At 33.9% G+C, this 72,089-nt stretch overlaps 2 protein-coding genes, 1 long non-coding RNA gene and 1 pseudogene across 5 annotated transcripts in view; 3 read left to right on the forward strand and 1 right to left on the reverse strand.

Annotated features, from left to right (window-relative positions):
* Positions 1-16,647: 16,647 nt before the first annotated feature.
* LOC108472127 (peroxisomal and mitochondrial division factor 2-like) lies at positions 16,648-21,092 on the reverse strand. Its single transcript, XM_017773641.1, has 4 exons — positions 20,265-21,092; positions 17,622-17,777; positions 17,465-17,527; positions 16,648-16,764 (listed from the first exon to the last, which is right to left on the reverse strand). Exons 1-4 carry the CDS (start codon positions 21,090-21,092, stop codon positions 16,648-16,650), a joined length of 1,164 nt encoding a protein of 387 aa, XP_017629130.1.
* A 13,084-nt stretch (positions 21,093-34,176) lies between these two features.
* LOC108473133 (protein TRACHEARY ELEMENT DIFFERENTIATION-RELATED 7A-like) lies at positions 34,177-35,371 on the forward strand. The gene has a single exon (XM_017774687.2). The coding sequence runs from the start codon at positions 34,275-34,277 to the stop codon at positions 35,142-35,144; it is 870 nt and encodes a 289-aa protein (XP_017630176.1). The 5' UTR covers positions 34,177-34,274; the 3' UTR covers positions 35,145-35,371.
* Positions 35,372-40,224: 4,853 nt separating this feature from the next.
* Positions 40,225-44,909, forward strand: LOC128283896 (uncharacterized; annotated as a pseudogene).
* A 26,199-nt stretch (positions 44,910-71,108) lies between these two features.
* The window catches only part of LOC108472630 (uncharacterized), a 2,876-nt gene continuing 1,895 nt past the window's right edge, over positions 71,109-72,089 (forward strand). For 2 of the 3 annotated variants that reach the window (XR_001869573.2, XR_008274643.1), the window contains exon 1: positions 71,109-71,789. This is a non-coding gene — a long non-coding RNA (uncharacterized LOC108472630). The remainder of the gene's footprint in view (positions 71,790-72,089) is intronic. The other variant, XR_001869574.2, reaches the window with a different exon arrangement.

Consider the following 72,089-nt stretch of genomic DNA (forward strand, 5'->3'; position numbering starts at 1 on the left):
GTTACCATTTGATGAGTTTGACGTTATTTTGGGAATGGACTGGTTGACATTGTATGATGCCAAGGTAGATTGTAAACAGAAAACACTAGAGTTGAAATGTGAAAATGGTGAAATTCTATGGGTTGAAACAGAATCAAATAAATTGCCTATGGCGATTTCGCACATGTCTGCACAGAAATACATGAGGAAAGGGTGTGAAGCTTCTCTGGCCTATGTAATGAATACTGAGCTGTCTGAATTGAAGCTTGAATCAGTACCGATAGTCTGTGAATTTCCAGATGTATTTCCAGAGGAATTGCCTGGATTGCCTCCGAACAGAGAGATAGAGTTTGCCATTGATTTGTTGCCGGGGACTGCACCAATCTCGATTGCTCAATATAGAATGGCTCCTACTGAATTAAAAGAATTGAAGGCTTAGTTGCAAGAGTTAACAGACAAGGGATTTGTGAGACCGAGTTTCTCTCCCTAGGGTGCTCCTGTATTGTTCGTAAAGAAGAAGGATGGCTCAATGAGGCTTTGCATTGATCACCGTTAGCTTAATAAGGTGACTATAAAGAACAAGTACCCGTTCCCGAGGATTGATGATTTATTTGATCAGTTAAAAGGGGCCACAGTGTTTTCAAAGATCGATTTGTGGTCCGGTTACTACCAGTTGAGAGTTAAGAAGTCAGATGTGCCGAAAACCGCCTTTAGGACAAGGTATGGACATTATGAGTTTCTTGTGATGCCTTTCGGCTTAACAAATGCTCCAGCTATATTTATGGACTTGATGAACCGAATCTTTCGGCCATATTTAGATAAGTTTGTAGTAGTGTTTATAGATGATATTCTAATTTATTCACGGGATGAGTCTGAACACGCCGAACACTTGAGAACCATATTGCAGATCTTGAGAGAAAAGAAACTGTTTGCTAAGTTTAGTAAAAGTGAGTTCTGGCTTCGTGAAGTCAGATTTTTGGGACATATAGTCTCAGGTGATGGTATTCGGGTGGATCGGAGCAAGATTTCCGTGATCGTTGATTGGAAACCGCCAAAGAATGTATCCGAGGTTAGAAGCTTTTTAGGCTTGGTAGGGTATTATAGACGTTTTGTCGAGGGATTTTCAATGATTGCCTCTCCTATGACTAAGTTGCTGCAAAAAAATGTTAAGTTTGAATGGACTGATAAATGTCAGCAAAGTTTTGAAAAGCTGAAAGCACGATTGACTGAAGCACCAATTTTAGTACAGCCCGAGCCGGGAAAGGAGTTCGTAATTTATAGTGATGTATCATTGACAGGCCTTGGATGTGTGCTAAAGCAAGAGGGTAAAGTGGTAGCTTATGCCTCGAGATAGTTAAAACCGCATAAGAAGAACTATCCTACACATGATTTGGAATTGGCCACTATTGTCTTTGCCTTGAAGATCTAGCGACATTATTTGTATGGTAAAAAATGCCGAATTTTTATTTACCACAAAAGTTTGAAGTATTTAATTAATCAAAAGGATTTGAATCTGTGACAGCGAAGATGGCTTGAATTATTGAAGGATTATGAGCTAATGATTGATTATCATCCGGGATAAGCAAATGTAGTTGCTGACGCCTTGAGTAGGAAATCTCTTTTTACTTTGAGAGCCATGAATACAGGGTTAGCATTGTCCGATGATGGGTCAATCTTAGCAGAGATGAAGGCTAAACCGTTATTTCTTCAGCTGATTTGTGATGCTCAAAAGAACAATAGTGAGTTGCGAACCAAGAGAACTCAGTGCGAATCGGGTTACGACTCAGATTTTTGAGTTGGACCAGATGACTGTTTGATGTTTCGAGACAGGATATGTGTACCGAAAAATGATGAATTGATTCAGAAAATATTACATGAGGCGCATAGTGGCTGTTTGTCAGTTCACCTTGGTAGCACAAAAATGTATAATGATTTAAAGAAGTTATATTGGTGGCCAGGCATGAAAAGGGACATTTCTGAATTTGTAACCAAGTGTTTGATCTATCAACAAGTAAAAGCTGAGCATCAAGTGCCTTCAGGATTACTCCAACTGGTAATGGTGCCTGAGTGGAAATGGGATAGGATTACCATGGATTTTGTAGCTGGTTTGCCTTTGACTCCTAAAAAGAAGGATGTTGTCTGGGTAGTGGTTGATAGGTTAACAAAGTCGGCTCACTTTATACCGGTACGTACCGATTACTCACTTGATAAATTAGCTGAATTATATATTACTGAAATTGTGAGGTTGTACGGGGCACCTATGTCTATAATATCAGATAGAGATCTGAGGTTTACCTCGAGATTCTGGAAAAAGTTACAAGAAGCTTTGGGCACAAAATTGAACTTTAGTACCGCGTTTCATCCACAAACAGATGGTCAGTCAGAAAGAGTAATCAAGTACTCGAAGATATGCTTAGATGCTGTGTTTTAAAATTTGAAGGCAGTTGGAAGAAATATCTACCTTTGGTTGAATTTGCCTACAATAACAGTTTTCAGTCAAGTATACAGATGGCACCGTACGAAGCCTTGTATGGTCTCAAGTGTCGGACTTCTTTATATTGGACCGAACTTAATGAGAAACAGATTCACGGAGTTGATCTAGTTAAAGAAACCGAAGAGAAAGTAAAAGTAATTCGTGATTGCTTGAAAGCTGCTTCAGATCGATAAAAGTCATATGCAGATTTGAAAAGAAAAGAGATTGCATTTTAAGTAGGTAATAAAGTGTTCTTGAAGGTGTCACCATGGAAGAAGATTCTGAGATTTGGCCGAAAAGGCAAGTTGAGTCCGCGTTTTATTGGGCCGTACGAATTATTGAGAGGATTGGACCAGTGGCATATCGGTTGTCATTACCGGCAGAATTAGAAAGAATTCATAACGTGTTTCATGTATCAATGTTGCGACGTTATCGTTCTGATCCTTCACATTTGATTTCTCCAATAGAAATTGAGATTCGATCGGACTTGACCTATGATGAGGAACCGATTAAGATTTTGGCTCAAGAAGTAAAACAGTTGAGAAAGAAAAGTATAGCTTTGGTGAAAGTGTTATGGCAAAGACATGGAGTAGAAGAAGTTACGTGGGAACCAGAGGAAGCCATGAGAAAACAATGCCCAAACCTTTTTACCAGTAAGATTTTCAGGGACGAAAATCCCTAAAGGGGAGGAGAGTTGTAACAGCCCAATTTAGGGTGAAAACGGAACAGTGGTTTCGAAACCACGAATCCGAGGTTGAAAAAAATTATTATTTTGATTAAGTTTTAGTGTTTATATTATGATTGCATAATCGTGTGAAAATTTCGTTGCGAAATTTTATCGATTGAGTGTTTAATTTAACGTTTAGGACTAAATTGAAATAGGTGAAAAATGTGTGTGTTCTTGTTCATAAAGTACTTGATTGAAATGGGGGTTTTAAGTAGAGGTCCTTAAATGGCAATTAGACCATTATAATTTATATGGACAAAAATTTGGACATGGATGGAATTTTTAGAAAGTTTAGCAGTAAGGGCATTTTGGTCATTTGCATAATAAATGAAATAAAATGGGAAAAATAACACAAAAATGTGTTCATCTTCATTTAGCTTGGCCGAAACTTGCATGTTCTCCATAGCTAGGGCTTGTTTCAAGCTTTCAAGCTCAATAGTAAGTGCATTCAAGCCCCGTTTTTAATGTTCTTTACATTTTTGAAATTCTCGTAGCTCGGTTTACCTATTTCTACCATTATTTCGAGTTAGGGTTTATGTTTAAAAATTTACCCATGAATGATATGCATATATTTTGATGTTTGATGGTAGAATATGAATGTTTGAGGTTAGGAGAACGATCTTTTCTAAGCGATTTTTAGCGAAAACGAGCAAAACGATATAATTGGTAAAAATACCTAATGCTCATAAGTGCATGTTAGAGTGAGAATTTGATATTGTCATAGAAGAGAAAAATGATCATCATGTCATAAAACATAAGAATAAGGGCTGAAATTAAATTTCCGATCCTAGGGGCAAAATCGTAATTTTGTAAAAGTTAGGGGGAAAAAATGTAATTTTTCCATAATGTGATTTTTGGATTGAAATAAATAGTATGAGTATTAAATCAGCTAAATTTGTTGTTATAGATCAAGAAAGGCGTGGAATCGACCTTGAACGGGAGAAGGAAAAGGTTTTGGACTAAATTGCAAAATTTCCATATTTTGCACCGAGGTAAGTTTTTATGTAAATAATACATTAACTTCATTTACATTTTTATATTTCAGCCTATTATATATATTTTAGCTGATTTTGAAGCATAAATCGACTATTGGAAGAATGGAAATAAGTAATAAAGAGAAAAATCTCGGTTGAACATTCGGAAAGATTGAATAATATAGATGGAGCGTAGCTAGGTCACATGTATGGTGCTGAGTGCACATCATGTGTACAAGAGAGCTACAAGATACTATGTAGTAGCTAGGTCACATGTGTGATACGGGATGTATCCCATGTAGACAAGAGAGCTACGGGAGAGATAATGTAGCTAGGTCGCATGTGTGATTCCAAGTGAAGGACACCATGTAGACAAGATAGCTGTGAGATAAATTGGCTAGGTCACATGGGTGGTACTAAGTTTTCACCATGTGTACAAGAGAGCCGAATTATATGAAATATGATGGTGGGGCTATGTGCTGAAACCATCAACTATCGAGGATTGATCCGAATTGTTCAACGGGATGGTTTTAAGGTGACATTGTAATCATGGACCTATACTTGCGATGTATGAAATGTGGTGAAAATGAATTGTGATATGCATGTTAAAATGAGGTTAATACAAAGAAAGGGTGAAAGAGTGAATTAACAATAATACTATTTTGGACAGTCACAGTGATGTGAATTTGAAAAATCACCAAAAATAGTAGGAATTTAATTAGAGGCTGAATGAGATATGAAATTAAATCTTAATGAGTCTATTCCCATGTAAAAGAAATAGAGCAAGTAAAGGAACTCTATATTTTGAGATATTTATATTTTTGTGTGACTCACACAGAATGACTATGTGATCCCCTGTTCTAACTTTGAAAAATCAATACAAATTGTAAAAAATAAATTAATAAATATAGTTTATATTTCTAGATTCCTTATTGAGTCTAGTTTTAAATGAAACAGATTTCATGGATATTTAAATTGTGTACTGGGAGAAATTCAATTCGTAGTGAACAGATGTCAGATTAGTTGAGCTGTATAACAGGGGAAACTTTAACTAATAAACTGTACTAATTGACTAGACCAAAAATTCTAGAAAAATTTAAGTAATAAGTAATATGAGTCTAGTTTCAGGAAAATTTTATGGATTTTAATTTTGAGTTTTTTAACTCGAGTTATGATTTATTAAGTGAATATGACACATGAGAGACAGCTTGACCAAAGTGGAGTAAATAGTAAAATTAAAAAGTAGATACACTTGAGTTATTGTGTAAACATATTAAATTCTTTATTCATTATTTATATACTTGCTTACTAAGCTATAAGCTTACTTTCTTTTCTCTCTTTTGTCTTATAGTGTCGTCCAGCTTGCACAGGAGTCAAGGATCGTTGAAGATCTGCCTACACTATCAATACTTTTGGGTATTTGAACTGAACATTTTGAATTATGGCATGTATAGTAGACTTAGTTATTTTGTTACGTGTCATAATTGTCTAGGTTTAAAATATTAATTATAGTATCTGACTGATTATTTTGTACGAAGCCTTTGAAATTGGCTAGTATCGTTAAAGGCATATGTTATAATGATTCATGATCTAATTGCACGCCATATTTTTGTCTCGGTTTTATTAAATAGTATGTACTATGATTTGTTAATACCTCGTAACCTGTTTCAGCGACGGATACGGGTAAGGGGTGTTACATAGGATACGTATGTCATGACATAGGATTCCGATATATGTGTGAAAGTAAGTCCATGGCATTAATTTATGATTCCGATATGTGTTTAAGAGTAAGACCCTGTCTGGGACAGTGGCATCGATATGTAGTTACATGTAAGACCACGTTTGGGACGTTGGCATTGTACAATTTATGTGTGTCCTATCCAATTCTGAATGTACATAGGGCAAAGGTAAATCGTGATCGGATTTGTAAAACGAGTTAAATGTCAGGTTAGAATTTATTTGATATTTACATGAGATAAGGTAAGTGAATATTAAGAATATTTGTTGTAAATATTATGCAATGCAAATGAAGAATATATGAGTAAGTGGTATATGTATTTGACTTGTGAATGTATAAATCGTGTACCATTGAAATGTTTCTTGAGTATGTGTACTTATGATTTGGTATATTCAACCTTATAGGTGATTCTTATATAAGTGATGTTATTCTTTGATTCTTGCATTTGAATGAGTAACTGGATGCATGGTTATTAAGATTAATTGATTAGACGTTGATGAAAAATATGTTCAATAGCCTTGTGAATATTCGGCTTAAATAGAAAATTGTTCATAAAAGTGTTTTCAATATGAAATTGTAATTCAAGGTCAAGTATGGTAACTGATAATATAAAATGTTAGTTAGTAAAAATGGACAGTATTAATGAGTTAATTATTTTCTTATAACTTACTAAGCTTCAATAGCTTACTTTATGTTTTATGTGTGTTTCCATTTTATAGATTTTGGATCCAAGCTACGAGCTCGGGGACTGTCAGCCAAGTTCATCACACTATCTACTACTTTGGTACGTAATAAGCTAAACTCAAATTATGGCATGTATAGGCTCGTTTTGGAGTTGGTAATTTTGGAAATATCATTGTATAAAAGCCATGCGAAAATGGCTTAATTAAATGTTTGCGTTTATATATTTTTGCTTAAGATTTAAGTACACCTTAATTATAATGCTACATTCTATATTTGCATGGTAGTTGTGGTAAATAACATATATACTTGAAGTGGATAATGACTACTAAAAATATTTGTGCATAGTTTGACTAAGGTTATATATGAGTATAATGCTTGCAAATAAAGTATTTGATTTAGTACCGTCATGTGATGTGTGTTTAGGAATTTGTTGGTGCTTCGGATATTGCTTATGCGTACATCTAGGTTTGTGACATATCAGTCAAGGTACAAGATATGTTCATGATCATTGATATATTAGTTGATTTGGATATAATATATATATTTGTAATAGAATGAATGTTGGTCTATGTGAGTTGGTTGTACGACAGTAGAATTGCATAAATTAATTTCCTTTAGTGATGGAGAAAATAGGTATGATAATTGAGTTGGTTTGATATATTATTTTAATTAAATGCTTGTAAGATAAACAATTCAATTAAGATGAATGGTAAATTGAGTATAACTTATGTTGATTGATAGATATTATAAATATGTACTTTGTTGTAATTATATTCAGTCACCATGACATAGCATTCATTAAAGTCATAGAGATTAGTTTTAAGAATGAGCCATTATATGATTATAGCATGTTTAAATATTTGACAAAATAAGTGACTCATGTGGTTGTTCTTCGAATAGATATTATGTATTAATTTTGTTAGTTACTTGTATATACTTATAAAGATAGTAATTTGTATAACATATAGATATTTGATTTATTTTAAGTATTAATTTAATAGCCATATATATATATATATATATATATATATATACTCATGCATTATAATAATTGGATGTTCATTAGAGTTTATATTTTATCCTTGTTAAAATCGGCATATGCTAAATATTTTCAATGATATATTATATATTATTGCTTATAAGTGATATAACTGCATAAACATGAGATGTGAAATGTTTTGAAATTTTAAGAGTTGTGTTAGTTTATGAAATAAAATTTGACCGATCTTGAATTTATTCATGTATATATATATAACTGTTCGGAATTGTGTTATCATTCTGTAATGTCTTATGACCTTATTCTTACAACAGATACGGGTTAGGGGTGTTACAAGTTACCTTCCATAACATTTTTTTTGTTAAACGTATTATTTAAAAATGTTACACAACAACAATCCCCAAATTTATAATGGAATAAAGACTATAAAAAAAGGTCAAGGTGGTTGTGTTACTTTTTTATTTTAAAGCTAACTAATTGCTACGATCTACAAAAAGAATTGTTAGTGATGAGTGCAGGTCAAAAGGGTAAATTCAAGGAAAGAAATAACGGAAGAAGGTGGAATGGCACAATGAGGAATGAATCTAATAGTAAAACTTGATTATTTAAATTAACATTTAAAATATTTTGTAAATTATTATATATACATAACTAACCATTTAGTTTAAATTTTAATTTTTATTAAAATGATGTTGTATATGAACTGTGACAATCTAGAAATTGGAAATTTGGGCTGAAACAAAGCTAATGTTGCAACATGGCAACCTATGTCGCAACATCAAGGCCAGAATTGATGAAATTAAGAAAACAATCTCGATGTCATGACATTGACCTTATGTGTTGTGACACCGAAGTCGGAATACCCAGAAATCTAAAATTCTAGAGTGTGTCGTGACATTGAACCCTGAAGTCACGACAACATTAAACTACCAAGCGTGTCGCTACATGAAACCCCTGTGTCGCAACATCACTACAATTTTCTACAAGGTTGCACTGACCCAATTTACGCAACTCGATGGATTAACCATCATTAAACCAAATTTTTAACCCTAAATCATTATTTTAAACTTTAAAAAACCTTAAACCCACATTCTAACCTTTCTTAAATATCCTAGGTCCTTCAAAACCCTTTTTTCATTAAAACCCTAAACTCCTTTTTTACATCTTCTTATTAGATTACTATAGAATTTCTTCTATCTGGCTTTATTTGATACAGAAATGAATGACAATAACTAAAAGGAGAGACCAAAATGAATAGTACAAGGAATCCAACGTATCTTTTTCCAAGGTTAAGGGTTCCTAACTTTAATTTTTATTGTTTCATTGGAAACTTTGCTTGTTAGTTCGTTAGCTATTGAAATTGAACAAATATTTAAAACTCCTCCACGAAAGGTTAGAATAAATAATGAACCAAAACCTTCAATGGTTTCAAACCTCTCTAATTTTCCAAATCCAAAAGTTGAAAAATATTTTGTAAAACTTTAAGGAAAAATGTTTATTCAAGAGAGGGGATTTGAACCATCGATGAATCTCTATCAGGAGATATGGCCTTTAGTTAGATATTTTAGATACGAATGTTTTGTATTATCCCAAAAGATTCAACTCTAGTCCTTGTAGTTCAATAATTTTATGCATCTTTACAAGACCAAGAGTCTAAAAAAGCTGAAGGTCGTACATGGGATTAATACTTGCACGAGGGAAAAATGTACGAATCACCTCTCGAGTTATTTGTGAATTTTATAAAGCTCCATTTTACGAAAAAGATTTTATAAAACAAACTGATTTGGAATATTTCGTAAACAAAAATATGGATAACATTATAAACTTCCTAACAGAGGGAAGAGGTGAATGGAAATGTTGCCAAGGTACTGATATTCCAACCTCTTTTAATAAAACAATAATGTTCCCTGAAGCAAAAATGTGGATCCAATTTTTTTGCACTAGAATAGATCCTACTTTGAATGTTTCTAATGTCAATACTTTGCAAGCAATTTTGCTTTACACTATTTTTTAGGCAAAACAAATATGCATCGGAATATAGATATACCGAAATATGAAATGATGTGTTAGTGGCTAGAGAATAGGAATCTTCTTTCCTCACTTAGTGACGGCTCTATGTAAGAGAGTAAGTGTTCCAATGGCATATACGGAGTAATTAATGAAACCATCTCGAAGCATAATTGGTGACACTCTGTATAAACAGTACACTAAGCTGCAAGCAAAACAAAATAAAGAGTGGAACAAATTCCAACAAGAGATGATAACCACTCTGGCTTCATCGTAAAGAAAAGAAAAATTGACAGCTATATAGGAAATTGGCGAGAGTATTCATCCCAAGTTAGACTGGATGATACACTGGATGCAGGAGTCGAGCCCAATTTTTCAGGAATTTTTGCAGCAAAACAATATTAGGGTACCTAATTATACACCGGATATGTTTGGACCGACACATATAGAGTAAGAAGATGATGAACAGGAGTCGGGCCAATACACTGGATGTCAAAGTCGAGCCCAATTTTTCAAGAATTGGTGCAGCAAAACAATATTAGGGTACCTAATTACATGCCAGATATGTTCAGACCAAAACATACAGAGTAGGAAGAAGAGGAGCAGGAGAGTGAAGAAGAAGAACTGAGGAGGGGGAGGAGGAGGATGAGATGGATTTTGAGGAGGATGATTGAACTTCTAGTTTTGTTTTTAAAGATTGTTTAATTTTTGTATGATTTTTAATTGTTAGGAATAGGAATAAATAAATAGATTATTAGTTGTTTGGTGTTGAAATTTTCTGTGCAGGAACTCCACATGGAAGAAACACAATGATTCTATCAATGATCAAAAGGAGGAGGTACTTACCAATAGCTCAAACTGTCATGATCAATTGGGTTATCTCTTTCCCTACCTTAGAAGGGCTACACATTGAGGACAATGTATTTTCTAAAGTGTGGGGGGGTAACATAGAAATTTTGTTTCAATTTTTTACGCTTTTATTTTATTTTTCTTGTCATTTGTGTGCTTGAGCTTGTAGAAATATAAGTGATTAGTTAGGAGCATGTACATAGGTTGATTGTATTTACAATAAATTTGGCATGAGAATAGGTGATTTTAATTTTTTTATTATTGGACTAATAAATTCTATATATTACACTGTAAAATAGGTATTAAGCAATCAAATGTACCAAATGATATAGAGAATACAAGAAAACGAGCATGCTGGTATTAATGATAAATTGTTGAATTTGTGGTTGTTCGGTTGATTAGAGTAGTGAATATTTAGATACCTAGGGATTACCTAAGGCATTTTTTGGTTTACACAAAGAGCTAAAAAGCCAACTCTCTTTATTCATCTTTAGTTTCTATTTTTTGAGCCAGAAAACACTTCTTGATGAACCTCCATACAAACCTTGAGACAAGATATCAATTTGTACTTACTCTTTTTCTTTGGTCTTGAATTGCACGACTATAGACATCTAGCCATGTGTATTGAGGGTTAAGTAGATACATTATGGTGGATTTTTGTAAAAATAGAGTGCAATAAGAAGGATCAGCGTGATATAGTGATTATAGGTTAGCCAATATGTGTAGCAAAAGAAAAATTCAAAAGGTAAATCAAAATGAAGTACTTGAAAATTAAAACCATTTGTGAGTGAGATGTATTGAAAAAGAAAAAAATGTGACAAAGTCACAAAAGTACAAATGCACATTCATTAGTGAATAAAAACTTGTGAGCTAACCGTAGTTGTTATATTATGTTGTGACCTCCTATGTGGAGAAATAAGAAATGTGAGAGAAGGAGAAATAAGGCGATGAGTAGGAAAGGGTTAGTAAAGGGGAAAATAGGGGACAGTTTGATGTGCCAAACTATTTTCGTGCTTGAAACTATTTGATGCTTACTATTCTTGAAATTCATACCTGTCCTAAGCTTCAGAACGTTACAAGCTGAAAAGCCCTATGCGATCTAGGTAGATTTATTCACAATTTGAAATCATACTAAATAATAACATTTATGATTATTTGTATTCTGATAGGATAATCAAATTATTTGTATAATTTATTGATGGATTCTTATATTTGAGACCATTAATGCTTGCATGCTTTGTAATATATTGAACTTAGGTGTTTGATATCAAAAGTGGCAAGTTAAATACATCTCATGCCAAGATTATATGTGAATATGAAATGCCTATTCATGTGCTCCATAGCTAACACTTATACCATACTTGTTCAAGGATAGTCTTTTCATTTACCCTTTTTGTTTGTTTTTGCTTGATGAAAAGAAATGACTTAAGTTTAGGGGAGTTTGATCAGTTGTAATTTGGTGTAGCAAATTAAATTGATTTTCGCACTTTAGGAGTTTGAACATAAGCATTTTAGTTAAGTTTTAATTACATTTCCAAAAATTTTAGATAAGTTCAATAGAGTGTGTAATTTGAGTATTTTATTGACCTTAAGGGTCAAATAAGGCCTAAAGGTGAGCTAATACACTTTAGGAGTGTGCATGAGACCATTAAAAGGTGCAATAACTTGATACTAGTAGCTAGGTTGCAACACGAGGCACTAGATGTGGCAAAATAAGGAGTAAAATAGAAGAACTCCAAGACTGCCTTCAATATCACAACATAGCCTGAAGATGTCGCAACATACCCCTGAAGACACCCTGGACTTGAGCATATTGCCCTCGATGTAGCGACATAGGACCTGGTGTGTCGGGCCATCACATCTGTAAGGGAAATAACTACAGGCTAAGGGCGTTTTGATCCGTACCATCAAATTGTAAACACAAGGATTGTAACATCCTAAATTAGGGCCTAGTCGAAATAGTGGTTTCAGGACCACAAATCCAATGTTAAAATAATTATTTTATGATTATTATGAGGTCTAGGATATGAAAATAAGCATGTGTTAAAGTTTCATGAAGAAATTCTATGTGCAAGGTGTCCAATTGGAAATTAAGGACCAATTTGAATAAATTGCAAAACTTGGGTTCTAGAAGCAATTTGTATGAAATTTCTTTGGAATATTAATTATAGGTCCTTAAAGATTAATTTACCCAATTTTTAAGTTTTTGGACAAAAATGGGCATACATGGAAAATTTTGGAAGTTTAGTAAGGAAGGGCATTTTGGTCATTTGGTAATAAACTAAATAAAAAGGGAAAAATTAAGCTAAAATCAGCTCATTTTCTTCTCCATGCTGCCAAAATTCTAGGGGTCTCCATAGCTAGGGTTTTCCAACATTTCAAGCTTGATAGTAAGTCAATCCTAGCTCATTTTTTAATGTTCTTCGTATTTTTGAGATCTTAACACGCTCCTTCTATTTCTACCCATATCTCATGCTAGGGTTCATGTTTAGAAAATTACCCATGCATGAGATTTTTGTGTTTTGATTATTTATAAAGGAATATGAGAGTTTAAAGGATAGTAAACAACTTTTACTAAGTGGTTTTTCATATAAATGGCTTGATGGACTAAATTGTAAAAGTTGTGAGAATGGGTAGAAAAATATAGAATGAAGGAAAAAAATAGGCTACTATAAATGTGAATAACATTCGGCTAGGCTTGGGTAGCCAAGGAATTACATGCATTTCATTATACGGCTCTTAGGACTAAATTGTAAAAATTGTGAAAGGTTAGGGGCAAAATAGTCATTTTGCCCGCGGGTGAGTTTTAATCCTAAAATGAAAAATGTGTTGTATTAATAGTCTAATTTTATTGATATAAACCCCAAGGAACCAATTTCAGAGGTCGACCGTGGAAAATAAAAGGTTTTGGAATAACCGAGACACGAATCCAAAACGACTATCAGGTAAGTTCGTGTAACCCGAAGTAAACTCTTAATATACTTAAAAGTGCATGTTCTTGAATGTATGATAATTAGATATTCATTGCATGATAAACCATAAGACATGCTAGTGTAAATGAATAGATGATAAATGTCCCGGTTGAAATAAAAAGGGAAATATGATGGTTAAATTATGGCTTACATGACTTGAGATCCTGCATGTGTTGCAAAGAAGGATTTAGGCCGGATGCGTAATCCGCTGCTATCAATATAGAAAGGATCTAACCCAAACGGGTGTTCCTTAAGTGATCGAGCCTCCCGAAGAATATGGGTACAATAAGGATTTAGCCTGGACGAGTAATCTGATTGAGGACTGAATTTAGCCTGGACTGGCAATTCAGATCCAAGCTCATGAGAGCAATTGTCGTTAAAATGGATTTAGCCTGGACTGGTAATCCCGACAATGCTCTATGAGTTAATACTACGCGGGAGTGCATACTTAGGATGATCACTTGTATGACTTAACGGTAAATGGGCTATCCATCGAGATTTTCGAGGAATTCAACGGGATTAATAAGAGAAATAGAGAATGGAAATATTGAATTGATGAGTTCATTTAAAACTAATGACATGATGTATTGATATGAGACTGTTCATGTGATAGGGAAACTATTTCATACTTGTTGGAATTATTGCCTAATATGGTTGTATGCTAATTTACCGGTAAGATTACTTTCCAGTTATCCGGACTTACTAAGCATGTAAATGCTTACCCCCTCTCTTTTCCCTTATCTTACAGAGCTCGCAGACTCATGAAGATTGGAAGACGGTTGGAGCATTGTCAACGCTATCGACTTGTTTCACTTTGGTATATAGAAACTTTTATTTTGTTATAATGGCATGTATAGGATTCTTGGTTATTTTGTTATATGTGTCATTTGGCTAGCCAATGTAAGGGCTTGAATGATATACTTATTCATTTTGTATATGGCCATAGGATATGGCTCATTTTGATGAAGGTTGTAAACCTACTAATTGTGCATGTCATGCTTGAATATTTCATTAGATGGTTAATGCGATATACCATGGATGGATATGTGTAATGTGGTTGAATCACTAGGAGATGGTTAGGTCATAATTGGCAATGAGTTATAAAACGAGCCAAGTATAAAATGTGATTATTGGGGTGGTAATCCTTAATACAAAAAAGATAACCTAGCATGTGCTAAACCAATGAGATGAGGTTAACATGCAAAAGACTATGCCAATGTAGGTTATGGACATATTTAGGCCATGCTAAATACCATTGAAGTTTATAAATGTGTATAGATGTTGAGGGTGACCCTTGGCTTGGAAATAGCCTCCAAAAAGGTCCACACGGGTAGACATACGGGCTTGTGTCTAGGCCGTGTGTGACACACGGCCAGCCCTTTGGACGTGTCGCTCATCCGTGTGTCCCCTGCACCTAGAATTTTTAGGTCAGTTTGCATGATAGTAAACACACGAGCAGAGACACGGTCGTGTGTCTCAACCGTGTGGAGGACACGACCTAGTACACGGGTGTGTGCCTTGGCCGTGTGCCTCTAGATAGATGATGACAGCATAAACAGAATGCCCAGGTTTTTGGACATGGGCAATGACACAGGCACGTCAAGGCTGTGTGAGGGACATGGGCATGTGCTCAGCCGTATGAAAGCCCCTGTAGGTTCGAAATGAAAAATAAATTCTAATAATTCTACATGGGTAAAAGACACGAGCATGCTCCCAAGCACACGGGCGTGTGCAATGCCTCCACACGGGCGGTGAGGCTTAACCCTAGGAATTTTTATAAAATTTTCTTAAGTTCTTGGTTCTGTCCCAGATCATTTTTAGTGTATGATTTGGACCTCGAAGGTCCATAATAGAGACACTATGATTTTGTTTGACCAATTTTTAAATTAAAATGAAATTTTATAGCCCATATTTTTTGGAAATGCCATGTTTGTGTACAGTAATGCCCCGTACCTTGTTCCGGTCTTGGGTATGGGTAAGGGATGTTACAAGGATGGCAATTGAACTAGGGTTAAGGACGACAGCCACCCTAAAGTCTATAAATATGCTCATTTAGCACCTGTTAGAGACACATTTTGATATTGTACAATTTTCTCTTTAGATTTAGTCTTTAGGTTCTCTTTTCTTAGGTTTTAGATTTTAATTTCATTCTTGTTATTTAGTTTTGTAAAGAGATCAGATTTCTAAAGTACAATCAAACTCTGTGAGGATTCTACGCTTAATTTTAATACAAATCAGGCTCATTCTAAACTCTATTCTCTTGAATTTCTCTTTATGCTTATTCTCTTTACCAAGTTGATATTGTTTATTAGATCCATGAGAAACTAATCCTCCTGTAGGGATTAACAAGGAGAGATATGATGAATTAACTATTTTGTAGGGATTTTTTAATGGATTAGTTGTTTAGGAAAGGAGGAACCTAAACCCTAGACCTGAAAACCCTAGGAAGTTATTAAGGTGGGATTTAACCCTAATTTGGTATGGCCTATCCGTGAACACCTCAACCCTGAATCGGTCTGGACTGTAAGGTTGAGAGATAAGTAGTTCTTGCATACTTGGTATTCTAATAGAAGAATCGAAAGATCCTGTTGGGCTATCGACTAGTTGATTGAACAAGAAAACCTGAGACAATAGTTAATTATAAATACTGAAGCGAGCTAATAACCCATAACCAGATTTGATACATTTTACTCTTTGGTTTCTCGTGTTTGATTTATTTCTTTACTTTCTTTTATTAGTATTTTTAGTATAGTTTACCAAACCCTATTTTTGATTCTTCATACTATAATTCATTTAAAATACTATTTATATCTATTTATGTTTAGGTTAGAATTAATTTAGTGCTTGCCTCCCTTGGGTACGATCCTCGAAGTACTTACCTAATCCTTTGTAACAATATTATAGCCTGACCATATACTTGCAGATATCGATTTTCACATCTTTTGTGCAATATTTCTACTCTGGACATTGGTACGTCCAAAGACGGTCACCGTGCAAGCTTTTGGGTTATTGAAGTAGTTGAAGCAACAGACGCAGCACATCTGCTCATGGCATCATTTATGTCCAGCAATTTCTCAAGCAATGACTAAATTTCCATTTCTATAGACTTCCATGATCTACTTGACCACTTAGCTATTCTCTGAGTTTGCTTTCCAGTCTATCTTCAAAAGTAGAGAAGGTTTAGCGGTCAGTAAGAAACTCCTCAATCAACATGAATGAGACTTTTCATGGAAGTCTTAGTTGGACTCTACACCTTACTTTCCTTACGTCGATCTCGATGATAACAAGGCCTTTCTTCCTCATAGCCTACATCCCTTAGTCCACGGATTAGCAAAGCTTGTCCGAAAGATGACTTCCCTTTGATCTGCTCATAGACGCAACAGCTGGGCATGAGATGTTCTCATTCATGGATGAGTATAGCGGCTATAACCAAATCAAGATGAACCCTGTGGATGCGGAAAAGACTGCCTTCTGAACTCCGAAAGGTAACAACTATTACACAGTGATGCCTTTTGGTTTAAAGAATGCTGGTGCTACTTATCAACGTGCTATGACTGCTATTTAACGATTGGCAACCCAAGATCTAGATAAGCTCAATGTGAGTACATATATCATCACAAAGGGGAAAATGTTCCAATCTATTCATCTATTAGAGTTTGTTCAGTTTTTTATAAAAGATTTATTCATAATTACTGTAATCTACCAAAATAAAATCAAAATGCAACAATATAACACAAAACAAGAAGCATTTGGTACAAAAATCTAAAGATAATAAAATGAAAAAGGAAAAAGTTAAAGAGCAAACCTTCTTGGGTGAACCTAGCACCAAGCATAGCATAAGAAGATATTTTGACATCAAGATCACCCATGATTATCTCTTCAAAAATGTTGATTCAAAACCATCAAATACATCATTGTCTCTTCATGCATTTATAAATTTCCCTTTAGAGTAATCAAGTTGAACAATTTGCAAGTGTTTAAATGAATTGGCTCACCCATAAAGAACTTTGATTATTCCACAAATAAGATTCATGGGACCATATATATTTAGACTTAAATCTTACCTTAAAGAGAATGTCTCTATAGAAAAACCATCTGGAATATCCAAGGCCAACCAACTCCATTATCTTTGAAAGTTAATAAGCACATAAATGCATGGATTTCAGATAGGATTAGCATATAAAACAAGTTAGAAAGTGTCGCATGAAGAGTTTCACTTACCAAAGGCACTGAGTTAATGGCACCAACAAGAATAGATGATTCACTTACCAAAGGCACTGAGTTAATGGCACCAACAAGAATAGATGATAGCCAAACAACAACTATTGCCCCACCACCATATAAAAGAACCGTGGTCTTGGTCTCAACTTTATCCCACTAGAAAACCACGAAAAAAATAAGCCAAGTCAGGCACTAACAAGGAATTGATTATTTGCGGGCCACCATTTTCTCATATTTTCTTTCAAGTCATCAAAAAGCTCCCCGGTATCGACAGAGGTGTCCTCTATTGCTTTTGTTTGGAGAAAAGGAAACCTCTGAGATTATGTACCCAAAACAACAAGGTAAATAAAAGGTTAAGGAATATGTAGCTAAAAATCCTTTTAAGAAATCATAAATTATGACAGATTCTGGACCTAAAGCTTTTAAGATTTGATAAAATCAAATTAAAAAAAAAAACAAGAACAAATTCATCTGAGCCTCGTACTCCTTTGCATACTACTTAGCCCTAGTGTAAATTAACTTGCGGTTCTCAACTTTCTTCTTCTTTGCGACTTCAAGCTTCTGCTTCTTGGTAAGCTCCCATTCTTCAGCCCTCTTCTACTTATTCAAGAATGACTTAGGACCACAGCCTTAACTTCTTCGCCCATTTCTAGTCCACAAGATTATCAAATCAAAACCAATCAGAAAACAAACAAATTCTACATATCTAATAATCCTAAAAGGAAAAAAAAACCCTCGAAACATAAACAAAAAATAGAAACAACAAAATGGGTTATCTAGATAAAGGGAAACTAGAAAATAAGTGCGAAGGAAAATCTATTTTCCTCTAATGAGCAATTAATTGTTGAAGAAATGGAAATTAGACACAATACCTTTCCATTTCAATGACAAATATAACAAAACCAATACATATCCGAATAATTTATTGATAAATATTCAAGCAAAATAAAACAATTAACAAAAAAATATTATTGTTTATCGCATAGAAATTGTTGTTCCTTCATAATAGTTCTTGGTGGTTTGCCACAAAGTAGAACAGATGCTTACTTAGGTGAACTGCAGAGGGACTGAGATGCGACAGATAAAGAGGATCTAGGGTTTGCGGATCTTTTTACAAATTAATATAGTGATTCATTTCATGTCTCTAGGGTTTATAGGTAATTGGATTTGGGCATTTGTTTGAATGAAACTTAGATTGTTACAAACTAATTGAGTTTTTGGTTTAATTTAAATAAAAAAAGGTTGGGATAAGTCATGAGTAGAAAAAGGCAACACAAAAAGGTTGGGTTAGATAAAAATATTTTCTAACGAAAAATAAAAGTTGGGATAAGTTAATATTTTTCCAACTCTTCGTAAAAAGTCAAAAAATAATCAGATTTTGTCAACACCCAAAAATGTTGCGTAAAGGTACAAATGTAAATAACCCAAAATAGATTCGGTGTATTCTAGAAAGAGTGTCTTACGCTTTTCATATGACAACACTTTTATATAGTTGGGAAAGGTATAACAAAAATTAGCATAGTGTTAGACAAAATCGACTCTTATTTAAGCGTTGCCTTAAGCATGCATATCCCGATTCTTATACAAAAAGTTAGCCAAAGCGTATGTTAGCAAGTCAATCTCGACACTTAGGAAAGTGTTGGTTTAAAAGTGTTACCTTAGGGCTGTTTTGTTGTAGTATATGCCAAACCTTGTACCTGCCAGAACTAGGGTGTTACAGATGCAACAAAGGATAACTTTCAATAGGAAATGTTTATGCACTAGCTAGTCTTTATAACATTGTTTCTTTTTTATTTCCAAAAAGAAAACCTTAAATTTTAAGAAGAGTAGGGTGTTGAAAGTTAGTTTCAAGCACATTTACAGGGAAGTAAACGAGGCAGTTAATTTGTTGGCAAAGTTAACGACCAACAGCCCTGTAGGATGTTTTAGACTTCGTCAAGCTTCGGTTCAGATGAACCATATTGTTTCTAGTAAGAAGTTACGATCACTTTCGAAAGAAATTGCTTTATGTAATATAATTTTCTTACGAGTGTTTCACTCTATTCGGTTTCCAAAAAATGGATGATAACCAAGTTGTTACCTTTTTTCCTTTAATAAACAAAGTTGTTAGTTTACAATGTTTGTTTTTTAACCAAAAGAAACTCATAAATATTGCCAATCAAACAAATTAAATTTTGCAGGTTTTCACTAGATAACTCACTGAAATTCATTGTTATAATCATACACTTAATTTGAAATGTATCATAATAATATTCTTAAAACACAAAAAAGTTGTACAAAAGTATAAATATACACATTGCACCTGAAATTGTTTGTTTGTCTGCTATGTAGATAAATGAGCACTATTTCACGCAGTAACAATTACAACTTATATTTGACCTAATGAAAAATGAACATGAAAAAGATTAGGCATGCAAATTTTCGGTTCCACTTGGTACAAAATCATATGATAATGATAATAATATTGAATTCCAGCCAACTGTGAAAATTTGAATTGACATTCAAATGAAAAAATTAGGAAAATCCAAGCAAAATTATTCCATCTCTATAAAAAGTTTAACCCACAGTCATAACTGTATAAAGTGCTAACCCAATTCTGCCAGCAATCATTCTTCACGACCGCTTCCTACAGCAACGATATACCACAGCAACCACCACAGCAATGGCAGCAACTGTTCCGACTGTCGCAATCGGAACCTCCAACCTTTTATCTATGTAACCAATATCCTTAACCTTTCCACTTTTAGCTTCGTTTGTCTTCTCGTCCACCATATCCTTTAAGGCCAACATGTTGAATTCCAACCCCATTGCCTTCTCCTCACATTGTCGTTTTTCTTCCTTCCTTCTTTTCAATTCATTGCTCATTTTAGCTGCATCGGCTTCGAGATCTTCAATTTTCTTCTTAAGCTCATCGATCCTTTCCTTCATTTCCTCTTGGACCCTAGATTTCTTTCCCCTTTCCTCCGTTACTCTCACTTCTAAAATCCCTATTTTTGCTTCCAGCTCCCTCCCTTTCTTCTCTCTCTTAACTTTCTCTTTTCTCAACTCAGCGATTTCGTGGCGCAGTCTTTCGATCACCAATGCTTTCTCCTCCAGTGCTTTCTTTAACTGAATCACCTCTTTCTTCGCTTCACCTACTTCACGCGTCGATGTTCTCAGATCATGTTGAAGCCTCGTGACTTCAGTTTCTAAGTTAGCCGATCTCGCTGCAATCGATTCCAGGAAACTTGAATCTTCATCCCACTCATCCATTTCTAATCTCATTTCTTCATCCCTTTTTTGCAGATGATCCATTTCATGATTCAATTTTTCCATCTGTTCCATCATTTCTTTGTTTTCATTAGTCAATTTTATCTTCTCGCTTTCAAGACCTTCGATTTTATTAACCAGTTTAGATATTTTAGCTTCATCGGAGTCGTGGAACTTCTCTATCGTCTCCACTTCGCCATTGGTGGTCATTGAATTTTCCATTTTCTTAAATCTCTGTTTCGCTACCAAGAAAATCAGAGTGAAAACAAATTAGGGCAGGATGAGCAGAAAAAAAACATTAAAGACTGCCGAGTTATTTTTTGTATGTTCTTAAAATTTTGAAGAATAGAAAAAGAAACAAAGAAGCTCCACCTTATTGGTTTCAATTACGGTTTCAGCATATATATATATATATATACACATATATATACTTTTGAAGTTTCCAGATTTTGTTTAGACAAAGGAAAGAAAACAAAATGTAGATTTAAGAAATCATAGTGAAATGGAGGTTAAGAAATCTAAGAAAAAGGTGGAGGGGCATGACAGTGATGAAAAAGAAGATATAAAATAAAAATAATTAAAAATTCATAAAATAAAACATGTCAAATTTATAAATAAAAATAAAATAGAACATCATTCATATAACAAAGTCCTCGAAAAAAGTTTAGTTTTTCTAAAAATTATTATGCCTAAAATTATTATTATTCTATATATTCATATTTTAGTTTCTATTTGGAGAAATGATCTAATGTTATGCATTGAGCAAAATGTTCCGAATGGTTAGCATTGAAAACTTCAAATTCTATATATGCTCCAATATATTAGAATTGAAAATTTCAAATTATACCGTACTAAAAACCAACAAAATCCCTTGCCTCCAATTCTACTCTGCCTCCTTGCCCCTTCTTAACATTTTGACACATCATTTTGAAACAGAAAAAAAAAAGTTCGCTATCATTCTACAAAATAATAACTCTTTAAATATTATCATGATTATATAATATATAATTGTTTATAAATATCTTTATATTTTTATATTTTATCTAAATAAATTAAGAATTGAAGTATAGTATTTACAAAGAATTTTGCATGAAATCAACTTAATTACAAAATAGAAAATAATTATTAAAATGTATCACATACATAAGTGAGAAATTTTAACTAGTTTATTTGAATTAGACATAATATAATATAGAATGCTAGTTTTAACTTGGCTTTCATCGATATTGGTCATCTTGGTTTTTAATGCTTGTATGAATGGGTTAAAGTTATCGAATAGATTTTGGATGGTATCTAGGTTTTTCTGATTTTCAAGATCAAACGATTAGTTAACTTGTCATAAGTTTTTGAATGGTATCTAGTTATTTCTAAGTTGAAATGTATTTAAACGGGTGAAAAAGCTATTATTTTATTTTTAAAATGCACTTTGAATCACTTAATTTCAAGACTAAGAACTTAAGTTAAAATCATTTTGGTGAAAACTCCTCAAGCAGAATTTTTGGTTTGGATTATAATTAGATTTACTAATTTTGGCTTTGAATTAAATTTTAAATCATATTAAATTTTTATATATTATCCCAATAGTGTATTTATTAACTTTATATTTTTAGAGCCTTATTTATTATGAATTTTAGGACTTCCTTATTTTGTTTCAGTTTTCTCTTTAACCTCTTCTATCATTGGCACATATTCAACATTATTTTTAAGTCCAAGTCTTTTATTTTCTTAGTAAAATTTAGTCAATGCCAACATTACATAGGCTAGCCAAATTATTTTTATTAGGTGAGTTTTACTCTTGGTTTTTCTTTTCATTATTTATGTAAGCTTAGGGGCTAAGCTATCAAATCCAACTAGGACTCGTTATTGTTACCGCCCATAGCCTTTTAGAAGTCCTAACCCAACTAGGACTCTTAATTTTTAGCTTGTTATTTGCTTATACAGGATTTCCACCTACCCACCTGTAACTTAGACTTTCATTTTTTATGAATTGAATGTGTTTTTCTTAGTAAAATTCTTCTCTTGTGAATTTTTAGAAGTTGCTTTCAACTTAATCTTTCTTGAAGATTGTTGTGGGTGTTCTTCATCACTCAACTTACTAAGCAGTAAACATTTGGAGTTGATTAGACCCTTTAATGTTGTTTGTTGAATATTATTTTCAAAGGACTCCATTGGACATCACCTTTCGACATCTTCTCTCTTATCATTTTTTAATCTTGAATTATGTTTACTGAATCTTTTCCTTATGTTCATTAGTTTGTCGTAATTTTAGGTTTTAAGATCCAAAGTTGTAACACCCTGTACTCGACTCGATTGTCGGGTTCGAGTTACAAAATGTCACATTTATTGTTGAAGTAATTACGAACACATTTATAAATCATTAAAAAATTTATAAATCTTATCATTTTAATATCTCATTTTTTAGTGTTGTCCGAAACAATGGTTTCGGGACCACAATTCTGGTTAATGAGTCCATAATTTATAGGTATTTAATATTTTTAAGGTTATATGATTGTTATTTTAAGATTTGATTAGCTGATTTTATTCTTTACTTAGTTAATTTGGTAAAAAAAGATTAAATTGTAAAAGTTGTCAAAGATTAAATCTATTAGTCAAAGATGTTAAATTGAGTATTTAGCATGTTAAGTGACCTTGATAAGCAATTTGCCCAATAATACGTATAGTGGACGATCATGGTTGTCTTTTGGTGAAATTTTGATTAAAATCAAATGTTAATTTGGTAAATGGGTCAATAAGAATTATGAAACAAATGATAAAATAATTGGTATCATCTTCTTTAGGGTATTCCACCGAAAATCACAAAGGAAAACTCCATTTTTTTTAGCTTGAAGCTCTAGTTAGCTAAGTAGAGCGTGTAAGTGTTTCTCTCACCCATTCCCGGTAATTTTTACATTTTTAAACTTGTTGTAGCTTAAACTATTAAACCCGAGGATGGAATTGTGAAAATATTAGAGTTTTAGGGATTGTCTAGTAACAAATGCTTAGTGTTTTTGAGTTTTTGTAATGGACTTATAAATGTGAATGCTAAATAAGATTATTTTGTAAAAAGATTTTTGTTAATTTTTAGTTAAAAGATTAAATTGTTAAAATATTTAAAATTTCAAGGAATTTTTGTGAATTGTGAATTAATGAGGATTGTTCTAACATAGGAAGAATTTCTATTGGCTTTGGAAATTATGAAACTTGGACAAATTTGAAATTTTGAGATTAGGGACTAATTTGTACGAGCTGTAAAATTTTAAAGAAAATGTGTAAATAATGGAAACTTAAGGGTCTCATGCATTGAATTGAGTTTGTGATATATGTGAATTTAATAAATTAAATTTAATTACTATATAGATCAAGAATCGAGTCAAAAAGAAAATAATCATGGAAAGGGGAAAATTACGAAATAACCCCTAGGTTTTTACCGAAAGCGGATTGTAGGTAAGTTCATAGTATAAAGGAATTAAATTGCATTACATTTACCTTGATATTGTTTTGTACTAGCTAAATATTTTATTTTGAAGATGAAATGTGAATTGATTACTAATATGTATGATTAGATTTTGTATTTGTTGAGAAATGGATGAAATTATGAATGATGAAATCTTAGAATAAACATCTTGATTTCGTAGAATATGTAGAATAATAGGGAAGTGCATCTAATTTCATTGTGATGAATTTGGTTAATTGCCCGTTTGAATGTAGTAAACAACTAGGACATGATTGGCATGTCAATAGGGTTAGTATGTGTGCTTGTACAGAATTGCACTTCGGTGGCTCTATTTACACTTCGGTGTCTCTATATGTACTACGATGCCTCTGATTGCACAATCATGCCTCTGATTGCAAAATCATGCCTCTGTTTGCACTTCAAAGCCTCTATTACACATTTATGATGCCCTTAGTGTGGTGTAGTTACCCGAGTATCTAAGTCAAGGTACTATGGTTCATCAGGCTAAGTGTTAATTGATTTACAACTTAATTACTTACTTAATGCCTTTGCATATTTATGATGTTATCAAGTAATAAGGGTTCAAATGAAATTCTTACTTATGCATATGGATGTTTACATTGAGATAAATTGATTGATGGAATTGGTTAAGTCTTGGAAATGTGTTATTATGTTATACATGAATAATACTAATATGGTGTGAATTTGTATTTGGTTATCAGGAATTAGAATTTGTCTTCTTGTTTGTTTATCTTGGTTAAATTAAACTATGTTTAAACTATGAACTTATTAAGCTTCTCAAGCTTACTTGTTTCGTTTATAGTTCTTTTGTAGTTGTCGTTTTGCGGACTGACTAGATGGATCGAATTGGAGAATCATACCATCCAGCCATCTTGGTAGCTTTTGTATTTCATTTTGGGATGTCGCATGTATATAGGTTTTTGTTGTTGATATGTAATATATTATGTTATAATGGCATTTCTAGTTAAGTAGTTAGTTTTGGATGTATGTTTGAGATCCTTAATGACAAGAACTAGGTGATGATTTGGAATGGTAAAGTTGTTGTGTATGTTTATATTTTAGCCAATTTGGTTGATGGTTTGAGCATGAATAGATGACTAATGTTAAATGTTTTCTTAGTTGGTTATTTGATTGAATGATCATTAATTGTGGTGCCTTTGAATAACACATTAGTTAGGCATAGAATGGATGAAATTTTGACATGTAATTGGTGATTTGAATGTGCTTTTGAACCATGGAAATGAGCTAGATATGGTATGTCTTGTTGTGCAAGAAATGGTGCTTGATTTGACTTGATTTAGAGGTTAAAATGGAGCACATGGCCTGGGACACGGGTTGTCACACGGCCGTGTGCTACACACGATCACCTTACACAATTGTGTATATCTATTGTTTTAGGTGCAGGTTTTACACAGTCTGAGATACGGTCGTGTGTCTCAAAACAGTTTGTGGCACAGCCTGGAACACAGCCTGTAACACAATTGTGTGATCCATCTTCAAATACACACACGATTTGGCACACGACCCTCAACACGGTCATGTTTCCTTATTTTGAATACTCACATGGGCAGACACACTGGTTGGGACACGGCCTTGTGTCCGGACTTCGAATGTTCACACGATCTGGGCTATGTTACACGGCCGTGTGACCCCTGTTTTCCAAATTTACAAGTTTTTTTGAAATTTGCTAATTTGCTTCGATTTGATCCTAAATTGTTTCCAAACTATTTTAAAGGCCCTGTAGGTTCAATTTAAGGCCCATAAATGTATTTATTCCATGAATTGATTTATTTGTTATATGTTAGCATTTAATTGTAAAATTGTTTCTATTATGAAGTTAAATGTTCTATTTTGCTCAATAACATTCTCTAACCCTAATTCGGTAACAAAGACGGGACAGGGGTGTTAGAATCATGTTCAATACAACATCACAAGATGTTATATAATCATATCTGAGATTAAAACGAGCTTAAGAAAGCTTTTTCGATAACTCAAGGCAATTTGAGGACTAAAATGTTATATAATCATGTTGTATGAAGGGATCACGTTGTGACATCAGGGGTAGAAACTCTGCATCGTGACTTCAATAGTGTAGTGTCGCGACTCTAAAAATAGGAGGTTAACATTGTGAATTCAACATGGGGTGTCCCAACATGGAAACTTGATGCCGCAACATCAATAGGGTAATGCCGCAACATGAAAGGCAAACTCCTTCAATACTCATACCATTTCATTCAACCTACCAATTTACAAATATCTTTTGATTTTTAGACTTCAAAATACAATTCAATTCACATATGTGCTCAATTACATAGCTTCAATTGTATTTCATTGTCGGATTAGGGTTACGGAGTATTACGATGCATTATGAATCCAAAGACAACATAAAACCATTCAAATATTAATTTAAATATCAAATATTCAAAAAAAATCTTTATTCATGCCATATATACGAATATGGGCCTTAAATCGAGCTTACGGAACCTAAAAATCAATTTGAAAACAATTAGGGACTAATTTGAAACAAAACATAAAAATATAGAAAAATTAAAAATAAAGGTCACACGATTGTGTGGCCAGGACGTGTGATAAAGCCCAAGCCGTGTGGCTCAAGGACATAGCTGTGTAGCTTAGGGACATGGCCGTATGGTCAAATCGTGCACAATTCAAAAATAGGGTCAATAGGCTGTGTAACAACCTATGACTGTATGGGAAAAACCTACACCAAAATTAAATAGGCCATATGGTCGTGTACACCTAAAATGACTTCTAAAACAAGGCAATTCACCACTCATTTCTTATGTACCAATCCAAACCAATATCAACTATTTCCATACCTTCAAAACACATTCAAACATGCTTTAAAGCATACCAAAACATTCAACCTAAGTATCTAACTAATACGCCCTCGTTGGCACCACATTTCATACACTAAACTAAATTTTACATTCAAAGATCACAAAACCTTACCTTATACACATGCCAAACATACCAATTCATCCATTCCATTCACATGTAATTTTACCATATCTCAACCATTTCCAAGAAGCATAAACAACATAACTAAAGGCACCTATATGGACATATACAAGGCAAAACCAAAAGATATATACACATCCACAAGTATGCTTAAACTAAAGCTTTAACAACATAATAACAAAAGAACTTAATAGCTCCCAGTACATGTCATTTATAACCTAACATAAAAATGACAAAAATTCTACCAATTTGAAGAGCGGATAATGTCTGTGCTTTGACTTGGTCTTCCAATCGATCGAGATTTTCGATAATCTATAGGGAAAGAAAATAACTAACGTAAGCAACTAGTACTTATTAAGCTCGTATAACATAAACTTAAACTTACTGAACATGTATATATTCAAATCATTCATGCTTAAATTCATTCATTAAATCATGAGCATATATTTCTTTCCTATACAACACAAACCTCATAAGGTTAGTAAGTATAACAATGAAACGTATAATTGCAACATATCATGGAACATGTAATAATAAACATGTCAAGTACACATTTCATTTCATATATCCTAATACCATAACTTTTCCATTCCAAATGTTCAATCCAACATTTTCCAATTCACAAAGATCATACAACATTTCATATATATATATATATACACACACACACACACACATTCGTTTAAACCTTTATCACCCGTTGAACCAAATGAAATAATATCAGATACTTGAGAAAATGCTCACACAAGCTGTGGCTATAACCGTATATGCTCACATGAGATGTGAAATGGGCCTGCTCACACGAGCTGTGGGTTGGAATGTTAGGCTACACGATGCTGCTCACACGAGCTGTGGAGAATCCATAACAAATGCAGGACCTCAACCATCGGTAGGACATCCAAGACCAGCACCCAGAACTGTAAATAACCCTTAATGACATGTCATTTATATCTTAAGTATTCACGAGGTTCATATAGGCCACTTTACATAACTAAATCATTTAACTCCATTTTCACTATACCATTTCAAGCTCACATCCATATATTTCAAATTTTCCAAACATAATCGTCAATTTAATCAGCATCACAGTTTAGTCCGAAATCATTGATCAACATATATAATTCAATCTAACTATACCTAACATGACTAATAGTTAACATGTTACCAAGTGCATAAGTTTAAACAATATATGAACTTACCTAAACAAAAATGGTTACGAATACGATGTTGGCGACTAATCTGTTAATTTAACTTTTCCACGATTTAAGTCCGATTGATTCTTTTATTGATCTAAATAATAATTTTCATTTAATTAATCCATTCAAACATCTCAAATAGTTAAACTTAAGTTTATAATCCCTTTCATTATAAATTACAAAATTACCCCAACATTTTACTCTTTATGCAATTTAGTCTGTAAACCCGAAACTTACAAATTATTCACATTTAATCAAAACTCATGCTATCTAAATTTATTAAGGTCTCTCTAAAGCCCAAAATTATCACAATTTAACAATAATTCCATAAAGTTCTACTACTTTAACAATTTAATCCCTAAACATTAAAATTACTAAAAGCTACGTTACAAAATAGTCTTATTTAACAACCAAGCTTAATAATCTACCATAAAACTTCAAAAAAAATTTAAAATCATCAATGAAATAACCTATAACATTTAAAAATTTAAAAATTTCCCCCCAGGTTAGCTAGATTAAGTTAAAACGATCACAAAAACATAAAAATCATTAAAAGGGAAAACATTGCATACCATGCATGAAAACGAATCTTGGTTGATTCTCAAGCTACCAAAAATGGTGATTTTCAGTTCAAAAAAGAAAGAAAGAAGATAATAGAATTTTTTTTACATATTTGTTTATGACATTTTTTATTAATTACTAAATTACCCTTAAATATTTACTTAACAATTAACAAAACAATGTCCATAACCGTCAACTATATATCTATATGGTATATTTACCATTTAAATCCATTAATTTATATTTCTATAGCCATTTAACACCTTTAGCTATTATGAACTAACTTTTTCAGTTTTTACGATTTAGTCCTTTTTATTTAATTAACTATATAAGCGTTAAAATTTTCTAATCAAATTTTAATACAACCTTGTATTAACCCTATAAATAATAAATAAATAATAAAACACTGACAAACTAGTCAAAATTATGGTCTTGAAACCATTTTTTCGATACCACTGAAAATGGGCAGTTACAACTCTTCCCCTAAAAGGAATTTTTACCCTAAAAAATCTTACTAGAGAATAAGTTCAAGTAATGCAATCTCATAGCTTTTTCTGGTTCCTAAGTAGCTTCCTCAATTTTGTGGTAATGCCAAATAACCTTAATTAAAGCTACGTGTTTATTTCTCAATTCTCTGATTTCTTGAGCCAGAATTTTAACCGGTTCCTCACTATACGACATATCATGTAATAGGTCATTTTCAGTGAAATCAGAATAGTGATTTCAGGACCACAAATACGAGTCAAAAAGAAAATTTATTTTAATATTATTGCATGGTCCATACTATGATAGGAATGTTATATGAAAATTCTGATAAGAAAATTTTATAGATTATGTGCCTAATTATGGAAAAGACCAAATTGCATAAAATGCAAAAGTTGAATTCTAATAGCTAGAAGGATCAAATAGCTATGGAATTCAAAATTTGAGGTCCTTATATAGTAATTATACCATTAAAGAAAAGTTAGTAGATATTTTTGGTGATTCATCCATGAAAAAATTAGAAAAGGTTAATGACTAAATTGGAAATCAAAATAATTAAAAGATGATAAATATTTAAATAGAAATATCATCTTATTTTATATCATCTTCTTCCCCAAAAATATATGGAAACCCAAGGAAAGAGAAAACAAGCTTTTTTAGCCTAATTGGGTAAGTATTCTTGTCTCGTTTTTAGTAATTTTTATATTTTTGAGATCGGAATAGTTTAATCTATCTATTTTGGGGATTAATTTGAAAACTTATCAAAGTATCAAAGTTTTGCCATGGATGAATTGTAACACCCCTAACCCGTATCCGTCACCGAAACAGGGTTACGAAGCGTTACCAAAATTTTTCAAAACATTTGCAAATATTTCAAGTCAATTACTATTAATTTTCCAAAATCATTCATAACACCCCTTAAATAGACCCTCGAGGCCCAATATGAACATTAAATTTGAATCGGGACTTAATCGGGAACCTAATAATTTTTGTGAAATTTTTAAAATTTTTCCAAGGTGCAGCGCTCACACGCCCATGTGGTCAAAGGGACATGCCCATGCTACAGGCCATGTACGACCCCGTGTAACTCTCTGACTTGTGCACACGCCCTTGCCACACGCCCGTGTGCTAGGTCGTGTGGTTAATTAATTCAATTCTAAATTAGGTGCAAGTTTCACAAGGCCAAGACACACGCCCGTGTTCTAGGCCGTGTAGCACACACGGCTGAGACACACGCCCATGTCTCTGCCTGTGTGCTCAATTCTGAGCATTCTGTTTCTCAAAACTAAGATGCATGGAACACACGGCCTGACTTCAAAATGGCCACACGGGCGTGTTGCCCTTCCACACGGGCATGTGGCCGTGCTTCATGATGAAAATTTTCTAAGTCCTCAAACGTTTCCAAAGTCTTCAGTTTAGTCCCGAACCACCTCAATGTATGATTTGGGCCTCTTAAACCCATTTAAGGGATGTTGTACTTGAGACCGAAAGGTTTTAAATAGAACAAAAATTTTTTTATGGCCTTGTTTTGGCTGAGTGCTTATGTTAAAGTCTGATAATACCTTATATCCTGTCCCGATGTCGGACACTGGTAAGTGGTGTTACAATTTTCCATTGAGATACTGTCATACGGTATTGCTGAATACAAAAATGTGATATGCGAAGCTCCGGGCCTTGTGGTGGGAAACTTCATTGTTTGAGCATCAAGGTGGATATGAGATGGATCGATATTGATGATCATTAGGTTTCATAAAGAAACACTGCGACGGCGATCAGTAGGCTTTTTGGAGCAATATCGTGACAATGGTAAGGTCCTATGAGGCAACACCTCAAAAAAGGTTTAATGTGTAAAACCATAACTCAACTATGGCAACTAATAGAATTTTTCAGGACAGTAAACACGGGGTAGTCCACCAATACAGTAAACACGGGGTAACCCATTGGGATAGTAAACACGAGGTAGTTCGTTGGGACAATAAATGAGGTAATCTGCTAGGATGGTAAACAAGAGGTAGCCTGTCGAGATAGAAAACACGGGGAGTCTTCCGAGATAGTAAACATGGGTAGTCCGTCGAGGCAATAAACACGGGGAGTCCGCCAGGACATTAAACGTGGGAATTTCAAGTGTAAGACCACAGTTCGACAATGGCAACATGGGATCCGTTGGGACACTAAACTAAGGGTAGTTCATCAGGGTGATAACTAAGATAAATCACGCTCATGGAAAAAGAGTTAAAAGAATAATGTAAGTGTTAACAAGTGGATTTTAAGGAAATTCATCAAACAAGGAAAAAATAGTAAAAAAAGGGAAACAGACTGCCAAAATAGTAATAATAAAAGCTAATAGGGTGTAGGGCGATAACCTAGTTAAGATTTGTTGGGGTAATGATGTGTCGATAATGCCTTGTACATAAGTAAGGAAAGGGGACTTGTCTATAGACCACGAGTAAGGTTCTGCTATTAAGTACTGCCAAGTAGCGATTTAAAAAAGCTTGGCATGTCAAGGGAACACCTAGGAAGGTTATTGAAAGATACGCTCTCGATGTAAGGATCGTTGAACTATGGTTACACAGAAAGAGTTAATTGATGTAGTTCTTCAATTGATCCTTGATCTATTTTGATGTGACCACGAAATGGTTTGGCATAGGTATTAGCCAAGGTGATCTATGCCTCCTAAGAGGTGGTGGGGAGGCAAGAAGAGGTTGAATGGGTAGAGAGACTACACCAAGGAGTGCATTGAAAAGAAGACGATCTTGGTCTTTCCATGTTGTGTATGTTAAATTTGGAGTCGACTTACCATCAATTGTGATAGTTGGTGTGGAATTGGGAAGAGAACCATAGAGAAAGCGATAAAGATAATATCATTCTAATAACCTTCTTATTTGAAGGCTCTACGTAACGTAGTTGGTTTTTTATCAGTTTTGTGATGTTTGTAGTGTTGATTATTTGGTTCTTGGATATTTTGAATAATGGTACGAGTAGTGGAAAATGCAGAGATGTCTTCTGAATCTATTATGGTTGAAGAAGAACATGGAAAAGAGGAAAAAAAAAAGATACAGAAAAGAGAAAGGGGAAAAGACAGGTTAGAAACATGGGTGTTCTGATACCATAAAGATGTTGAGAACAATGTATTAATTTTATTAATTAAAGGTAAGGTATATATATACATACAAGATGAGATTGGGTTGTTTGACCAAATCTCAATTAATAGCGAATCAAATATTCTAAATCTAACTAATTACCTAATCTATGGGATTTGTTATCAATTCAAAATATTTATAGCACCTAACAAGATAATTACGAAATATACAATTAAATAATTAATAAAACAATTCCTCTAATAGTTTATAACTTAAATTTAGTAAAACTTTTTAAATATATATGTTTATTTAATGCATACTCTTATATAATTTATTTAATGCATACTTTATAACTTATTTAAAACTTATTTTTCCAAAACTTAAAAGTTATATAACATGGTTAAGACTAATTATAACATTAAAAAATGTAAACTTCATAAATGATAGTTTTATTTTAAGATTTTCAATTAAATTAACTTAGAGAATAATTAATTGGGAACGAGTACTTCTAATTAATTTAATTTTCTAAATATTTAGTTAAAATTTAATAATAAAATTTTAAATTTTAAAAACAGAATTTGATTAGTAACGTAATACAAAAAATTTATAATTTTTAAACAATAGAATTAAATTATTTTTAAACAATCCTTAAAAACAATGATTTTTCCTTACAATATTATTTTAAAAAATTAAACACTATCCATACCGTATTATAATTTTTTATAATATATAATAGTTGGATAGAATGTTTTTACAATATGTTTACCGCATGTAAAAAGTATTTTTTAAACTAAATTTTTTTAAATAAAAATATTTTGTGAAATAATATAAATTTACATTTTATAATATTACTTAATTTTAAAAATAAAAATAATTTAATTTTTTAAAATTTATAAATACAATTAACCATACATCACACGAGTAAGAAAACTAATATCATATATTAAACTCTAAACTACTTCATTGATGTTGAAAGTTAGGCTTTAAAATGATTTTAGCAAAGTCTAAGATGGTTTCAGTCATTCATCCTTCTTTCTAAGGTAATACAATCATGTTAAGATGATATATTCAAGATTGAAGGTGAATAAAATGATCAAAATATCATATCAAACAATCGAAAGATATTTTGTAGAAAGAAAAACATTAACTTAGTTTGTGTTGTAAATCCTAAATATAATGCTTTTACCTATTAGAAATTACAATTCCTTTACATTTTAAAGCGTATATAACTTAGTGAGATATATATACTCACATTGATGCATAGATACATAACCTAATCTGATTTAGTCCTTAATTTTGGGAAGATTGCAAATCTGAGCATATTTGGTCCACGTATAAAGTAGTAAAACACAACAATCAGAGCAATTTGAACTAAATTCTTTAAATTCAACTACAATACAAGGAGTGCTTTTTAATGCAATCAATGACAACTCAACAACAATCTTAGCATAAACGTGAAGTAACTAAAACCTTAGAAGTATGCAAAACCATCAAACCATGTACTAGACTAAAGCCTAGCCTAACCAAGACTAACATCTCTGCCTCTCTCTCTTTATTATATATATTTACTGTCTCTCATAATGCCATAACAGAATTTACTACTTCCCATTATCACGCGACATACTATACCATGGCTTCTAACTCTATTAGGACCAATTATTTTCCATATTTTCCTCTGTCACCACCCCATGGTACTCCACTGCCTCCAAAAGTATCCCCCCCAAAGCTGACCCCTCCTTATAAACCTCTATCTCCAAAAGTGGCACCACCCCATTATATTCCAACCCCTCCAAAAGCACCTCCGGCTCCACATAACCCCATTACGCCACCACAACCACATTCAGTGCCTGCACCGCCACATCATCTAACACCACCCGCAACGCAACCACCTCCCTCTCCTACTGTGGCACCACCAGCACCTGCTAATAAACCACCTCCCTCTCCTACTGTGGCACCACCATCACCTTCTACTAAACCACCTCCCTCTCCTGCTATAAAACCACCACCCTCTCCTACTCTGACACCACCACCACCCTCGCCAATTGTGCCTCCACCACCCCATCATCCATTCCATCCACCTCCACCACCTCACTCTATTTCTCCACCATCACCACCTCATGTAATTCCGCCTCCACCACCACCATCCGGACATCAGTCAACTGTAATAGTCATTGTCTTTGTTTCTATCGGCGGTCTGTTCTTTTTCGCATTCCTCTCAGTTGCTCTATTCTGCTTCATTAAGAAGAGAGCGAAGAAAACGGTTCAAAAAACAGAAATACTTAGCATAGATGAACATGTAAAAGTCGAGGAAGCCATTGTACCAGGCCCTCATGGTGCACAAAACACCGTATTACTTGTAGAAGACGATATTCGAATTGACGAAGAAATCAAGAAAAACAAAAATACTAGTGAAGGATTATTGCATTCACATCTTAAATCTTTACAAGAAATTTCTCATTCTCAAGCTTGTGATGGATACGGCGGCAGCAAAGCCTCCTAGCTCACTCGTCATCACCAGCATCAGTTGTGAGAATGAATGGCATCGGTAATAAACTAATAGCTCGCTCGATCGTTATGCTCCATAATAATCCTGCTGTGCTGGATTTTGTTATACTGAATTCCCCCCATACTTATTATATCTCCTTTGGGAGTTGGTGTGAACTTCTTCAATGAGATACTTTGCTGTACTCATCGACTTTAAACGAATAAAATTTCTCCAGCAAATAATATATAGTGTTACATCAAATTCAAAAATTCAATTAAATTAATAGAGAATTTTACTCAATTTAATTTTACCATAAAAAATTTTCAATCCAAATCCTTTAAAACTAAACTGAATTTAAGTTGAATTCGAAATTGTCAACCCAGAATAATTAGTTAAAGTAAATGAAAGTAATCCACACTTACATTATGTATATTTTAAGAAGAATTAATAAAATTACATTTGTAAACTAAATTAATAGTTTAATTTACATAAATTGAAATTATCAATTTTTATTCTAATATTTTTTTTTGCTCAATCAAAATAATTTTATTAATAATAAAATCCTAAGAACATGATAGCAAAAGGAAACAAAAGAATAACCCAACACTAATAACCACTACAAGCAGACTGATTAAAACGAAAAAATCGTCACTGAAAACAAAAATTCGTCTGTTCAAGTTTGAATATTATATACCAACAGTCGTGACGGTTATTCTGATAGAAAAATCATCATCGGTTCATGTAGCGTGGGTATAAACTTTTAACAATGAAGGATGTGACATCAAACAGTTGTGAGGCTTTATATTGATGGTTTGTTTAACGCCTCAATTTATTTCGATATTCCGTACGAGATTCTTCTAATAACTTTTTAATAGTAAATCCGATAAAAAAAAATTCATTTCCTATCAAATTTTATTACTTTCAAATTATTGGGAAGTCATTGGAGTGTATTTTGAACTATTTTATAGTTTCGAGCCTAATCGGATAAAAATATAAATTGAAGGGTGAAATATTATTTTTCTTCTTGAGAGCTTTTAGCCATTTGGAACCTAAATATGATTAAATATTAAAGTTTATGGTGATGTGTGCCAATGAGATGATTTTTGAAATTAAATACCAAAAATTAGCCATTAATGATCAATTTTGACTACAGACACTGACTCTTTGACTTTTGACACAAGCCTTGTATTTTAAGTACTAGAAACAAAAATAAAAGGGGAAAAGGAACCCTACGTCGCTCCATATCAGCAAGCTTGGATGGCGACCAGAAAGTTTCCATTTTCTTCTATTTATTTATATCCTACACAAATCTCCTTAAATCTTTAACTATTTTCTTGTATTTTCTTACAAAATGACCTTGTAGAAATCATATTAGCATAAAAAATCATCACCATTCTCATCACCCAAACACATAGAGTTTGAATTCTAGTGTGAGAATGTTGAGCTAGAGAGAGAAGGAAATGCTTTTGGCAAGAATTTGTGTTTTCTTAACATTCCATCATCTCATTTCATGTTTGTTTACTTTAAAATGGTTGTTGAGCCATTAGTATGACCATTTAATGCTAAATTTGCTTTGTAAAAAAATATTGTTTAGTATGAATTATGGAGAGAAAGAGCTTGCTAGAAAAGGTCATAGCAAAGGTCTGGAGAAAATAGTAGAGTAAAGGCGTTGGAGGAGCTTCCTATCATCTTTTGCAATTTGGAAATTATGTTTATGATGAAACTTATTATATTTTTCCTTGTTAGATGTAATATCTCGATTTTGGGCCTAGTCGGAATAGTGGTTTTAAGACCACAAATCTGAAGTAGAAATATTTACTTTATGATTATTTTGAGGTCTATGGCATGATTTCATGAGTGAGTGAAAGTTTCCTAAAGAAATTCTGTGAATAAGTGTCCAATTTGAATTTTAGGACTAAATTGTAAATTTTGGAGATTCTAGAAGCTTTAAGTATGAAATGACTTTAGATTATTAATTAGAGGTCCTTAAATAGCAATCTGTCCACTTTTTATTTTTATGGATAAAAATGGGCATGCATGGGTGAAATTTTAAAGAAAGGCCTAAAGGGCATTTTGGTTATTTTGTAAATAAATGGATTAAAAGGGAAAATAAAGCCAAAATCTATTCATCTTTTCCATGCTTGTGCCGAATTTGAAGAGTCACCATAGCTAGGTTTCTTCAACTTTTCAAGCTTGAAAATCAAGAAAAACGGAGTCCGGGCCTAGACCGGGGAAAGTGCAAGATCTTGGACTAAATCAAATTAACTGTCCATATTTTGTACCGAGGTAAGTTTGTGTGTAATTGATATAGCATTTTATTATGTATTTAACATTTAATGTTGCATGAATTGTATATTTGTATTTGTGAATATTATTGATGTTGTCCGACAAGGATTTGAGGTGACGAAAGCCGGTTGAACCTTAGGAATACTTAGGATACAAATAATTACGACATTTGGTTGATGAGATCCCATATAAGACCATATTCGGGATATGGCATCGACATCGGTATGTGTTATCATATAAGACCATATCTGGGATATGGCGCTGATACGATATTTCGTGTAAGACCATGTCTAGGGCATGGCATCAAAATGAGATTTCATATAAGACTATATCTGGATATGGCATTGATGTGAGATCCCATGTAAGACCATGTGATGCGAGCCCGCCCAATGGTTCAGCTAGTTCGAGTAAAGATCATCTGACGCTACCACAAGGCCCTATCACCCAAGCTCGAGCTAAGGCTTTCAAAGATTCTATTTCAGCTCTTGTAGCTTGAATTTGGGATGAAACTCAGCCCAACCGCAGCGAGGAAGCTTATATTAACTCTTCTAGTTCACCTCGCAACTTGCTACTAGTTCAGATTCAGCTCATGTCCAGCTCCCTAGCTCGAGTCCAGCTTACGAGTCCGAACCTAGCTCGAATTTAGCTCACGAGCTTACCCTCAGCTCATTACTAGCTCATGCACCTATATCTCATTTCAGCTCAATTGAGCTCCTTTTTATTTTTCCACCTTTGCATTTTTAATTAATTAAATAAATTGCACGTTACTTTTAGCTCAACAAATATTAAAGTATTTAATTTGTCCAAAAATCAGAACATGAAATTAATGTGTTATGCTACAGCAATTTAAAGTGTCTAAATTAGGACGAATTTATTTCTTGTTATTTAGTGCGGCCGAATTTAATGTGTCTTAGTTCCAGCATGTTTTTAATTTGTCCTAGCTTATTACATGATTTAAATGTGTCTTTGAGCTACTGGAATTAATGTGTCTAAGTTGAATTAATGAGCTGAATTAATTTAGGTGTAGGTACATTGTAGGGATGACATTAAAGCTAGATAGATGCCGTTTTCTCTTCTCCAAGAGGCATGATGGTTCGGTTATTGGAACAGCCACCTCAACCTGTTGTTTGTTCTTTTCAAAGTGTCCGATCAGCTCTCCAAAGCAATTTGAATGTTTTCACATTTGCTGAACATTCCTTTCACACCTATAGGCTGTTCGGTTTAGTGTGTTCATAGAAGGGAGGCTGCTCACATTCGGTTTCACACTTAAAGGTCTATTGAGGTGCTCCAAGTTGCCTTTAATTAGCTCAACACTTTTCAGCTAACCAAGGCTGTCCAATTAATGAAGTACACCCCTTGGCCGAATTTAAGCTTGCCCATTCAGCTCATTTCAGCTCCTCCATAATTGTTTAGCTACTAGAAGCTTTAAGAGGCTATCCATTGATGTTTTCCATGGCTAAGCAGTTTCAAGGAATTTTCCTAAATATATTCTGGAATTTTCTAACTTAATTAGGCTGAAAACAAAGGCTGTTCAGCTAGCTTAAGTTGGCTATTCGGCTAGCCTTCTAAATGCTATAAATAGCTAGTTCATTTCTTTGTTTAAAAAAACTTTTGACTCTTTGTTAATGTTATGCTGCCAAAATTGTGAGGCAACTTTTTCTCCATTTTGTTCAAAGATTCGATTGGCTTTCCTAGCGATCTAGCTGCGTCAACCGTTTCCTTTGTCGAACCCGAACTTATCACTACCCGTAGTATGGCATTTGAACAATACCGAGGTTTCTATCTTGTTAGATAGTGGGTCGAGGTTTCCTTCACCAAACCTAAACCGAACTCAAAGGGCCTATAGACAACGGGTCGATACCATATCGGTATTGGTTCTTGTTTGCACTTTTTGTTCAATCCATATTTCTTTTAAACCTATTTCTTCTTTACCAAATCGAACCTAAACTGACCAATTTGTTCAAATCCCTTCGTTCATACCATTTCATTCATACCATTTCGTTCGTACCCCTCTTTCTTCTTCGGCCATTCCTTCAACTCAACTAAACCTAACGTAACTTCTTGTCGACGATCGGGCAATCACTAATACGACTCGACTCACCCAAGGTGAATCGTATCATCTGGTATCAGAGCTACTAAAACGAGAAGTTCGTGCGACGAAATCATCCCCAAGCTAGTCCAAGTGTACTCAAGTAAGTAGGATCTGGAAAAAAAATTATAGAAACAAAAAATTTTCGTATACCGAAGTTTTCTCATTTTGATTAGTTTGTTACTGTTACTACAAAACCAAAAATCTACGCAGCCGAAGAAAAAAAAATCGCGTACAGAAGTGTTCCTATTGTATTTAGTTTGCTGATATAGTACAAAAAAAATTATACAAGTTTAAAAAAAATTTCGAAAAAAAATCCGAAAAAAATTTGAAGTGAAAACTTGTTCTATTGTAATTCAGTCCCGATCCATCTTCTATTCTACTATCCCTAATCATATACACGCCACACTTTTAACCCAATTCCCTACTCTTTCAGCCTACCCTAAATCGAGTACATCAATCACTTGTTACCCCTTTTGAACCGACCACCTAGACCAAGGACTAAGCCTTAACGAATCTGCTTACGAAATCACGAGAAAAGGTTAAGAGAGGTAAAAGGCACGAGAGTTTTAAGTGCAAAAGAGTGGAGGTAAAAGCCTAATCTCGAGTATAGATACGAGTGTGAGAGAAACATCTTCTTTTCCTTTTCGAGAGATTGTGAGGTTTTGTGGTGAGGTTTACTTTAACAAAGTTTTAATGTCACAAGAGTCAGATCACAACATGGAAGATCGTCCGGTAAGACAACCCGTTCGCAACGTCCTCGACTTAAACATGCAAGCCTTATTACGAAAAATAGAGCAACTTCTAGATCGAAGGCTCAATCCCATCGAAGACCGTTTGTTCCAAGTTGAAACGAATGACCAACGTGAAAGAACACCCGAGGGGGTTAGACCAAGACAGGAGAGGCCAAATCAGAATCGGGGAAGACGAAGGGTCCAAGACGATGAAGTAAACAACCTTAGTGATCTTAAGAGTGAACAAGAGTCCACTGCTAGTTTTCGTCGAAGAGAACCACGGCAACGAGGTCGAAGGCGAGAAGATGACGATCTCAAGAACATCAAGCTGTCCATTCCACCGTTCCAAGGTAGATCAGATCCGGAGGCCTATCTTGAGTTGGAAAAAAAGATAGAGTTAGTTTTCAATTGTCACAATTACTCCGAGAATAAAAAGGTGAAACTCGCAGCTATAGAATTTTCGGACTACGCCATGATCTAGTGGGATCAACTAACCACTAGTCGGAGGCGAAACGGAGAATGTCCAATTTTTACGTGGACCGAGATGAAGGCGGTGTTGAGGAGACGGTTTATTCCTTTGTACTACCACCGAGAGTTGCACCAAAAACTCCAAAATCTCACACAAGGGTCCAAAAGTGTCAAAGATTACTACAAAGAGATCGAAATTACGATGATTCGGGCGGATGTTCAAGAAGATCCCGAAGCAACGATGGCGCGATTCCTGGCCGGTCTAAATCGAGATATAGCAAACATAGTGGAATTACAACACTACCTTGAAGTGGTTGACATGGTCCATATGGCCATCAAGGTAGAAAAACAACTCAAACAAAAAGGCCCAAGCTAAGGATTCTCCACTTCTAACACTTCCAAGTGGGGCCAAAGTTCGAGTAAAGGCCTTCCAGCCTTTCGAGGAAAAGAATCCACTGCCCCTCCAAAAACCAACAAACCGAACACTGAAATTAACAAAGGCAAGGCACTGGAAACATCGCTCAATCGAAATCGGGACATAAAATGTTTCAAGTGTCTCGGAAGAGGACACATAGCCAGTCAGTGTCCAAATTGAAGAACCATGGTGTTGCAAGCCGATAGCGAAGTTGGAACGGAGGACGAAGAAGAGAAAGAATTCGGATCGACTTCTGAAGTCGATGAGGACTTAGAACAGCCCATGGAAGGCGAATTACTTGTTGTGAAGCAAAGTCTAAGTCTCCACGGCACAGAAAATGATCTCCAACGAGAAAATATATTTCATACTCGTTGTCAAGTTGGAGGCAAAGTCTGTAGCGTCATTATCGATGGAGGCAGCTGTACCAATGTAGCAAGTACCATGATGGTCGAAAAACTTGGTTTGCCTACTACCAAGCATCTGAGCCCCTACAAACTTCAATGGCTCAACGATAGTGGAGAACTTAAGGTAACAAAGCAAGTACTTGTTTTATTCACCATTGGTAAGTATATGGACGAAGTACTTTGCAACGTTGTATCGATGCATGTGAGGCATCTACTTCTTGGTCGCCCGTGGCAATTTGACCGACGGGTGCTACATGACGGGTACACTAATCGATATACCTTCAAGTTCATGGGAAAGAACGTAACCTTGGCACCATTATCTCCCAAACAAGTGTACGATGACCAAATGAAATTAAAAGTTTCTGTCGAACAAATGAGAGAGAAAGAAAAGGAAGATTGTAAAAAAACAAAAGAAGAAAAAAATAAGAAAAAGAAAACAAAAGAGATTGAAAAGAAAAACAACAAAGAAAAAGAAGAAAAAGAAAATAAAATCAAGAAAATGAGTGTTTTTGCAAAAGCTAGTGACGTGAGAAAAGCTTTGATGATGAGACAACCTGTTCTTATACTTTTGTATAAGGAAACTTTGATTACTACTAATAATTTGCCCGACACCCTTCCCTCTCCTGTTCTTTCTTTGTTGCAAGATTACAAAGACGTTTTCCCGGAAGAAGTCCCAAGTGGTCTCCCACCACTTCGTGGGATCGAACATCAAATAGACTTTTTGCCGGGAGCTGTAATTCCAAACCGAGCTGCCTACTGAGCCAATCTGGGGGAAACTAAAGAATTACAACGGCAAATCCAAGAGTTGATGGAAAAAGGCTACATACGCAAGAGCCTTAGCCCCTGCGTTGTTCCTGTTCTGTTGGTGCCGAAGAAAGACAGGACATGGAGGATGTGCGTTGATTGCCGAGCCGTCAATAAAATTACAATCAAATATCGTCATCCCATTCCTCACTTAGATGACATGTTAGACGAACTTAGTGGAGCCACGGTTTTCTCAAAAATTGACTTGAAAAGCGGCTACCACCAAATCCGAATGCGAGAGGGCGATGAATGGAAAACGGCGTTCAAGACCAAATACGGGTTATACGAGTGGCTAGTTATGCCTTTTGGTCTTACCAACGTGCCTAGCATGTTTATGAGGTTAATGAATTACGTTTTAAGGTCCTTTATCGGTAAGTTTTGTGTTGTATATTTTGACGATATATTGATCTATAGCAAATCCATTGACGAGCATGTAAGACATCTGTAATCTGTTTTAGAAGTTTTGTGAAAAGAGACATTATATTCTAACCTAAAAAAATGTTTATTTTGTTCTGATAAAGTTGTCTTTCTAGGTTTCGTGGTTAGCGCGAATGGTCTCGAGGTAAATCAAGAGAAGATTAAGGCCATTCAAGATTGGCCAAGACCTACGAGTGTCAACTCAAGTTAGGAGTTTTCATGGACTTCCAAGTTTTTACCGACGCTTCGTACCAAACTTTAGCACTATCGCTGCTCCTCTTACAAGAATCATCAAAAAGAATTCCTCTTTCCATTAGAGTGATGAACAAGAAACTTCATTTAATAAAATTAAAGATTGCTTAACTAATGCTCCTTTACTTGTTCTTCCAGATTTTGCGAAGACTTTCGAGATTGAGTGTGATGCCTCAGGTGTGGGAATCGGAGCTGTTTTGACACAAGAGGGCCGACCTGTGGCTTACTTTAGTGAGAAACTCAGCGGAGCCATACTCAACTATCCGATGTATGACAAAGAGATGTATGCACTCATACGGGCACTTGAGATGTGGCAACATTATTTGTGGCCAAAGGAGTTCGTCATACATTCCGATCATGAATCCTTGAAGCATATCAAAGGCCAACGTAAATTGAACCGCCGCCACGCGAAGTGGGTTGAATACCTCGATTCGTTTCCATATGTCATCAAGCACAAGAAGGGTAAAGATAATATAGTGGCTGATGTGCTCTCGATAAGGTATACCTTGTTATCATATTTGGATTCCAAAATTCTAGGTTTTGCTTTATTGAAAGATACTTATGCTAATAACTCTGATTTTGGTGAGATCTACGTTACTTGCAAAAACGGTGTTTTTAACACTTGTTATAGGCACGAGGGCTTCCGTTTCAAGGAAGGTAAATTATGCATTCCCTGTGGATCTGTTCGAGACTTACTAGTGCATGAGGCATATAGTGGCAGGCTTATGGGCCATTTCGGAGTCAATAAGACGCTTGCCACTCTCCACGAACACTTCTATTGGCCACGGATGTGAAAGGACTTGGAACGGGTCTGTGAAAGGTGTATAGCATGTAAGCAAGCTAAATCGAAGGTTCAACCCCATGGTTTATACGCGCCACTACCCATCCCTGAGGCGCTGTGGGTCGACATTTCTATGGACTTTGTTCTTGGACTACCGCACACAAAAACAGGGAAGGACTCTATCTTTGTAGTTGTTGATAGATTCTCAAAAATCTCTTATTTTATTGCCTGTACTAAGACTGACGATGCTGTTCATGTTACAAACTTGTTTTTCAGGGACATAGTACGACTCCATGGCATCCCTCGCACCATTGTGTCGGATCGAGATGCTAAATTTTTAAGTCACTTTTGGAGATCTTTGTGGGGGAAATTAGGAACTAAACTTCTATTTTCGACTACTTGCCATCCCCAAACTGATGGCCAAACGGAGGTCGTCGACCGAGTCTTATCCACTTTACTTCGGACCATCGTGCGTAAAAATTTGAAGTCGTGGGAGGATTGTCTTCCACATATTGAGTTTGCGTATAATCGTTCTGTCCATTCCGCGACAAAATTTTCACCTTTTGAGATTGTATATGGATTTAACCCTTTGACACCTTTAGACTTATTGCCTTTGCCTACTGATCAGTTTGTTCATGCAGATGTTAAGAAAAAGGCGAATTTTGTCAAAGATTTACACCAAAAGGTGAGAGCAAATATCGAGGCTAGGACTGTGTCCTATGTGCGAAATGCAAACAAAGGTCGAAAATGGATGGTCTTTGAACCCGGAGATTGGGTTTGGGTTCACTTGCGCAAGGAACGCTTTCCGGTCCAACGTAAATCTAAGCTACTACCTCGCGGAGACGGACCTTTCCAAATTCTTGAACGAATAAACAACAATTCTTATAAAGTTGATTTGCCAGGTGACTATAATGTTAAGCGCTACTTTCAATGTTTCAGATTTATCCCCTTTTGATGCAGATTCTGACTTGAGGACAAGTCGTTTTGAAGAGGGGGGGAATGATGCGAGTGAGCCCAACGGTTCAGCTAGTTCGAGTAAAGATCATCTGACGCTACCACAAGGCCCTATCACCCGAGTTCGAGCTAAGGCTTTCAAAGATTCTATTTCAGCTCTTGTAGCTCGAATTTAGGATGAAACTCAGCCCAGCCGCAACAAGGAAGCTTATATTAACTCTTCTAGTTCACCTCGCAACTTGCTACTAGTTCAAATTCAGCTCATGTCCAGCTCCCCAGCTCGAGTCCAGCTTACGAGTCCGAACCTATCTCGGATTTAGCTCACGAGCTTACCCCCAGCTCATCACTAGCTCATGCACCTATATCTCATTTCAGCTCAATTGATCTCCTTTTTATTTTTCTAGCTTTGCATTTTTAATTAATTAAATAAATTGCACGTTACTTTTAGCTCAACAAATATTAAAGTATTTAATTTGTCCAAAAATCAGAACATGAAATTAATGTGTTATGCTACAGACAATTTAAAGTGTCTAAATTAGGACGAATTTATTTCTTGTTATTTAGTGCAAATTAATTTAATGTGTCTTAGTTCCACATGTTTTTAATTTGTCCTAGCTTATTACATGATTTAAATGTGTCTTTGAGCTCTTGGAATTAATGTGTCTAAGTTGAATTAATGAGCTAAATTAATTTAGGTGCGGTACATTGTAGGGATGACATTAAAGCTAGATAGTGTTGTTTTCTCTTCTCCAAGAGGCATGATGGTTCGGTTATTGCAATGACCACCTCAACCTCTTTGTTTGTTCTTTTCAAAGTGTCCGATCAGCTCTCCAAAGCAATTTGAATGTTTTCACATTTCCTGAACATTCCTTTCACACCTATAGGTTGTTCGGTTTAGTGTGTTCATAGAAGGGAGGCTGCTCACATTCGGTTTCACACTTAATGGTCTATTGAGGTGCTCCAAGTTGCCTTTAATTAGCTCAACACTTTTCAGCTAACCAAGGCTGTCCAATTAATGAAGTACACCCCCTTGGCCGAATTTAAGCTTGCCCATTTAGCTCATTTCAGCTCCTCCATAATTGTTCAGCTACTAGAAGCTTCAAGAGGCTATCCATTGACGTTTTCCGTGGCTGAGAAGTTTCAAGGAATTTTCCTAAATATATTCTATAATTTTCTAACTTAATTAGGCTAAAAACAAAGGCTGTTCAGCTAGTTTAAGTTGGCTATTTGGCTAGCCTTCTAAATGCTATAAATAGCTAGTTCATTTCTTTGTTTAAAAAAACTTTTGACTCTTTGTTAATGTTATGCTGCCAAAATTGTGAGGCAACTTTTTCTCCATTTCGTTCAAAGATTCGATTGGCTTTCCTAGCGATCTAGCTGCGTCAACCGTTTCCTTTGTCGAACCCGAACTTATCACTACCTGTAGTGTGGCGTTCGAACAATACCGAGGTTCCTATCTTGTTAGATAATGGGTCGAGGTTTCCTTCACCAAACCTAAATCGAACTCAAAGGGCCTATAAACAATGGGTCGATACCATATCGGTATTGGTTCTTGTTTGCACTTTTTATTCAATCCATATTTCTTTTAAACCCATTTCTTCTTTACCAAATCGAACCTAAACGACCAATTCGTTCATATCCCTTCGTTCATACCATTTCATTTTCGTTCGTACCCCTCTTTCTTCTTCGGCCATTCCTTCAACTCAACTAAACCTAACGTAACTTCTTGTCGACGATTGGGCAATCACTAATACGACTCGACTCACCCGAGGCAGATCTATCACCCTGGCTGGGACATGGCATTGGCATCTTATTGTGTGTATGACAATCCCGAGTATCTTTAGTATTCCAAATGGTTCAACGGTAGTCTAAGGATTGGTCAAAGAAATGACGAGGTATGATCATGTTGAAAAGGTATAGGTATGTACGCCAAACTCGTAGTTATTGAGATTATGAAATGATAAAACTTCGGTAAGATGAGAATAAAGGAATGATGATCTTGAGTTTTATTGAACATTATGTAATTGAATGAAATAGGATATGACTACAATGATTATTGAGAATAAGATGGACTAAGTTATGTTATGTATGTATATAAGAATGTATATTTGTATTACTTATTATTTACATGCAAGCTTACTAAGCTTTATGCTTACTCCCTCTCTTTTCCCGTTTCCTTACAGTGTCGCCAAGCTAGCTCGGGGATCGAAGGATGATGCAGCTCGATTCACACTATCAACTTAATCTTTTGGGTATAGTGAATTTAAGTATTTTGAGTATGACATGTATAGGGACTTGGTCTTTTTGTATATGTGCCATATTGATTTGCCAATTGTAATGGCTAGTGATGATATATTGATTCATTTTGAATATGGCCATGAAGTGTGGCTCATATTGATTATTTGGGTTGTAACCCTAATTAATTATGCATGCATGCAAAATGTGTTTATGCTTGTTGTGGTTGCTCATGATAATGAGTGTGATGGATGGAAAGTATGATTAATGTGTATGGTAATAAATGTGGAACAAATGTATAACATGGAAGTAGAATAGCAAAGATGATTATCCATGAAATTGGTGTGGAATACCTTGGGTAAACCTACTAACATGAATATGTTATACATTGGCTTATTAAGAACATAAAATGTCTATGCTTCATATGATAAATGTGACATGTTGTATGCCATGAAGTGGGTTTAAGTGTGTGAGTGCTTAAGGGTGGCAAATGGCTTGGAAAATAGCCTAGAAATTATCCACACGGTTGGACACACGGACGTGTGTCTAGGCTTTGTGTGACACACGGTCTACCCCATGAACGTGTGGTCCGGCCATGTGTGCCCTGCACCCTAATTAATGCAACACAGAATGCCCAGTAGTAAACACACAGGCAAAGACAAGGCCATGTGTCTCATCTGTGTGAAAGACACGGCCTTAGGACATGGGCATGTGCCCAGGCCGTATGAAGTCTGCACTTAATTTTTGGAATTTAGTTTGCCACACGGCCTAATCACACGGACGTGTGACTTGGCCCTGTGATCTTATTTGGATGATGACGTCATAGTCAGAGAGTTACACGGACTAAAGACACGGGCGTATCCCAAGCCACACGGGCATGTGTGACCACACGGCCTACCCACACGGGCTTGTGACTCTCCAAAACAAGAAAATTTTTTAAATGTCGAAAAGGTTTCGAAAGTCCTCGGTTTAATCCCGAACTACTTCCAATGTATGTTTTGGGCCTCGTAGGCCCTTATAAAGGACAATTTGCATGTGATTGAAAATTTTTAAATTTGGATGAAATTTTATTGCTCAGTTTCGTATGTTTGTTTACGTTTAAGTCCGGTAATGCCTCAAACCCTGTCCCGGCGTCGGATACGAGTAAGACCTATTACATTAGATAAATTTAAAATATGAATAGAAATGTTAAGTTTTAGTTATGAAAGTGAAAATGTAGTTTGATGGATATTGAACTTGTGAATATTTTAGTGATAGGTTAGAAATGTGATATGATAAAGTATATTTTTTTACCATTTGTTGTATGTTTAATTATGGGAGCAGTAATATTAGAACTTTAAGTATGTTATAATGTGAATTTGGTATGAGTGAGTTTCTGTAAGATCATGAAATTGAAACATGGTAATCTTGTACAAAAGGCTTGGTTGACAATTCAAGTATTGTGAAGTAGGAAAAACCTGATTCATTCTTTGCTTTTGTTTTGGTGTACGTACACTGAGTAGAAAAAATTACAAACAATGACTAAAATGTGTGGTGTACTACAAGTGTAGCAAGTTGAGTTGTAATCTTTATAAAGTGTACAGTGAAACACTTTATGGAGTCTTCTAAAGATCGAACTCATAGGAGACAGGTTGATAATATTGAATTCAAAGGAACCAACATGCAAAATAGAAAGTCTAAATAACTATTATTTAACAACTTATAGTACGGTAAATCTTGAATTGATGGTTTTATACTAAAATTATATCTAAGGGCTTAATTGTAAAAATTTCAAGAATTACAAATGAATAATCAAAGACAAAAATTGTAGTTGATTAATATATGTGTTGACAACTAATTCTTGGATTCAGGAATTAGATGGAAAATTTTTTTCTAAACGAATAAATTAATACCTCTTGATCAATAATTTACCAAATTACAATTTAGTCAAGTTCATCTCTCCATCTAATTTAGACTAAAAGGGAACAATTTCATTTCTACTCGATAAAGTCTTATCTCAGTCTCACTTATCTATAATTTTACCTAGAGTTAGCAATTCTAAGTTTCTCTTTCTATTCAATTTAGTCCTTAATCATTAAAATAATTGCTCAATAGTTCAATTTCCCAACTACCCAAAGAATTTAGTTCATGCTAATCTTTAACAAACAATACCTAATAATTTCATGCCCATTTAAATAATCAAATAATAAAAAATTTAAAGGGTTTAGAAATTGCTCAAATTTTTTAATGAAGTCCTTGATTTTGATTGCTGCGATGGAGCATGAACACAAGATTCCATAATTTTTATTACTCAATTGTAACTTTTGAATAAAAATTCACTAAAATCTATTGAAATTGAAAGTGAAAACTCAAGGTTACAAGAAAGTCGTTGTACATTTAAGTTAAAGAAGAAGACAAAGAGCAGAAAAAATAAAAAGAAAAGTTGCAACAGTCACTAACAAAAATTAACCTAATAATGAAAAAGCTAAAAGACTCTAAAAACATGTTTTAAAAAGTTATTTATAGTGCTAACAAGTTTGACCTAGAATGGACAAAATTGCTCCATTCTTAACAATCAACTCCATGCTCTTAGTGTTGCGGCTTTGTCACCAATTTAACTGCAGCGTGCTGAATCTTGAAAATCAACTCCTAAAGTGATAGATAGCTTTATTGTCATGACACCAATGGTCTAGTGTCACAACTTTGAGGACAACATCAAGGCTTCTTCTCGATATTGTCTTAGTCACCTCCTGTACAAGTTAACTTTAATCATTAAACTCCAAAAGACAAGATTTTTCCATTTTGGTCACACAATACACTAAAAACTAAATATTAAGATAAAAATCTAATAAATATAAAAAATCATAAAGTAAAACCATAAAATGCTTAAATACAAGTTTATTAAGTGTAAAAAAAACTTAATTTACCATATGAATTTATGGTAGATCACTTTGATATACAGTACTCATGTGAGATTATGAATTCCTACTCCACTAGATAATTTAAGGTAAGGTTTTTACTATTTAACTATTTCTACCCATATAAACTTGGTTGAAAGGTTAGGATGCAGTTAGCATGCCAATTAGGGTTATATGTGCATTTTCATATAGGTCTGGAGTAGATTTGGAATTTTTTATGTGTGATTTTGTGGTTGTGCATTTTCTGCTAATCATTGGGTAAACATTATCTCTTCAAAGATACTCTTAGTGTCAAATCCCAAAAACTGGGTTAGTAGAAATTGGGTTAGTGAACCGAGAGTGGTCATGCCTGTACTTCTTCTTTTTTTCTAAGGTGATCTTTACTCATTTGACAATAAATAAGTACCAAGTTTAGTTATTAAGAAGTGGTGGATCTATCCTTGAAGGCTTGAGTTCAAATCCTTTCCCTCACATTATTTTCTATTTGGTGCAATTTTGCTTTAAACCTTAATAAAAATGTCACACCATGTTTTTAAATAAATATTGTAGGAGTGTTAACAAGCAAGTGAACTGGTCTAGTGGTTAAGAGAATAATTATATTCCATTTGGTCCCATATTCAATTCCCTGTTATCTCATTTTTTTTCTTAGAATTTTTAGCATAAAATCTTTGGTCAACATGCCTTGTGTTGTCCCCCTAAAGTTGCCTTAGTGAAAAGATTCTTTCCTCCTTTAGCTAGTCAACCATTCTCCCTTAGCCCCCTTTTCACTCCACATGTCTCCCTTGATCCACTTTTCAAGCCTTTTTCCCTCAAAACTTTCATTTCCTCCTAATTACTGGAATGATAGAAATGTGCAAGTGTACGCAATCGTTAACAAGTAATAAAGTGACAAGTAATGTCGAATTATCGTACTCATATGGACTGTGCAAGCAAATATTTAAGAAATGTAAAATTAAATAATTTGGTGATGAAAAATATGTTATTTTGAAAAAGTGATCTAAAAATAAAACTAATTTAACAAAGTGATTAACTAAGAAAATAAAATTTTAATGCACGGTTTCTAAAAATAAAGTTTAATCAATATGACACAAATGTGTTAGATCAACTTCATTCTTTAACTTAGAATAATGTTCATGTTGTTACAAATAATTTCACGGCAACTCGGTATCTTGTTAACTAATGCACATACTTACTAAATCCATTAATCTCTTAAACATATTTCTATGTCAATTCAAACAATTAATCAAATTTTCATAAGCAAGTATAAGATAAAGTGAGGTAACAATATATTCCTATATTAAAACAATTTAATCACAATAATCTTACAAGTTATTCAAGGCTAAAGTATTGCTTAATTCCACCTCTAATTTAACCCTCAACTACCTTAGAAGATTAAACATGCACCAGTTAAATATTGTTTCAATTGATTATAATTTCAATCCATTTAATAATTAATTAAATTGTTACCTTAAAATTAAAATGCAAGCATAACATAGGTATGATTTTATTTAATTGAACAATTTACCAATGCCTAATAACAACACAAACACATTTTTAACAATTCAAGTGGATAGAATGCAATTAACATAGCACGAATAAAATTTAAGTCATTTTAATTAATGTAAGAACATCAACACAAAAAATATTCATAATCATGATCACAACATTAACTAAAAGATTAAGAGAAGGGAACTAGAAAAAAAAAATCTTGGTGATCTTTCGAAGCCAGACTAGTGCACTCTCCTTTTCTCTGCTTGTTTTGTTGATCCAAGGCCTTCACGAACACTTGATTTTTGCTGGTCCAATGGGTGTGCTAGCTATTTTTCAAAAGACGAAATCGACAAGGGAAGAAAGAATTTGGAAAGCAACTAGAAGAGAAAAGAAAAGAAAGATGAAGAAAATGTATAAAGTGAGAGATGAAAAATGAGGATGAAAAATGAGGAAGTGAGGTTGGATATTTATACTTGAGATTGGCAACTCAAGTTGACTAAAAATAGCAGTCAATCCCTCATCCTATGGTTGGTCATAAAAGTGGAAGGAGTGGTGGAGTTTGAATTTGTTATTTTTAGCTTGTGGCTAAAAATAGAATGCATGAAAAGGGGAGGGGTTTGAATGGCATTTAGTAAATGTTCAATAGTTGATTTGAAAGTGTTAAAATAAGCCAAAATAAGGTGATTGGGTCATAAATATGAGATTATTTGGGCTACTCTGTTGGGTTTGTCCATCCTCCCTATTTACTTGCTCAATTGATTTGAGGAAGTCCAAAAACTTCAATCAAAGTCCTCCATGGGTTTCAATTCATCATATTGTGCTCCTAAGGTGACTACCGAGCTGATTTTTTACCCTTTGTGCAAATTTGTTAAAATTAACCCAATCTATGTGAAATTATTATGAAAATAACTAAAATTCAAAATATTTTATAAACTAAGCTTAAATTAATTATTTTATAATAAAAGTATAAAATTTGGCATAAATTACTTAGGAACTGCATGAATTAGTGCTCAAAAAGGTGCAGAAAAAGTCTATATTTTAGTGATTCCAATTACCTAGCTTGAACCATCCATCCCACCTAAGGTAACCACCATTCACATTTTTTTTCTTTCATTTTGCTTTCTTCTCCTCCCTCTTTGGTCCTCCTCCTCCTTACTCCTCTCTTTCTCACATTTTCTTTTTTTTCATTATCTCAATTAGCAAATAAAAATAAACATTTCATGTCAGCCTTCAACCCTTAAGAGACATTAATTTTTCTTCAATTTCAAGTCTAATTCATTAATTTTGCTTTAATGGAAACTTGCTAAAAACTTAACAATTGAACAAATTGATACATGGGCTAGCTAAATGAAGTTCTCATGATCATAAATCTAAATTTTTTTTTAAGAAAATAACTTGGTTACCTTATTCAATTGCTTGGTCGAATGCTTGGATAAAAACATAAGGTTTTCTTTCTTTCTTCAATGGTGGGTGATGGAATGAAGGAGATGAGAATGTTTTTTTTAATTTTTTCTTGGTGACATTAAACCATTACCTAACTAATTACGTAGAAATATTCTAAAAAGAAAAAACACCTTTTGCCTTGTCTATTTCTAGAAAAGCTAGAACCGCCGTAAAGGGGAGTTCAAAAACCTGCAAATATTCTTTCTTGACCAAAGCTTTTTTGGCTAAACAATCTGCAATTGATTTTTTTCTCTAGGGATGTAACGCAAGAACCATTGCTTTTATTGTGACAAAATAGTTTCAATTCATCTAATCAAGGCTAAGTTCGATGTGGTGGAAATACTTCCTTGAATGGCTTTAACAACCTCCAAACTGTCTGATTGAATTATTACTTTGTCATGACCTCTACGTTGGATAAGCTTGAGGCCCTTCAAAATGACCCAAAGTTCGACATAAAAAATCTAACACTTCCCTAGATATCAGTTATATCCAAAGATCCAATCTCCATTCTCATCACACACTACTCCCCCAAAAGTTGTATTACTTGAATCCAATTGCATCGTACTGTCGGTATTAATGAGGATCTAATTTTCAATTGTTTTTTCTTCAAAGAAGGGTTTGTAGCAACTAATTGGTTCATGACTAAAGGTAGAAAAGAAAAGAATTGTTTAGCCCAGCTGTACGAAACTTTGACTATCTCACTTGGGCTTCAAGATCTTTCTTGAAAAATAAAGAGATTATGGTTCTTCCAAATGCGCCAAGTAAGTAGTCCAAAAAGGCATGCCCAATTAGATCCTCCTTCATGAATTGCAGTATTATCTTGCACATTAGAAAGAATTCAATCGTATAAACTATTAGAGAAAAAATTCATTAGGAAGTTACCTTGAATAACCTAGTTCCAAACATCCTTAGCTATTGTACAATCTCTAAAGATATGCAAAATGTTTTCAGATTCATAGCCACAAATAAGAAAAGAGGGATGAACCACTAAGCCCTATTTGACTCTTTCTACATTACTGAGGGGTCTTTGCTTTAAGATAGTCTAGATAAAGAAATAGACTCTTTGTGGACCTTGAATCTTCCATACACTTTTCCATTTCTCATCTCTCGAGTTCCAAGCGTCTTCCTTCAAAATCTTGTAGGCGTTTTTAACATAGAAAGTTCCTGTTAATGTGTGGCACCATGAGATTTTATCAAGCCCCTTATATGTATGTGGGGAACGCCCATAATACGCTGTATCACATCATCTGATAACCAAAGCTAGAACAAAACAAGCCTCCATGAGCCTTCCTCTGTGACCCTTTCATTGAGAAACAATCTGAATCAAAATTAACATTAGCAAGGATATGTCTAAGCAATGGCCCTACATTTGGAATCCAATTTCTCCACAATAACAAATTTTATTACTATTGCCTACAGACCAGATTAATTTCTTTCGTAATAACAACCAAATTTTTTAAAGAGATATCCAAAGAAAAAAAACTTCTATCCTAGGCGATACAATCTGATAGATCTTCATTCATCTAATACTTCAACTTAATTACGCGAACCTATAAAGCCTCATTTTCAGACACAATATCAATAGGATCAAGTTAAAGAAAACTGCTTGGAAGTAAGCTCCCCAAAAGGCCCCGGACCCTCCTCATACAAATTTTAAAAAAAATTATTTGACTTAGATTCAATAGAGTCTAGATTGCTTGGAAGTAATCCATTCACCATCAGAATTGTGAATAGTAGTTATGTGACTATTTTTCCTTCTTTACAGAGTACAGGTATGAAAAAACTTAGTATTGCAACCCTGCAGATTTAACCAGTCGTATCTCATGTTTTGTTTCCAAAGAAATTATTTGTGGTGCAATATATTCTCCAACTCCTGTCTAACCCTAAATTCCACCTGAGCCAATAGATTTGAGCCTGTAAATATCGACTAGATTATTAATCAAATATCTTTTTTGAGTGGTAATGTGTCCATAAATTGATTTATTTCTCTCCTTTAAGTTATGAGTGAGCTTGGCTAAAGTATCAAATATATCCTCTCTAAAATTCTAGTTATCATCCACAAAATTCTCAAAATCAAGATGTTCGACCCACCCAACCAAAAACCAAAAGGCCGACCTCTAGGTAGAATAACCTCCAGGTTTAGGGATAGGAGATAAGGCCTATGGTCAGACTTTGTAACACCCCTTGCCCGTATCCTATGCTGGGACAGGATACGAGGCATTACTGGACTTAAACACATGTATACAAACATTTTCGGGTCATAAAATTTCGCTCAAATATATAACTTTCAAACTTCCTTTTAACGTCCCTAGTATGGACCTACGAGCCCCAAAACACACTTTGGAAATGATTCAAAAATAAACCAAACACTTTAGAAAACTTTGAAAATTTTCAATGCAAACAAGGGCACAAGCCCGTGTGGAAGGGTGACACGCCCATGTGTCCTTTTAACATAGCCCTGTTGAAGGCCCGTGTAAGTCACACAGCCTAAACCTATCGGGACACGCTCGTGTCCCTATCCCGTATGGATTTAATTCTCAATTCAAACCTACAGGGGTTTTCAGACGGCCTGGCACGCACCCGTGTCCATGGCTTGTGTCCCTCACACGGCTATGACAAGCCCATGTCTTATCCCATGTACTAAAACCAAGACATTTTGTTTTTGACGTCATCAACCATTTAGGGGCACACGGATAAGGCACACGCCCGTGTGCTAGGCCATGTGACAAATTTAATTTCGCATTTAAGGTGCAAACTTCACACGGCCTGGGCACATGCCAATGTACTAAGGCCATGTCCTCCACACAATTGAGACACATGGCCGTGTCTTAGCCCATGTGGTTACTACTAGCATTCTGTTTTTCCAAATTTAGGTGCAGGGGACACACGACCTAACTACACGCCCATGGGCAGACCGTGTGTCACACACGACCTAGATATATGCCCATGTGTCTACCCGTGTGGACAAAAATAAGGCTATCTACCAAGCCTTTTTGCCACCCTTACATGTAACAACCTACATAACATCAAACATGTAACACCACTATACCATGTTCGACTTAAGGAACCTGATATAGGAATATTACATTTGGTGCCAAAGTAATTCTTGGCTAATTACTTTTATATTTAAACATAAAAGCGGACAAATAATAAATTTAAATAATTTATATTTAAATCCATTACTACTACTTAGGACATACTTAATTTTTCCTAAGTACATGCCATTCTATTAAAAATTTTAAAACGTAACCTCTTGTTGCTTGAAGATGTGATGAGATGAAGACTCGTAATCTCCAATACAACTCTTCAAAATTTTTGTAAACGAACCATACACTGAGTATACACCCAGTGGTATTACTATAATTCAAATACTTAAGTAAAAACAATATATATATACAAATTAAATCTTACCACTATTTTACCTTCAATAAATCATTCATGTATTTAAACTTCAAATTTATTCTAATAATATATATCTCAAATAGCTTTTCTTTATTTTAATTTATATATCTTCTTATTATATCAATATCCATTTCATGCATTTCTTCAATAACCATTTCATAAAATCATTATTTCATATATTTTATTTCTTAAAATCATTATTTCATATATTTTATTTCTATATCCTAATTCAATAACTTATTCTATTCCATATCTAAAACCTTACAACATTAGTCTTTCAATAATTATTTAAACCAACATTTTCAATAAAAATAATTATAATTAATTCATAAGATTATATTCAACTAACTCATTCACTATTTCATTATTTCTAATTCATTCTATTTTCACTTCTTATTTCGATATCTCAATTTCACATTTCACATTTCAATTCATAATTTCACTTTATCATACTTTCAATAGTTCAATCGATCAATTCATTTGATTTTCTCATTTCATTTATTCAACTGATTTCAATATCAATAATTCGATATTTTAGTAAATTCATGAACCTTAAGTTCATGCTTCAAATCTCACATCTTAATTCCATTCACAATTCAACTCATAATTTCTTTCTCATATTTTTAATATTATGATCAATCAAATTTATTTAATTTTCTCATTTTAGCTATTCACCTTATTAACAAACCCAGACTTTGACGGATACACGAATTTCAACTAAAACACACCAGTACGGCACATTGTGCCTAAAACTGTACATAGTACCTGATCAGTATACGAAGTGCCTAAAACGACACACAAGGTGCCTGATACGACACACGAGGTGCCTGAAATACGACACATAAAGTGCCTGATATACGACACATAAAGTGCCTGATATACGACACATAAAGTGTCTGATCAAAAAAGCCAATATATCCCGTACTCTTCCAAATCCTATGGCATGGCAATTATATCCGACTCAGCCCGAATAGTTAATAGGGTATTTTAATTCTCAATTCACTTTCATTTCCAATTCAAGATCACTTTTCAATTACAATTTCACATTCAAACCAATATACGGTTCAATTATACATACACATTCACCATTCAATTCAATTCTCATTCAATTCAAATTCACTTTTCCACTTTCTAATCAATAAAAAATTCAATACCAATACATATTTCAGATAATCACATATAATCATATTTTGATTCAATTCAAGCCACTTTTCAATCAATACACAATTCACATATTCACACATATTCATAAATTAATTAACTTTTATTTAATTCATATTTTAATTCATTTTCCAATCAAATTCAAATCACTAATTACTTTTCAATCAATATACATTTCAAATACTCACATATTTTCTTCATTCAATTAAATTTGATTCAATTCAAATCACTTTTATTTTCCAATCAATATACTTTCAAATATTCACATAACTCATAATTCAATTACTTAATTCAAATCACTTTTAATTTCCAATTTGTTCACATTCAATTTCAATAGCCATAAACATTTTAGAATCAATTTCATTCAAATCAATATCATCATTTCAATTGCATACCTAATTTTCCTTTCCATGCATATCAATTAAATTATAACAATTAATAATAAATAGATTTGAATTATAGTAATACAAACCCGGATTTGTTCGATTACTCCTCGATAACTTTTCCTTTCCTTTTGGTGCCGATGCCTCGGGTTCTTTGCTAACTACGAAAATAATAATAATAATTTACACTTATTAATTACAACACTAATTTATAATAAATGATTGAATTTCTATTCAATTTATACCCTAATTCTAATTTAATCCTAATTAACTCATTTACTTTTATAATTCAATTCATACTTCATTTCTATTCAATTTCCTTTCATATTTCATTTAACTGTCTATTGTTCATAATAAAATTATAATTTAAAATTTATTTCAATTTAGCCCTTTAAACACAAAACTTATAGCCTCTTTTACAATTCAATCCCTTAACAATTCTAACTTTAAATTCATTCAATTAAATCCCTAACTCATCTTTTTGTTCAACATGAACTATACTTATAAACCTATGAACTTTTAAAGTATCAACTTAATTTCATCAAAACATTGTTCTAAAGCTTCTAAAACATCAAAATTAAGTAAAAATGACTTAATTGACTTACCTATTAAAGCTTTAAACCTTCAAACCCTAATTTTCCCCTTTTTCTTTTCTTTCCCTTTTCTTTCTTCTTGTTTTCGAATGGCTTCTGCTATTCTTTCTTTTGCTTTCTTTCTTTATTTCATTTCTTTTATATCTTATATATATAGTTAATAACGATAATAATTATAATAATAATTATAATAAATATCTTTTAATAACACATATTTACATTACATTTGTCACCACTTAATTTGTTTATCATACACAAAAATCTCATAATATAATTATTTAATTAATAACTAACTTTTACTTAATTTTCAAGTAAATAAATAAATATAATACAAATGTATATATTTACATTATTACAATTGTCACTATCCAATTTGTTTATTATACAAAAATCTCACAATTTAATTATTTATCTAATAAATATCTTTTACTTAGTAATAATAAATAATAAATATATATTTACTAATTAAATATAAGTATTACAAATGTACATATATATTTTTTACAATTGTACAATATCATCACCATCCATTTGGCAAATTTTGATTTATTCATATAATATAAAATTTTAATTTATAACTAATATAAATTACCATATAATAAAATAATTATATACATTATAATTTAATAATAGTTAAACAATAAAAATCTTAGATTTTTATCAACATTTGCTGCCTCATTTATGGTGAATGGTATATTTGCCATTTTGGTCCCCCTTTCTTTTTATTAGTCTATAATTCTACTTTTACCCCTTATTCAATTTAGCCTTTTTTTCCTAATTTCTCTTAATTAAGCTAAATTCACTTAATTAAAGCCTAATTAAACACACAACTAGCCTCACAAATATTCCTAATAAATATTTACGAACTTGGTTCACTAAGACGGAGGCCCTATAACTAGCTTTTCTGGTGCCCGTGAATTTTGGGTCATTACAAAACATCTTCAATCCAAGCATAAACACATACCCAAAACAGCCACACATCGATTCCGAGCTATTTTCTATCACATACAACATCTCTTACTTATCAATACAAACCATGCAATAACCACATCCATGAAAATTCTCATTAAATGCATTTAGCAATAATAATTATTAGCCATCATCTATGGCATTATACAAAATGAATCAACCTTCATAACAAGCCAACATATTTGGCTAAAACAATATGACACTTAGCAAAAAGACCAAGTCCCTATACATGCCATACTCAAAATGATAAATCTAACTATATCAAATATTCTAATTGATGTGTGATCGAGCCTCCGACGTCCTTTGATCCCCGAGTTAGCTTAGCGATGATATAAGAAAAATGAAAGGAAAGGGAGTAAGCATAAAGCTTAGTAAGTTGCATGTGAATAAGTAACAACATCAACCATGCATCTTTAAACACATAGCATTTTATAAACTAGCACAACATTCTTGATTTAAAAATGGTAGATTTACTACATATTTACACATCACAAGTATAAGCCAAAGATTTCAAGATAGATAGAACTTACTTAATTTCATCTTTACCATTAAGGCATCATAACTAAGCTCATATCTTATGAGTTTCGAGTAAGAACTTGTGCCACCCACAACATGATTATATCCTTTCATATATTTATCATAAGCTTAAAATAACCCGTGGAACCATTTGGAATACTAAAGGATACTCAATAAGCCTCACACAAGTAGGTAAATTGCCGATGCCATATCCCAGACATGGTCTTACACTGGCTCACATGTCGAGGTCGATGCCATGTCCCAAACATGGTCTTACACTAGCTCTCGTCTTAATGCCGATGCCATGTCCCAGACATGGTTTTACACTAGCACACATATCAACGTTGATTCCTTGTCCCAAACATGGCCTTACACTAGCTCTCATAATGTGGCCAATGCCATGTCCCAAACATTGTCTTACATTAGTACACATATCAACGCCAATGCCATGTCCCAGACATGGCCTTACACTAGCTCTCATAATGTGGCAGATGTCATGTCCTAGACATGGTCTTACACTAGCACACATATCACCTAATTGTCATGGCATGGATATCCAATCTATTCCTAAGGTTCAACCGGGAGTTTTTACTACATCAGTTTTCATCATGCATATTCACAACAATAATCAAACACTTTATGCCATATTAATTTTTCAATACATAATAACAATAAAGTCTTATTATTTACGTACAACTTACCTCGGAATACAAAAAGTGGGTGACTAGATTGAATTAGTCTACTAGCTTGGTCTTCTCCCGGTCTGGGTCCGAACTCCGTTTTTCTTGATTTATAATGACAAATTCACTTATTTAATCACTACATTAATCAAGACAATCTATAATTCATACTTGGGAAAAATTACCATTTTGCCTCTAGACTTTCACATAATTACGATTTTACCCCTAGGCTCGTAAAATGATTTTTGATCAAATTTCCTCCTTTAACAAGCCTAGCCCAACCTTTATTACTCTTATAGCAACTCAAAATTTTTAATTATTTCACACATTTACAACCTATTTTATAAACTTCACAAAATGGTCCTTTTAAGTGTTTTCATGAAAACCCCTTTCACAAAAGTTGTTTATTTAACAACCAAGATTCATTTTCTTCCATAAAAATTCAGCAAAAATCATGAATACTCTCATGGCAAAACCCTATACGTTCAACCATTTTGCAAAATAGTCCCCTCATTAGCTAGATTAAGTTATAAGGGTTCCAAAAACACAAAAATCAACAAAAATGACCATCAAAATCACTTAATTGCAAATGATAGAAGTTTCTGAAATTTTGAGCTCTCAAAATCCCCTCTTTGCTGAAATTCGGTGGAGAAGAAAGGAAAATGAAAAAGATGATAGCTAGCCTTTTAGGTTAAAATTTTATTATCAATTAAGTCACCTAACATTTGACCATTCCATGAATTAAGGCTTCATGTCCAACCACTAATAAATTTGTGGTCTATTTACTCACTAATGACCTCTAATTTAATGTTTCATAGCCATTTAACACTTTTAGCTAGTAAAACAAGTCTTTCGCACTTTATGTGATTTAGTCCTTTTTCGAAATTTAGTAAGTAATCGCTAAAATTAGTTCACCAAAATTTTCATGCACTCATATAATCATGCTTTAACACATAAAATAATATTAAAAATAATTCCTCTGGCCTCAGATTAGTGGTTTCAAAACCACTGTTCTGACTAGCCCCAAAATCGGGCTGTTACAGACTTAATATTTGGAAGGTGAGTATGTTAGGAAATGTGTTCATATTGTAGTAAACATGTAATTGTTTTCTATTTATTTGAACGATGAATAAATAAATGAAGTTAATTTCACATTTAACTATTATGTCTTTGAAATTATATCTTTTGAAATTATGTCTTTTATATTTTTCATGCATAGCGAAATTGTGAAAAGCAAGTATTAGCTCATTAATTGTCTAAAGTTCACACTGAAGATAACCGGCATTGTAAAGAATGTTTACATTGCGAGAAAGACAACTTACCTAAGTAGATAATCCAAATGAGTTTGTAATCCCATAAAAGAATCAAAGTGAGCATTTTATTCAAATACTGAGAATGATTACTATATCGTCTACAATTCCAATTAGGGAGATTACTAGTCTTGGCTATCGAAGCAGTTGATTCCACGTGTATTCATTGGTAGAATGATACATTGGACTAGACCCAACATGAATTAATTAACTTGTGATGTTCATGGTGTGATTTACCTAAATCCTAAGTTAGTCATTGACCATGTGTATGCAACTCATATGTTTTGATATAAGTGGAGGCTTATCCTCTAAAAATGATCGAGCCCATAGTCAGTATGTTGGGTACATGACTTGTGTATGGCATGGCTTTACTAGCAATAGTGGAATTTATAGCTCAATTAAATATTTAATGATTTCCTTTCATTGACATTGTGTGGATTGATTAATATGGAACATGGCCGCGAGTTGCTTATTCTCGAATGAGCAATTTATCTCAGTTATTTATTGACAGAGACCATATTAATCATTAAGAAGACTCAATGGTGACAATGAGATAAAATAAGATTGTATTGAGTGAACAGATTTAACTCAAAGGAATCAAGAATATCATATGAGGGTAACACACACATGACGAGGTCATAATAGTTGGATAAATTGCTTTCGTAAAGAGTATACAATAAGGAGTTTTCAATCATGGTACATCTTGTATACTGACTCCATGATTAAGTAATTTCGAATTATCGGAACAATGCTTCTGGACATAATAGCAATCATTAGGGCCTAATTGTATATCTCTAATTGATCCCTTCGTTAGCTCAGCAAAAGCTCGATTGGACTGCTTTTGAATCAGAATAAAATTCTTCAACTTTAGGAATAACTTAATTGAGTAGATTTATTTGATGTGGAATTAAATTAGGTGGTCGTAAGAATTGTTCAACTAGAGAATTTAATTAAATAATTTCATTAAAATTAATTTGAAAAATCTAAGTTATTTTTGGAAAATTTAATTTTGATCCAATAAAATTAAATGAATCAAAATCATTCAAAATTAATATGATATTTTTGGAAGTTAATTTTCAAGTCAAAAAATTGGTCCAATAAGTAATTGAACTTGAAAATTGGACTTAAGAATGTAAATTGGGCCCGGGAGCTTAAAACCAAGACTGAGACCCAAAAATTGGTCGAACCAGGCCCAGTATGTGAAATCAGGCTGACGATCCAACCGATGGCTAGACCAAACCAGTCGAGTCATCATTGTCCTAGACCTTATCGTCTTAGGGTTTCATAAGGGTGTCCCACCTGCATCATCGGACATGGTGGTGCAGGTGGTTGCGATGGCGGTGCCCCGATGGTCGACGACGGCTGGTCATCAGTGATTGAGTAGTGGAAGAGTTACACTCCTACTAAGACTTTTCTAGAGAATTTTTTTCAGATTAATTATTCAAAAAATAATATTATTTTAATAGTTTAATATTAATTTTAATTTAATACTTATCTTAATAGTATTTTATTAATTTAATATTAAAGTGATTATCTTAATATTAAATTTAATTTAATGTTTATCTTGTAGATAAACATTCTATTATTTAATAAGATTTAATATTAAATTTAATCTAATATTTATTTTGATAAATACTATATTAATTTAATATTAAATTGATTAAGTTTAATCATAGTTGAACTCTCTATCCTATATAAAGAAAGTTTTGAGTCATTATTTATACACACTTGAATTCAATAGAAAATTGTAGAGAGAAAATTCCCTGAAGAGATTATTCCAGAAAATTTCTATTGATTTTTTTTACTTACAACTTGACTCAAAAGTTTAAATAAATTATAAAATTACCCCACTAGTAATTTTTGTTAAATTTTTTCTGATTCGAAGTAGGCCCACACTCAACAAATGTGAGCTTGAAGATAGTAGAGAAGACTACTTGATCGAAGTTCTTAATCTAGACGAATCAAAAAGATACAATTTTGATTAAGTGTTTATTACTTTAGATATCACAACCAAGATCTTATTCTGAAAAAATTTTAAAACTCTGGTTTTTCCCAAAATTTATTTTCCGTTGCATTTTCCAAACTCGTTTTTCTAACGAAGTAATCAAGCTATTTGGAAAGTTGTGAATGCAAGCTTCATTTCCCATCATACAATCTAACCTCTTAAAAAGGCCACATCTGTGCCAAGTAAAGGGAGGTCCCATGAATCCTAAATCATGCAGCTTGACCATATCCACAAAATCACCAAAATGGGGGCATCTCCTTCTGTTGGAAAGACCACCTGATTTCTCAATAGGGGATAGGATTGCGTTGAAATCACCAATAGCAATCTAAGGAATTTGTCCCAACAGAATTGGCGATCCTAAATCCTTCCAAAGATCCTTATGATTCTGCTGACGTAACACCCCTAACCCGTATCTGTCGTCGGAGCAGGGTTTCAGAGTATTACCAGAACATTCAAAATATTTTTCAATTAATTTATGTAAATTACTATTTATTTACTGAGATCATACGTATCGTCCTTTATATGGACCCTCGAGGCCCAAATCGAGTGTTGGAATCAAATCGAGACTAAATCGAGAACTCAAGGAATTTTTTGCAAAATTCCAAAACATTTCCTAGGTGTAGGGCTCACACGTCTGTGTGGTCTATGGACATACCTGTATGGTTAGACCGTGTACTACACACGCCTGTGTCTCTAACCCGTGTAACTCTCTGACTTTCAAAACATGAAGAAATTGAAGTCACATGGCCAAGTCACACGCCCATGTGCTAAGCTGTATGGAGAATTTTTATTTTCAAAATTTAGGCGCAGTTTTCACACGGTCGTGTCCAAGGCCGTGTCAACCAGACGGCTGAGACACACCCCCGTGTCTCAGCCCGTGTGCCTTCTGAGCATTTTATTTCTCATTTTTAAGATGCAGGGGACACACAGCCAGACCACATGTTGTAACACCCCTTACCCGTACCCGAGACCGAGACAAGGTACGAGGCATTGCTATACATAAACAAGGTATTTTCAAAAAATACGGGTCATAAAATTTCATTCCAAATTTAGAAACCGATCAAACAAGATCATGTTATCCTTATTATGGAGCTACGAGGCCCAAAACATACATTAAAAGTAATATGGAACTAAATCGAGAACTTAAGAAAATTCTAAGAAAATTTCTAGGTTTAAGCCTCACACGCCTGTGTGGAGGTAATGCACACGCCCGTGTCCCATACCCGTGGGAAATTTCTAGAATTTATTTTTCATTTCGAACTACAGGGTTTTCACACAGCAGAGCACACGCCCGTGTCCCTAGCCTATGTCGCTCACACAGCCTAGACACGCCCGTGTCATCGTCCGTGTCCAAAAACCTGGACATTCTGTTTATGATGTCATCGCTCATTTAGGGGCACACGGCCAAGGCACACGCCCGTGTACTAGACCGAGTCCTCCACACAGTTGAGACACACGGCCGTGTCTCTACCCGTGTGTTTACTACCATGCATACTGACTTAGAAATTTTATGTGCAAGGGACACACGGCCATTCAACATGCCCATGGGGCAGGCCGTGTGTCCGACACGGTATAGACATATGCCCGTGTGTCTACCCATGTGGACCATTTAAAGGCTATTTTACAAGCCAATAGTCACCCACAATCACCCATACATTCAAACATACTTTATAACATGCAACATGACATATTTAGGCACTCAAATATTCCACACCATGGCGCTCTCACATCTTCATAATGTCATCCTATTGCACATTCATTTGTTGTACCATTTAAAGGCGTTCCGCACCAATTTCATGCATTATTAAACTTGTTACCATAACTTCAAATTTAGCATTCTTGCATATAGTCATTTTAAGCTATTAGGTCATCCCTTATCCCTTAGCACCAGATTCATATTTGACCATACATTCATCAATCAACAACATATCACATCATTATCATGCACTCACCAAGCAATAACATATCCTACCATCAAAACACTAGCGCATGCATGCATGGGTAATTAGATTACAACCCAAAAATCAAATATGAGCCATATCACATGGCCAATACAAAATGAATCATCATTATCATAGGCCTTCATAGTTTGGCCAAATAGCATGACACATATCACAAAATGACCAAGTTTCCTATACATGTCATACTCAAAATAATAATTTCACTATACCCAATAGTCTTTTGATAGTGTGATCAAATACTCTGATAGCTTCCGATCCCCGAGCTAGCTTGGTGGAACTACAAATGATGGAAAGAGAGGGGAGTAAGCATTAAAGCTTAGTAAGTCCACATACAAATAATATGAAATGGTTGTATGAAATCAACATGCAGAAACTTAGCAACATATACATAAAGATTTTTCATCATTCAAACCTTTTTGCTTACTCATAATACGCATATATATATATACTTGCTCATCGTAAATCAATCTTTATTAAGGCTTTACTCATAGGTTTAGCATACATACCTGTACTCATCGTAAAGTATCCATAACCATACCTCTTTCATAAGTCCTTCTTGGGACTCTCATTACATTCATTACATTACCCGTTGAACTCTCGAAATACTATTGGATACGCGGAAACCTTGCACATAAGTGCCACATATACAAACGTAGCCAAGGCTACCACATAACATATAACACATTCATAATGAACTCGGACCTCTCAATGAGCTCAAATGCTTGCATCCATAATGAACTTGGACCTCTCAACGAGCTCGGATGCCACATATCTCACGAACCAGGACCACTCAATAAGTTCGAAATTCTTTGTTCCTAGTGACATGCCACTTGTATCCTAAACTATTCCTAAGGTTCAAACGGGATTTTTCCTCATTTGCATATAGTATCTCCATCGTACTTGCTCGAACGTCGTGGACAACGACCATAATAACATTCATGCTTTAATAACAACCAGTAAGCATATAACTCATAATTACAATAAAACATTTATTACAATATATTAAACCATTAAAACATACTACAACACCATATTATTTGCATATGTACTTACCTCGATACAAAATGATGATAATCGAGCCTAATCATGGCGAACTTTATTCTTTCCTAGATTAAGTCCCGGTTCACGTTTTTCTTGATCTATAATGCCAAATTTAACTTATTTATTATTCACATTGTTCAAATGGGTCCATAAATCATAATTTTGAAATTTTATATTTTGACCCCTAAACTTTTACATATTTGCACTTTGGTCCCTAGACTCGTAAAATGAAATGCATGCATTTTCTTGGTTACCCAAGCCTAGCCGAGCCTTTACTAAGCTTATATCAGCCTAAATTTTCTCTTATTTCACATTATTACTATTCTCTTTTACACTTTTACAAACAAGTCCCTTGTTTAGGTGTTTTCACTAAAAATCACCTAGTAAGAGATGTTTATCATGCATCAAACATTCCTATTCCTCCATTAATCATCAAAATACATGCATGTTACACATGGGTCAAATTTTATACATGAACCCTAGCTCAAAATATAGCTAGAAATGGGTAGATCATGCTTCAAGAACTTCAAAAGTGCAAAGAATATTAAAAACAGTGTTAGGATGCACTCACAATCAAGCTTGGAAATGTTGAACAAACCCTAGCTATGGTGTCATGCAAATTTCGGCAATGAAGGAAGAAGACGGACATCAATTTTGACTTATTTTTCCCTTTTTAATCTTTTAATTACCAAATGACCAAAATGCCCTTAGGGTTTTTCTTTCACATTTTTCCTTTGCATGTCTATTTTTATCCAAAATTATCAAAATTGGTCAAATTGCTAACTAGGACCCTCTAATTTAATATGTAATGCAGTTTCATGCTTAAAGCTTCTAGAATGCAAGTTTTGCACTTTATTCAATTTGGTCCCTAAAATGCAATTAGACATTTTATGCATAGAATTTCTTCATGAAAATTTCACACAAGCATGCATTCATAACATAACCCTCATGAGAATCATAAAATAATTATTTCTATTTTAGATTTGTGGTCTCGAAACCACTGATCCGACTAGGCCCTAATTCGGGATGTTACACATGCTCATGGGACAAGCCGTGTGTCACACAAGCCCAAGACACACGCCTGTGTGTTTGCCAATGTGGACAATACAAAACTATTTACTAGCCTCATTTTTCACCCAAAACTTACCATTTTCCTGCACTAAAACTTACAAGAATATATCCACCAATCCAACATCATATTCACAAGAAATTTGACATCAGTCATATAGTATTATCTCATGCATCTATAAATATAAACTTGCTCATGTCATAAACTCATATGCTAACACAATTTCATCAAACCAACTCATAATAAACACTTATGTGATTATCAAAACATCACTTTAAAATAGCCAACTTAGACCATCATTAGCCACTCTAATGGCTAGGTTACAAGACAACCATTACAAGCCAACATTGGCCAACTAAGCTTATACATGTCATTATACCAAAATGAGATAGTGGATAGTGTGATGACTGCTCTGACTGACTTCCAACCTTAGCGAGCTTTGAGCACTATAAAATAGGGAAAATAAACAGAGTAAGCATTTTATACTTAGTAAGCTCGTATAACGAGAAATAAACTTATCGGTCTTATTTATTAACACAAGCACACATAAATACATATTCTATCAATTTTTAGGTAAGTTACCTAAACACATACACTTATTCAAACAAGTTAGTCACATAATATCATATGAATATCAAGTAAACATAGATGAGCTCATCACATTACCAGCTTCTATTAATTTCATCTTTCCAATCTTCAAGAGTCTTTCCGTCGAACTATTGGAATCTCAATGGATTTTCGGGTAATATACACATGTGCAAAAGTACCCATTGGGTACATAATGAAAAGGCACACCCTTGAGTCATACATTTTACTGTAGGATTACTAATCCAGGTTAAATCCTATTCGTAGCATATGCTCTAAAGAGCTTAATATGGATTACCCATCTAGGCTAAATCCAATTTATAACCTAACTCAAGAAGGCTTACATTAGAATTACCCGTCCGGGCTAAATTCTATTTGCAACATATGCACTATTATTTTCAACCCATCAAAATTCAACATTTGTCCATATTACACAACTTAAAACTATTTCATTATGTATATATCATCTAACACATAACAACACAATCATACAATTCAATTCAAGCATATTAACATACATTTTTAAGTTACACGAACTTACCTTGAAAATGGTTGATTATTTAATTTTAACTAATCCGAAACCTTTTGCTTACCTCGATCTAGTTCCGTAGTTGGTCTTTCCGAATCTATATGGATAAATTTAACTATTAATCTATGACATTTCATATGAATTTTCATTCTATTGCATCCTAGGCAAATTTACCATTTTGTCCCCATCTTTTTCAAAAATTTTGATTTCGCCCCTAGGCTCGAAAAATGAAATTCATGAAATTTAAACCTCTTTCCAAGCCTAGTCAAAATTTATAAACAACATTTACAGAACACATTTTTCACAAATTTTAGAATTTTCCATGGGTTTTTACCATTTTTCATTTTAGTCCCTAAATCAAATTTTCATCAAAAATTGCTTTGTAAAAGTTGTTTATCTATGAATAAATTTTCATTTTCTACCATAAATTTCCAATTTTCAGCATATTCATCCATGATCCAAATTTCATACATTGATAACTTTTCAAATTAATCCCCTAAATAGAAAGATTAGACTATCTCGATTTCAAAAATATAAAAATCATTAAAAACGGAACTTGATTTCATACCTTTTCAAGCTTGATAAGTTGTCTTCCTCTCTCCTAGGGTTTCCATAGAAATTTTGGGGAAGATGATATGAAATTAGATGAATATTTCTTTTTATTTAATTTCCATCTTTTACTTTTAGTGATTTCCAATTTATCCCTTGTCTTTTCTAATTTTTCCATGGATGAGTCATTAAAATATCTACTAACTACTCTTCAATGGTCCAATTACCATATAAGGACCTTAAGTTTTAAATTCTATAGCTATTTGATACCAATAGCTACTAGAATCTAACTTTTGCATTTTATGCAATTTAATCCTTTACCTAATTAAACACACAATAGATAAAATTTTCGTATCAAAAATTTCATGTGACCTTCCTATCATGATGCCAACCATAAAATAAAATAAAATTCTTTTTTTTTATTTTTAACTCGGATTTGTGGTCTCGAAACCACTATTCCTACCTCACCGAAATTGGGCTGTTATAGTTGATATGGACTTCCATACACAAAAGAGATAAAAATTGGTATTGAGAAAGACACAAACCAAACTCAAGTCAAGATAGATTGAGGATGACTACAAACCACCTCAACACAAATTGAATCTTTCCATCCAAGCCAAATATCCCTAGAATATCCTATGGCCTCCACTCGGTATGAACACTGGAAACCCAACTTTGCAATAATGTTCTCTGCTTTGGCACCATTCACTCTTGGCTCAAGCAAGCTAATAATATCAAGTTTATATTCCATGTTGTATTCATGAAAAACATGAAGAAATTTAACGCTAGCACAACTCTAGAAGTTCCAAGAAAATATTGTAAAATTCATGAATTAATACAAAAAATTAAGAAATATACCCCATCCACGGTCGAAGCTGCTACTTCCTAGGCATCATTCACTGTTTCACTAGACAACTAGGAAGAAAGGAGCACCACCATCACCTCAATGGAATCTAAAAGTTCCCAGAGGATTTAAAGCGACTCTCCCGACCTCGTAGGGTATTAGAAGGCTTTCGGCAACCACGATTGATGTTGTCTCTGCCGTCATTTTTCCTATCTTTAGGGCCTGAGGTACCCACACCCAAAGTCTCCATAGATTGTTTGACTGAAATACCTTGCTGGTTTGAGTGCAAATTTTCCTTGAAAATCACTGCAAAATGCTTTCTGGGATCCAAGATGCCATCAGTCATTGAGACTTCAACTCCCTCCAGTCCTTTGAATGTTGGGTTGTAGTGCACTTTAACTCCCTCGAAATTTCCAGAATTCATGCTCGCCTTAGCCCCCGATTCCATATCACTGGAACCAAAAAAATAAGCAATGGAAATAATGTTGCTAGAGTTAACAGGAAATTTGGACTGAACCTGAAGCTTAGTATTTTGGACTGCTGGCCTAGTATACGATTTATCCATCTTTATAAAAGGGACCGCATGCTTTCCCGTAGATTTCTGGCCTAGTCCATTGTCCAGGCCTTTATTTTTGGATGGGCCTTCGAACTTTCCTTAGCCCAAACCGACCTAGCTTTTAACTCCCCAATACTAGCTTCCATAATTACAGAATCAGTGTTATTAACTTGGGTCTGGCCTACTTTGTTTGAAGGTTCTAACTTATTCCTGTTATGGCCAGTGATATTCTTCTCATTTCCAACTGTCTTTTCTTGCGATGAGTTGTTCACCAACTTATTAACATTTATTATAGGCTCAGCAGAAATCTCTTTCCCTAATAGGCTAAATTTGTTTTCCTTTTCCAGAGCCTTCAATGGAGATCTCGATGATTTCTCTCCTTGATTAATCTTTCCCAGAGTTTTTGGCTCTGGTTTCGACCACTATAACGGTAACAACATCCAGGGCCCAAAGGCTCTGGTTTTTGCCACTATAATGGTAACAACACTTTCTTTCTCTGGCATCGTGTTCTTCCTTACCCATAGTTTTCCTTGAAATGACCGTAACAACCACAAGAGAAACAAACGACTAGCAAAGATTGATATTCAATACGTTGAATATTTCCATTAATCAAAACCTTAAAAATCAAGGGATTTTCCATATTAACATACACTACCATACAGGCATATTGACTTCTCGCTTTATTATCTGTACTGATTTAGTAGTGAAGCTTTCATCTCTTAAATAGGCCAGGGAGATTCCTTCCTCTCTCAATTCTTCTTTTGTCATCGAACTCTTCCCCTATCTTTACAACCTCCAGCATTCTCTTCATAGGCTCGTTAGGGGATTTATTGTCGAGTGAGTTTCAAACCAAAATTCTTTCCAATTTTGTATGTTTATGTTATTTTATATGTTGTTGTATGCTTAACTACTTCGCTTCTTAGTTTTGATATTTGTGTGATTAATGAGCTGCATTTTTGGGAAATATTTCGTGTTGCGTTTATAAAATTTATTGATCTATTGCTTTGTATTTATTCTCTCTTCGTATGTTGCCAGGTTCCTAATATTGTAGCTGGACTTTCATTTTACTTTTCTTTTTTTTCTTTTTATTTTTATTTTTATTTTTTTTGTTTTCTGTCAATGTGATTAAATTGGAGC

This window comes from Gossypium arboreum, chromosome 11, assembly GCF_025698485.1.
Source record: "Gossypium arboreum isolate Shixiya-1 chromosome 11, ASM2569848v2, whole genome shotgun sequence".
NCBI classification, from domain to species: domain Eukaryota; kingdom Viridiplantae; phylum Streptophyta; class Magnoliopsida; order Malvales; family Malvaceae; genus Gossypium; species Gossypium arboreum.

What these genes read in the sequence shown, in the direction of transcription:
- LOC108472127 (XM_017773641.1), bottom strand. Translation starts at nt 21,092, where the DNA reads ATGGAAAATTCAATGACCACCAATGGCGAAGTGGAGACGATAGAGAAG. An exon ending in TTGCTGTGGTGGTTGCTGTG is followed by an intron (nt 17,778 to 20,264) that starts GTATATCGTTGC and finishes GTGGTTTTCTAG; the next exon opens with TGGGATAAAGTTGAGACCAA. An exon ending in ATAGAGACATTCTCTTTAAG is followed by an intron (nt 16,765 to 17,464) that starts GTAAGATTTAAG and finishes GTCTATGAGCAG; the next exon opens with ATCAAAGGGAAGTCATCTTT.
- LOC108473133 (XM_017774687.2), top strand. Translation starts at nt 34,275, where the DNA reads ATGGCTTCTAACTCTATTAGGACCAATTATTTTCCATATTTTCCTCTG.